The 61,949-nt window shown below is 47.6% G+C and overlaps 3 protein-coding genes across 4 annotated transcripts; 2 read left to right on the top strand and 1 right to left on the bottom strand.

Annotated features, from left to right (window-relative positions):
• The first annotated feature begins 8,994 nt into the window (after positions 1-8,994).
• On the top strand, positions 8,995-24,333 carry C1RL (complement C1r subcomponent like). 2 transcript variants are annotated; one of them, XM_024256999.3, is made up of 6 exons: positions 8,995-9,213; positions 10,482-10,710; positions 16,846-17,035; positions 19,230-19,355; positions 19,497-19,571; positions 22,084-24,333. In XM_024256999.3, the coding sequence occupies exons 1-6, from the start codon at positions 9,143-9,145 to the stop codon at positions 22,854-22,856; spliced, it is 1,464 nt and encodes a 487-aa protein (XP_024112767.2). In that variant the 5' UTR covers positions 8,995-9,142; the 3' UTR covers positions 22,857-24,333. The 2 variants fall into 2 exon arrangements, with proteins under 2 accessions (XP_024112767.2, XP_054382712.1); XM_054526737.2 differs by having other exon boundaries at positions 9,021-9,213; positions 19,449-19,571.
• A 3,162-nt stretch (positions 24,334-27,495) lies between these two features.
• Positions 27,496-58,952, top strand: LOC112135770 (complement C1r subcomponent-like; the record flags this gene model as incomplete). Its single annotated transcript, XM_054527790.1, is given in 11 exon segments — positions 27,496-27,762; positions 32,041-32,098; positions 32,101-32,232; positions 32,544-32,690; positions 32,789-32,985; positions 33,285-33,432; positions 33,540-33,661; positions 35,768-35,846; positions 36,209-36,364; positions 39,455-39,529; positions 58,104-58,952. Coding segments are annotated over 11 exon segments (2,154 nt in total), but the record flags the coding sequence as incomplete, so codon positions are not given.
• On the bottom strand, positions 43,891-57,640 carry LOC100432027 (complement C1s subcomponent-like). Its single transcript, XM_009236125.4, is given in 12 exon segments — positions 43,891-45,063; positions 46,681-46,755; positions 47,743-47,871; positions 48,397-48,475; positions 48,881-48,996; positions 49,534-49,687; positions 50,227-50,426; positions 51,153-51,191; positions 51,194-51,277; positions 52,842-53,019; positions 53,229-53,484; positions 57,621-57,640. Coding segments are annotated over 12 exon segments (2,127 nt in total). The 3' UTR covers positions 43,891-44,266.
• Positions 58,953-61,949: the final 2,997 nt, after the last annotated feature.

The following is a 61,949-nucleotide window of genomic DNA, read 5'->3' as shown; positions in this document are numbered from 1 at the left end:
GCTCCCTCCCACGCCTAGTCCTGATCCACCTTCTGTCTTGTCTTTCACACCTGCTTCTCCTCTTGGATTCCTCTCCCTTCCCGGCTGTTTTCGGAAGAGGCTCACTCATATCCTTGACCCAGCTGTAAGGAAACTATTGTCACCCTTAATGCAACTAAAGCTTACCCTGCTGGGTCCTCATTGGAGCAAGAACCCACAGGGGAAGGGGCAGCCAGGTGGCAAAGCCCCCACCCCAGCCTGTCTCCCCACCACTCCTTCTTTTCTGAGAAGCACAGGTGGGACAAGGTGGGCCTCTTGAATGAGAGTTTATTAAAGTCTTGGAGGAAACAAAAGGGAAATAGAACAGAGAGTTATACGCACCTTGATTATCTGAGGCACAAATGCAGCCTCAGCCATAAACATATTGAAGGAAGGGATAGTCCAGTATGTAACAGAAGCACCCTGCTATTGGCAAGCAAAGCACAGATGGAGTGAATTTAAAGAGTCCTTTACTAAAGGACTTTGTTTCAGGACGACAGTCCACACAGAGCCCACAGGGTGTGGGAGATCTGAGATCTGGAACTGGGATCTCTGGGCTCTGAACTTGTTCTGTTGGGCAATCTGCTGATGGAGACCTTGTCTTCGAGTGTCAGGATGCACACTGTGGTCAGCTTCCCCTAGGTTGCAAAGTGCATTCTATCTGGGACTTGTCTTCCCTGCCCATCTGCTCTCCTTTTCAACAGCTTCTTGGTTCTTTTGAAACCTATGCTGTCTTCCCAAAGCCCTACCTCCTATTGTGCTGGCCTCCTGTAAGCCATGCTTTCATCTGTCCAGTCCTGCTCTTGGTGGGATGAACGAGAGGCCTCTACAGATCTCAAGGTGGAGGAGGAGAGGGTCAGAGCCCCCAAAGGTACTCTGGATTCGGGTAAATGCATCTGAAATACAACCATACCCAGCAAAAATAACATCCTGCTAGCTGATCGTCTGCACTTATTGTACTAAAATAATACATCTACTTCTATGAGAACCAGCGTCCGAGACAGCCACCAACAATACCTGCTTCCCAGTATTCCTGTCCTTGTGGCCTCTCCTTCCACATCGGGTCGTCTGTGTGACCAATGGAATAAGGCAGAAATGATGCCACGTCACTTCCAAGGCTGGCTTATAAAAGACACTGTCGCCTCTGCCTTGTTCTTTCCATCTTGGGTCACTCTGGGGAAAGCCAGCTGCTATGCCGCGAGGACACTCAAGCGTCCTATGAGGACGGCCATGTGGCAGGGAACTGAGGCCTCCTGACCACATCCATGTGAGTGACCGTCTGGAAGCAGACCTCCAGCCCCAGTCCTGCCTCCGGAGGACTGCAGCCTGCACCTGGACCAAAGCCTTGTGAGAGACCCTGATCCTAAACTACCCATCTCAGCCGCTTCTGGATTCCTGACCCACAGAAACTGTGTGAAATAGTACATACTTGTTGTTTTAAACAAAATGTGGGTGTGATTTTTTACAAGCAGACAGATAACTGAAACATAGTCTCAACCTTGAATTTCATTGCAAATGACCCCATCCTGACCATAACCCCAATATTCACTAAGTGGGCAGAAGAATGGGGTTGGGGGGTGGGGGCAGTAGATGACTTCGGGCAGTAAAAACATGTCCAGTCACAAAAAGGCATGACTCCATCCTCACTGCTCACAGCCCTCCCATCCTAGTTCTAAGATAGACCCTTCCACGAGTCTAGAGAGTGAAGTTCAGAGGCAGGCAGCTGCCCCCTTCCCTTCCTCTTTGAGGCCCACCCACCTGAGTCCGGTCTGAGGACTGCCTCTCCCCTAGGTAATTGTTAAAAGGAATGTCCAGCATCTTCAGGTGGTACCCTGCTCCTTTCACAGTTGTGTCACCTTACTCTGTGGCTTCAAAAGGGCAAAGACATCAGAATACAACTCAATGCACGTCACGCCATTAGACAGCATGAGTGACCAGACGCAGGGAGGATATATCAGACAGCACCAGATCTTAGCTGGTAGGAAGCTGATTGACAAGTTCTGTGGAGGACAGAGCAGCAGGGCCCTGAAGTCCACAGCGATAAGGGGAAGATGGTGTTCTAGACACACCAGCAGGGAAGAGCCAAACCTGGATGGTCAGTTTGACCTCCCAGTGTAAGGAGCCTCTGGGTCTTCTCTACCTCTCCCAGGACCACCACAGTGAAACTAGAGCCAGAGGGTTCTTTGCTGAAAAGAGGGTGAGTGAGATGGAGAGATGCAGATGAAAGGAGGCTTTGTGCAGAAGCCATCAGATTTTGCCAAATCTAAAGCCTGGAAAAAGGAGGATACCAGCTGATAGGATTTGGCTCTATGTCCCCAGCCAAATCTCATGTGGAATTGTAATCCCCACGTGTTGGAGGAGGGGCCTGGTGGGAGGTGATTGGACCATGGGGACAGTTTCTAATGGTTTAGTGCCATCCCCCTAGTGCTGTCTCCCGATGGAATTCTCATGAGATCTGGTTGTTTAAAAGTGTGTAGCACTTCTCCCTTCTCTTTCTCCTGCTGCCACGTGAAGAAGGTCCTTGCTTCCCCTTCGCCTTCTGCCATGATTATAAGCTTCCTGAGGCCTCCCAGTCATTATTCCTGTTAAGCCCGCAGAACTGTGAGTCAATTAAACTTCTTCTCTTCATGAATTACCCAGTCTCAGGTAGTTCTGTATAGCAGTGTGAGAATGGACGAATACAGCAGCGAAGGTGGTATAAGAACCTTCTGTTCCACTGTGCTCTTCCTGAGAGTCAGAGCCTTTGGGCAGTCCCCAGCCTGCCAACTAGGGACTTCTGCTGCCACCCAGGAGAAGCAGAATGCCCACCAGGCCCAGATCTGCTACCACTTCCAGAAGCCCTGTTACCAAATGATAGGCCCCAGGTAAGGACCAGCCAGGCCCTCTCCAGGGCAGGATCCTTCTCCTTCCACTCACAGAGCTGCTCTCTACAACCAGGTACCAACAGTGAGGAGACAGTCACATGGCAATGGTCAGGCTTCTCACTAGAGAATAGTAAATGGGGCAGGGCCATGTTCAGACCCTCAAACTCTACCCAACCCCACCTCCCAGATGCACTTGTCTACCACCTGCTTCTCCTCCTCCCTGCGCACCTTGAAAACTCCAAAACCTGGTGCATACTCCCCACTCTGCCCCATCCCAAGAACTCACCCACAGACACAGGTGGACACCTAGATGTGCTCAGTCCTAGGGCTGCCACAACCTGCAGGACAAATTTCCTCCCTCAAGGAGCCCACAGCCCTGTGGGAAAGACAGATACACGGGCAGGAGGTTATCATGCATCAACAGTCCATGAGCACAGGGAAAGTCATTTTCTCTGAGTCAAAGAGGGCCTCCCAGAGGAGAGGACACGGGGAGAGAGGTGAGTAAAAATGGCCGTCATCCAGGGCACGAGTACTACATGCCGGGCGCTGACTCCTCTCAGGAACCCAAGCACATGTTATTGTCCCCATTCTACAGATAAGAAAACTAAGGAACAGAGAATTTTAAGTAATTTGCCAAAGGTTAGACATCAAATAAAAGACAGAGATGGGATTTGAACCCAAACAGATTGGAGCCTGACCACCCAACCCTCAGTTTCTCAACCTCGCCGCTATTGACATTCAGGACCAGATAATATTTTGTTGTGGGAGCTGCTGCCTTGTGCATTGTAGGATGCTTAGCAGCATCACTGGCCTCTATCCACTAAATGCCAGTAATGGGGAAAAAAAAAATCTCTAGATATCATCAAATATCCCCTGGGGAGCAAAACTGCTCCTGGTTGAGTACCACTGATCTAACCATTTTGCTATTATATTCTGCCTTCCTAAGCAAGTAATGATATTTATTGTTTGCCAAATGACAGGCACTGCCCTAAGCAATTCTGGTTATTAACTCATTTAACCCTCACACCAACCCTCTGGTGTGGGTACCGTTGTCCTCATCCTTGTTCTTCAGATGAGGATGTTTAGAGGCACAGAGAAATTATGTAAGTTGGCCTTGGTCACCAAACTTTTAAATGGTAGAGCCTAGGTTTAAACCTGGTGAGTGTGGCACACAAGCCCACCCCTTTAGGCAGCATGTTATGCTGATGACTGAAGAACATGGCATTGGTCGGGGAGTCACACATGCAGACGCAAGGAGTGTTTGCGAAGCCATAGCATCATGACCGCGCCTGGAACACACATGTGAGGCGGCAGCGGTGGAGAACGAGGCCAGAAAGTCATGCAGAGCCTGATTATGAAGGAAGAACCTGTTGAGACAAGTGGCTGGGGCTTCATCTCATGGATCAGGAGGCGCAGTCATTGACAAGTTTTAACCTGGGAAGGGGCAAGATTGATTGAGATTTTAGATACTGGCAGAGTAGGGAGGATGGGCTTAAGGGCTAAACCTAGTGGCTGACACTCCGTTGGGGCTGAGCTAGCCACTACCCAGGTGTCCATAAGGCATGGAAGTCAAGGCCCTGACATGTAAGCCTGAGATAACTTGGGGGTGGCGGAGTGTGAGCCATCAGGGTCACCCCTCTGCCCTGGGCTGTCCACATCTCCACCGGCCATGCCAGACAGAAGCACGGGGTCCCAGCCCGGCTGACTCAGCCACCTCATCACCCCTGCTGCTCTTCACCTCGCTCCTGTATCTCCCTCCTCACCTGGCGCTGGGCACAAAAGCCCCCACGTGTCCCAGCCCAGGACACGGTATCTAGAGATAAGACGGGGAAGCTGTGGACAGGAATGGCTTGTGCTGCCCCAGACTCCTCTGCCTGGGCTCTCCTGTGGCTGTTTGGATTCTAAGAGAGGGCAAGCTCCTCTCTAAATGCTGGGGGCTGATGAAGGCTGCAGAGAAACTCCCTGGCCAGGAAGCCCCAAGGCACTTCCTGTTGTCCCGCCCTTCCCCTTTCAGGACAGAAGGGGGCAGCACCAACACGATTTTCAAAAATAAAACCGAAAATAAAGTCACCGGAGCACCCCAACCTTGTTTGCCCAGCTAAGATTGGAAAGACCTATGCCTGGCCTAAGTTTATATCCAAGGACAAAAACTTCTTCATTAATCATGTGGATTAAAGATGCCGATTAAAGGATCCATTCCCTCCTTCTAAGGACCATCTGGTCACAATTATAATTTCAGATATATTTATTTTGTAACTATTAAAGTTATTAAATGATATTACAGAAGTTTTACTAAACAGAGAAACATGGTTTAAATCATCCACAACCCCATAGTCTAATAGGAAGCAGCTATTTTAGATTTTTCTCACGGGTGCTTTCTATATTTGTAAACACGGTATCCTTACAATTTGGTAGCTTGCTACTTTTACTTAGCATGCCAGGAATCCCAGCTCCCTTACCTGCATTTGGGGGCCTTAACATAGAGCAGAGGCGGCCTATGCTCTTTAGGGACACTTGGGTAAGGGAAAGGGAACTGAAGTAAATGATTGAAGTGTTAGAAATAAGGTGACGACTGTCCTGGTGTGTCGGGGAACTTAACTGGTTTTAGTGTTGAAAACCTCATGTCCTAGGAAACCCTCAGTCCTAGACAGACCAGGATGATTTCTAATAGGTTACCCTACTAGAAACAAGTCCCCCCAAATTCAGACATCTATTTTCATTTCTACATCAGCCTTTTAGCTATACTTCTTTGCCTTTTTTCTGCTAGTGGTCACCTAGGGCAAATGTTCTCAAACTTTATACCCTTAAAAATTATCGAGAACCCCAGAGAGCCTTGGCTTATGTAGGGTATATTTATTAATAGTCACTGTACTAGAAATCAAAATTGAGAACATTTTAAATCACAAAGATACACAAGCACACATCCCGCTCGTTGCCACGGATGAATCATTGCACATCACGTAGCCTCTGTAAATCCACCATGTACCATGACAGAATGAGAGGGAAAAAAGCAAAGAACATCTGAGTATTTTTATGAAAGTCATTTTGTTACCTCACAGACCCCGTGAAAGGATCTTAGGGCCTGTGGGTCTTCCCACACCACAGGGTGGAGACCCGCTGCTCTGGGAATTAGTCTGCATCCTAAACTCTTCAGTTTTCTCAGTTCCTATTGTACCACTTCATGTGAAATGAAGGAAACTTGTAATCACGAGTCCACCCCCTTGTCTTCTATACCAGCAGTCCCCACCCTTTTTGGCACAAGGGACTGGCTTCATGGAAAACAGTTTTTCCACAAACCAGGGATTGGGGCCAGAGGGAGACGGTTTCAGGATGATTCAAGCACATTACATTTATTGCATGTTTTCTTTCTATTATTATTGTTATTGTAATATATACTGAAATATTAATAATTCTACAGCTCACCATAATGTACAATCAGCAGGAGCTCTGAGCTTGTTTTCTTGCAACTAGATGGTCCCATTTAGGGGTGATAGGAGACAGTGACAGATCATCAGGCATTAGATTCCCATAAGGAGCACACAGCCTAGATCCCTACATGCATAGTTCACAATAGGGTTCATGCTCCTATGAGAATCTAATGCTGCCGCTGCTGACAGAAGATGGAGCTCAGGTGATAATGTGAGTGATGGGAAGCAGCTATAAATACAAATGAAGCATTGCTTGCTCACCCACCACTCACCTCCAATACCGGTCCACGGCTCAGGGGTTGGGGACCCCTGCTTCATACTATAGTCTTCATATATGCTACAGCTACATATGTTATAAACCTCACAATACAATGTTATAATTTTTGCCTGGAACAGTTTTACATATTTTAAAGACATTAAAAAGAAAATCATATTTTATATTTACCTCCAAATTTACCATTCTTTTTATTCCTGTCTGCAGCTCTGCTCTTCCAATTTGAGACAGGGTCTCATTCTGTCATCCAAGCCGGAGTGCGGTGGTACCATCATGGCTCACTGCAGCCTCCATCTTCCGAGCTCAAGCAATCCTCCCACTTTGGCCTCCCAAAATGCTGGGATTATAGGCGGGAGCTGTCGTGCCTGTCCTAAGCGCTTCCCATAGTGGAGGTCTGCTGGTGACAAGAATCTCTGTTTTCTTTTATCTGAAAATAGCTTTATTTCATCTTCATTCTGGAAGAATACTTTCACTAGAAAAACAATTCTGAGTTGACTTTTTTTTCCTTCAGTATTTTAGAGATATTCCACTGCCTTCTCGTCTATATGGCTTTTGATGAGAAAACAGTGACATTGAAAATATTGTTCTGTCTAGTCTTTAGGATGGGATTGAAAAAAAAAGAAAAGATTTTCTCTTTGTCTTTGGCTTTTAGCAGTTTGACCATGATGTGCCAAGGCATGCCCTTTTTTTCATTGACCACTCTGCCAGTTAGAGACGAGGTCCCAGTGTAGGGGAGGTGGTGCTGAAAACACAGCGGGGCACAGCTCAGCCCTAGCCCACAGGGGCCTGCAGTGACCAGCTATGAACAGAGCCATCAGCTCCTTCTCCAGTCTCACATCACCAGCCACTCCTCTCCTTGCCCTTGACCCTAACTCACGCTGCAGCCACACACACCACCTAGGTGAGACCAAGGTGGGCCCTCATATTCAGAGTTCTGGATTACCCCAAACAGGGACCACATCCAGGCCCTGGACCGCCCAGTCACCTGGGGCTGCCGGTGCATCACTGCCTCCCCACCCTGTTGGCTCCCTGTCCTCTTTCCCACCCAGCCTCACTCCAGCACTTTAACCCCTATCCATTTAGGGTGACCACCAGTCCTGACTTGCCCAGAACTTCTCTCATTTTAAAACTGAAAGCCTCATGTCCTGGGAAACCCATCAGTCTCATGCAAATCAGAACAGTCGGTCACCCTTCCTGTCCTGGAGTTTCTTTCCAAGGCCTTACTCCTCCCTCCTCCAGCTCTTCTCCAAGAAAGTCTTCTCAGATGGGCTAGCCTGAGTTTTCCAGTTCCTGCCCCTCTTAGCAAACAAGGAAATAATGCTCTGAAGGGAAACGAGGGGTGGACTCCCCAATCCTGATCTGAGTCTTGGCTGGTTTCTTCCTAACACATGGGTCTTGGGATTGGTACCATTTTTCACTCTTTGGCTGCATCTCTGGCTCCCAAGGTGCTGCAGGTGACCCTAAGAGTTCTATGAGAGAGCAGGTTTCAGTGGTCTCAGGGGAGGAAAGAAGTCCTAGTCAGAGAGGCCCACTCCTCGAAGATGGGTATGGGAGATCATCCCCAGTTGTGTTTGGGGTTAGGGTGTGGCTGACAGGTAGGCTTGATCTCAAGACTGTACCTGAGAAATTGCATCTGTCCTGGCCATCACTCTCTTATCATCTCCTTGTAGCCATAGACTGTGGCTCTCCTAAATCTCTCTAGCCTAGAAAAACCAAAGATGGAGAGCATACCCTGTTTGGGTCTGTAACTTGCTGCCATATTACTATATGCAAAATGGAGGAAGCAATAGATTCTTCTCTGAGAGGTGTGTGTGTGTGTACAACGTAAGGCCTTCCATACACCTGCCTTCTCTGAGGACAGGACCACCCATCTCCACAAGGGCCTTCTGGCCTCCTACCAAGCTGTAGGTGAGTGTCCTTCCTCGGGGAGCGGTGAGAGCAGCCATGGGCTCTAGTATCTGCCTAAAGAAGCTTGAGTGACAGCTTGAGTGATGACTGGGACTAGGGACTGAGGGACACGTGGGCTCGACCCCAGCCCTGACCATGCTGGACAAGCAGCCTCCAGAGGTTGTGAATAGGATTCAAAAGACCACCTAAGCGCATGTCCCCCACCCCTGCTTGGTGAGGAGGGAAAGGAAGAGAAAACTCAAGTTCAAGGATCACAAACTTCAATTCTACAAGAGGGAGGCTCCCCAGATATGTCGTGAACGGAAAGGTCGGGGAGGAAGAGACATGGCTGATTGAAGGCAGCAGCCATAACTCACAAGGAGCCATCCTACACACATGGCAAAAATTAATGTTAAATAGTACAAAGGGGTCGAGTCAGTGCCCTGCCACCTCTGAGGACCAGCGAGGTTTTTGGACGTTTTTCCCCTAAGCTGCGGCGGGCCCGCTGTTCCTGAGTCAGACGGCAGGTGGAGCCCAGCCCGGAGAATTGGAGAAGGGGAACTGTGGAGTTGCTTAACATTTCCAGGAACTTCCTCCTCCCCCACCGGCCTTCAGCTTTTGTTCCCTATCCTGGGCCAGTTCTCTCGCAGGTCCCAGATGTCCAGTTCCAGATGCCTGGACCCAGAGTGTGGGGGAAATATCTCTGGAGAAGCCCTCACTCCACAGGCTGTCCAGGCGCAATGTGAGTGTGTCCCAGGCAGAGGAGGAGGGAGGAGGACGGGAGGGGAAGAGAAGGGAGGGTGTGTGGCCGCAAACCCTCCCTCCCCCCACCCTACCACACACACACACACACACACCCCCCCCCATACACACACACACACACACACACCCCACATACACACACACACACCACACATACACACACACACATCCCCCACATACACACACACACATCCCCCACATACACACACACACACATCCCCCACATACACACACACACATCCCCCACATACACACACACACACATCCCCCCCACACACACACACCCACCCCACATACACACACACATCTCCCACATACACACACACACACATCCCCCACATACACACACACACCCCCCACATACACACACACACATCCCCCACATACACACACAAACACACACACATCCCCCACATACACACACACACACACATCCTCCACATACACACACACACATCCCCCACATACACACACAAACACATACACACATCCCCCACATACACACACAAACACACACATCCTCCACATACACACACACACATCCCCCACATACACACACACACCCCCCCCACATACACACACACACATCCCCCACATAAACACACACACACACATCCCCCACATACACACACACACACACCCCACATACACACACACACATCCCCCACATACACACACACACACACCCCACATACACACACACACATCCCCCACATACACACACACACACACATCCCCCACATACACACACACACACATATCCCCCACATACACACACACCACCAGCAGCAGCAGCAGCAGCACAGCAGATATTCCATGGGGAAACTGAAATTTGCCTGTGGCCTCTAGCACCTTCCCTGAGGGTGGTCGGGGGATATTTGCGGCAGACCCTCACTCGCCCCACCATTGCTCCCTCGGATCCCAGGGTGGGGTGGGATCTGCTGAAGCAGAAAGCACCCCCCTCCTTTGGATGAGACTCTCCTGGGAGATGAGCAAAGGTGATGTCTTCGGAGGATGGAAAACCCACAATCCTAGAGCTCAGGCTGCGCGGGAGGCTGTAGGGATTGGGGTGAGGAAGGGGAACAAGGGAGGAGACGGGAAGTGCCCGGGCCTCAAGGGTGAGGCCACCGCTTCTAGCCCTGCCTCGAGAGGCCTCTCAGTCCTAGCGCGGCTCCCCCGCTCCTCCCACACCCACAGGCTTCCGGCCCTAGCTGCGCGGCCCCACCTTACCCTCCCCCCGACTCACAGGTGGTGGCTGCTCCTCTGGGGAGTCCTCCAGGCTTGCCCCACCCGGGGCTCCGTCCTCTTGGCCCAAGAGCTACCCCAGCAGCTGACATCCCCCGGGTACCCAGAGCCGTATCGCAAAGGCCAAGAGAGCAGCACGGACATCAAGGCTCCAGAGGGCTTTGCTGTGAGGCTCGTCTTCCAGGACTTCGACCTGGAGCCGTCCCAGGACTGTGCAGGGGACTCTGTCACAGTGAGCTGGGGATGGGGGGGTCCCGCCAGAACTGTGGCCAGGGAGACTCCCGGGGTTGTGGGAAGTGGCGGTGCCCTGAATCCCCCATCTGGAGGAGGGCTTACCTGGGAGCAGTGGTGTACCCCAGGACACAGCCTCCCACCAGCGCCTCCGGGGCTGCCATCTGGACCCCACAGAGCAAAGAGGGCAGCAAGCAGGCCCTGCGTTTGGAAGACTTATGAAGGGACACACAAATCTTGCAAATCTATGGAGCCAGGGGCAGGGACGCACATACTGGTTGCTTAAAATATGTCATCATGTATTTGTTGAGTGCTTACTCTATCAGGTAAGGAAGCTGGGCAAAAATAATAACAAAAGATTAAGTCACCGTTCACACTTACCTTAGAAGAGCTATCACAAAACTTCTAACGCCAAAGCCTTATTCAGAATAAGGACATTTTAAAAACAGTACTTAATGGAGTGATGCAAGCCTGTAGTCCCAGCAGTATACTCAGGAGACTGAGGATCAGAGGGCTGAAGCCCAGGAGTTCAAAGCCAGCCTAAGCAACATAGCAAGACCCCATCTCAAAAATAAGTAAATAATAAATAAAAATAAAAAGAGCACATTATCTTTTGATTTAAATTTTATTTATATCAGAATGACACACATATAAATTTTTGAACTTTATTTTTTAATTTTAAAATTTTTAATTATTATGGATACATAATAGTTGTAAGACTTTTTTTTTTAATTAAAGTTTTCTAAGGCTGGGCGCAGTAGCTCATGTCTGTAGTCCCAGCACTTTGGGAGGCTGAGGCGAAAGGATCACTTGAGCCCAGGAATTTGAGACCAGCCTGGGCAACATAGCTAGACCCCATCTCTACAAAAAAATTTAAAAATTAGCCAAGTGTGGTGGCTCACACCTGTGGTCCCAGCTACAAGGGACAATGAAGTGTGAGGATCACTTGAGCCTTTAAGGTAGAGGCTGCAGTGAGCTCTGATCATGACACTGTACTCCAGCCTAGGTGACAGAGTGAGACCCTGTCTCCAAAAAAAAAAATTTTTTTTTAAAGGTTTATGAATAACAACAGTCTCCACACTGTCCCTTCCCACCCCTGAGTGCTGCTCCTCAGGATCAGTCATTTGCCAATTCATGTAGCTGTTTCATCTGGTCTTTAACTTCATATGTATAAATAACATGCTTATTTGTCTTTCATTTTTACATATTTTCTATTAATGTTCAACTACAGTATAGAAGCTAAGGACTAGCTTTATCTGTCTTCAGTCTTCACCACCCACATTTCCGCTCCTCATTCTGCCAGTTTACCTATATTATCATTTTTAGTTTAATCTTTATTAATTATTTACATTATTATGACTGTAAAATATTCACATCTGAGCACATGGCATAAAATAATTATACTTCTTTTCTTCTCCAACTTTTGGGTTTCCTAGGAGTCAATAGTTACATGGAGGTTTTTTGTTTTGTTTTGTTTTCTTTTGTTTTTTTGGTGGGGGGTGTTTGTTTTTGTTTTGCTTTTTAGTTTGCTTAGTTGTCTCTGTAACTAATCTCACCAGACTCTTAGCCAGGAGTGTAAATCTTCTTCTGAAATACTCAAGCATGAATTTCAGTCTATCGGTCCTCCTTTCAATTGGTGACATCCCTCCTGAAGATCTCTCGATTTATTTTCACAGCCTGAGTTCTTTGCTCTCTAAGCCGTCACACATTCTGGGAGTTCTCTTCTCCCTCTTTCTGGGGATTTCCTTTACCTGTGCTGAACCTGAATCCCATACCTTTCTCTTTTTTGGTTTACTCTCCCTTTTTGGAGGAGCACCTTCACCAGTGGCTTCCTTAGAAAGAGTATTTTAGAGTGAATTTTAGAGGATCTTATATAAGTCTAAATGTCTCAGTTCTACCCTCACAGTGGATGGATAGTTGATCTGGGTATAGCATTCTAGATTGGAAACCTTTTTCTTCCAGAATTTTGATGATATTGTCTTCTAGGTCTAGACTTTTTTAAGAAGTTTGATGCCCTTATCATTCCTAATCCTTTGTTTTCTCTCTCTAGAACTTTTGGAATATTTTCCTTATTGCTAGTATTCTGGACTTTCATTATGATGTCCCTTGATACACATGGTTTTTCACTCATTGTGCAGGTTTCTTTTAATCTAGAGCCTCTTTTAATCTAGTCCTTCAATTCTAGGAATGTTCTTGTGCTATTTTGTAAATAATTTCTAGATATCTCATTTCCTTATTTTCTCTTTCTCCTATAATTCAGTTGTTATATGTTCTAGATTGATTCTCTAGCTTTGTTATCTGTTTTGTTCTATTTACCATCTCTTTTGTTCTACTTTCTGGGAAATTTCCTCATCTTTAAATCCCAACCTTTTAGTTAATGGCTTCTTTCCAATGACATATTATTTCATTTCTAAGGATTCATCCTAATTTTCTAAATGTGCCTTTTTATAGAGTATTGTTCTTGTTTCATTGATGCAATATCAACTCCTTTCCCTCCTTTGGGATTATTTTTAAATGTTTCTTCTGTTCTCTATGGTAGGTCTATTTCATCCAAGTTCCTTTTTACCATTTGTCTGTTTTGGTCTCGGCTTTTTGTGTTAGAGACTTTCCTACAATATCTGATAATACTTGGCTGTCCATTCATATTTAAGGCCGGGCACGGTGGCTCACATCTGTAATCCCAGCACTTTGGGAGGCCAAGGCAGGCAGATCACCTGAGGCCAGGAGTTTGAGACCAGCCTGGCCAACATGGTGAAACCCCGTCTCTACTAAAAATACAAAAATTAGCCAGGCATGGTGGTGTACGCCTGTAATCCCAGCTACTTGGGAGGCTGAGGCATAAGAATCGCTTGAACCCGGGAGGTGGAGGTTGTAGTAAGCCGAGATCAGGCCACTGTACTACAGCCTGGGCGGGGCAGAGTGAGTCTCTGTCTCAAGGAAAAAAAAAAAAAAAAGAGTGGAGCACTAAAATACTGATTGGAAGTTCTGTGTAGATAGCTAAAATTTGTCAAATGATAGGTTTGAAAATACGGTTATCAACAAGGTGACCTAGATGTGCCACTGGGGGCCTCCCAACTGTCAGGATGTAAAAGCATTTCATTTGGGGGCAGCCAGTTTCCCCTGAGAGGACTCCTGCAGATTCCAACTCAGGGACCCCAGCATTCTGGTCAACAAGCTGAGAAAAGGGCCTGGTGGAGGGAGATGCAGCTCACTGTTTGGCAGGTAGACTTTCACTTAATCCTTCTGTTTTTGGTACAGTGAGTCCTCACTTAATATCATCCATAGGTTCTTGGAAAGTATGACTTTAAGAGAAATAACATAGAATGAAACCAATTTGGCCATAGAGCTAATTGATATAGACAAGAGTAAAGTTTCTACAGCAATTACTGATCACAGAAACATCACCAAACCTCTAAATAAAGACCCCAAACACTTCTAATATTAAATATTTAAATACATATGAACTATGCCTACATGTAAGAAAGGTTAATAAAAACGAGTAAGATTATTTACCCAATTATTCCAGTTTGGGGTCACGGGTGGCCACAGCCTGTTCCAGCAGTTCAGGATGCAAGGCAGGAACCAGTGCTGGACAGGACACTATCCTGTTTCAGGATGCACTCACACACTCATACTCACTCACACTGGGACCGTGGAGACACACCAGGTCACCTAACAGGCACAGCTTGGGATGTGGGAGGAAACCAGAGGACCTGGAGAAAACCACTGAAGACACGGGAAGAATGTGCAAACTTCACCCAGACGGTGGCCCCAGACACAGGGCAATATTTTTTCTCATCAACATCATAATGAAACAACGATGTTATTCATGGACCTGCTGCACTGGCCTTCGCCCCCTCTATCAAGTGTGCCGCGGGGCCTCAAGTCCAGGGTTTCTTGTTAAGCTCATGCCTTCTGCCAGGGTGGGCCAGAGGGAGTTGCCTGGGTGCACAGAGATTCTAGGATTCTGCAGTCTCCCTCACAGGCTTCCGGTCTGCCATCCCTGTGCCAGCCCTTCCCTCATCCCTATCTTGATTCCCCCCAATTTTTAAAACTTCCCCTGGTTCTGTGATGAGAACCTGCTTGCTTTATGTTGGCTCCCATCATTGCAAACTCAAGTTATCACTTGCATCTCCACGTCATCTTCCAAAGTGTGTTGACACCTGTCATCTGCTGTCATCCTCTCTCCCTTTTTTGTCCTTGGTTATGTGTACCATTTTATCCCTTTGCTGTCATATGACTGGGGTTTGAGGGGGGAGAGGAAATACATGCGTGCATTTATTGCTTCAGACTTAACCAGTCAGGACGATACTTTGTTCAATTCACCTATGTCTGTTGAGCACCTACCATGAGTCCCGTTCCTCTTAAATCACGGAGATTTTTAATCCTGGCCTCTTTTCTTGTCATTGAGAAACTTCAAGTTCAGAAATAGGATTCCTCCCAGAGTAAGTCACACACACCCCCCCCCTCAAATGCAGAATTCAGCACACTATAATCTAGTTTATTTTTTTACTTGTCAGCGTCCTCAGCCACTGCTCCTCAGGAGCAGAACTGTACCTTTGTCATATCTGTGTCCCCAGCACCTAGCACAGTATCTTACACATAGTACACAATCAGTAAATGTGTTGAAGGAATAAGTGAGAGAGTGAATAAAATGCAAGCTTATGTGTGTGCAGGACACACAACAGAATGAATTTTGAAGGAGCAGGTATTGAGTATCCATCCTCACCACTGCTCTTAGTGTGGACTCTGGAAGATGCCATAGAACATGCTGGAAGAGGCCACACAGACCATTATATAGGAGAGGAAACTGAGATCTTGAGTGCTTCAGAAACTCCCCATTTCACACATGGAATTAGTAGCAAAGTCTAGAATTTAAGGGTCTTAGGACTCAGTCCTGTGTCCACTCTACTTTCCTAGTTAGAATCCTAAGCAATTGTATTTCGCTAACAATTCAGGGAAAAGGGCAAAAAGAAAACTGGAGGGTTTTACAACCAAGTAGAGCAGTTGAGCACCATTTCCTATATCAAATTGCTTCTTCCCCAAAAAGCAGGCCTTTTAAATGGAGGAGTTACATTTGTTGATATTCTAAGCAAAAGACCAGTATTGGGATTTGTCTGAGCCAGGTATTTGGGGCGATTGAGAAATTTTCTTCATCGCAACTTTTACACAGTTACTCTGATCATAATGATATGGTCTGGATGAAGTCTTGAATGAATTTGGGACTTGTGGAGAATGAGGGAATGGAGAGCTAGCAAAAACCTAGGATATATGGATCAGTATGAAAACCAGAAATAAAATGAGCTAAGCAGTGAGCTGTGTGCCTGGAACAGAGATGAAACAGGAAGCATGGCCCCTTCCTTGAGTTGAGGAACCCACAGGAAGGGATTTGAGCAGAGGTGAGACAGTCAAAAGGGCATTGAAACAGAGACAACCTGCCAGGTGAAGCAACACTATCCAGTGCACCTGGACTGTGGACACCTGTGTCCTTAGGTTTTCATACATTGTGAGAGCTTCGTTTACAAAGTGCGTGGGATAAGAGGAGGGGCACCCCAAAAAAGGAAAGCAGGAAAAGGCAGGGACCCCAGAGGCTCTGTCTCTGCAGAGGGTCTTACTGCTTCACAGATATTGGCCAAAGAAAGTTACTCAGAGAAGTGGAAGGTGATGGGATGGGGTTTGGGGATGGAGGAGAAGCTGGATGGAAGGGGCTTGTGCCTATGTTCATTGAGTCAAAGCTGTGGTGCTATAGGTACTACATTGAGCACCAGGAACTCAGTGGTGAAAAAGACAGAAGTAGTCCTTGCCTTCTTAGAATTTATAATCCAGTGACTCTTATGGGAACCCTGGGGTTCCCAAGGAACTTCTTAAAAGACGGAAAATATAGTGGGTTATATGAAATAATTATGGTACGCTAAAGAAACATTGTAGTATGTGGTCATGTCTGGAAGAAACTCAGGCGTCAATAATGGAACCAGAAGCTAGTTGAGGAAGCCTCTGCGAGGTGCCTTCTGAGTCCCAGAGGGGCACGGCCCATCTAGATGGGGCTGGCGTCACACCAAGGATGTGCCCCTGTGACGCCAGCAGCACAGATTCACCCCACACCTATCTGCAGCCTCACTCCTCCTCCTGCTTTCAGATCTCGGCCGGCGGGTTGGATCCAAGCCAGTTCTGTGGTCAGCAAGGCTCCCCTCTGGGCAGGCCCCCTGGTCAGAGGGAGTTTATATCCTCAGGGAGGAGTTTGCGGCTGACCTTCTGCACACAGCCTTCCTCAGAGAACAAGACTGCCCACCTCCACAAGGGCTTCCTTGCCCTCTACCAAACCGTGGGTGAGTATCCTTCCTGGGGGTGTAGGGAGGGAGCCTCTGTTCCCAGCCGTGACCCTGGTATCTTCAAGCCTTAAGTGGAAGCTTGAGTGACAGCTGAGGCTGGGAACTCAGAGACACCTGGGCTGGACCCCAGCCCTGCCCCTGCTGGCAAGCAACCCTATTAAGAGACAGCCGTTGCTCAGCCTCAGCAGTTGTTTCCACAGATTTACAGGCCCAGTGTTTGCAGATCATCTCATTTTTAAAGAGATGCCAAAAATCCAGATTTTTAAGTAAAATTATAAATTTTCAAATGATGACTCAGATTTGTTTTTGAAAGATAAATACTGGCTGGAGGCAGTGGTTCACACCTGTAATCCCAGCACTTTGGAAGGCCAAGGCTGGAAGATTGCTTGAGGCCAGTAGTTGGAGACCAGCCTGGGCAACATAGTGAGACCCATTTCCACAAAAAAAATTAAAAATTAGCCAGGCATGGTGGTGCACACCTGTAGTACCAGCTACTCAGGGACTGAGGGGGAGGATTGCTTGAGCCAGGGAGTTTGAGGCTGCAGTCAGACATAATCATGGCACCACACTCCAGCCTGGGAGACATGGAGACACAAGAAGAGAGAAAGAAAGAGAGGAAGGAAGGAAGGAAGGGAAAGGGAAAGGGAAAGGGAAGGGAAGGGAAGGGAAGAAAGCAAGAAAGGAGAAAGAGGGAAAGAAAGAAGGGAGGGAGAGAGGGAAAGTAAGAAGGGAAGGAAGGAAGGAAGGAGGGAGGGAGGGAAGGAAAGAAGGAAGGATGGAAGGAGGGAGGGAGGGAAGGAAGGAAGGAAAGAAGGAAGGAAGGAAGGGAAGGAAGGACGGAGGGAGGGAAGGAAGGAAGGAAAGAAGGAAGGAAGGAAGGGAAGGAAGGAGGGAGGGAGGGAAGGAAGGAAGGAAGGAAGGAAGGAAGGAAGGAAGGAAAGGAAGGAAGGGTGCACATGATAAAATATCATTTTTTTAAGTATGCTAAAAAGTAAGTCTTCCTCTGATCTCTGGCTCTTAACTCCTGGCTGTCCTCCCCAGAAACAACTGTGTTCTCCATTTCCTAGGTATTCTTCCTAGGAAGAGGATAAATTGTGTGTATCTGTATTGCAAGTGTTCTAAACTTGGCGTTTTTCCACTGAATAATATATCTTAAAGATCAAGCAGGGCATGGTGGCGGGTGCCTGTAGTCCCAGCTACTCGGGAGGCTGAGGCAGGAGAATGGCGTGAACCCAGGAGGTGGAGCTTGCAGTGAGCCGAGATTGCGCCACTGCCCTCCAGCCTGGGCAACAGGGCGAGACTCCGTCTCAAAAAAAAAAAAAAATTTAAAAATTGTAAAAAAAAAATTTAAATAAATAAGATCATCCCATTCCATACGGACAGCATTAACTCATTTATTTTTTATTTTTTATTTTATTTATTGTTTTTTGAGACAAAGTCTCGCTCTATCGCCCAGGCTGGAGTGCAGTGGCACAGTCTCTTCTCATTGCAACCTCTGCCTCCTGTGTTCAAGCAATTCTCCTGCCTCAGCCTCCTGAGTAGCTGGGATTGTAGGTATGCCACCACGCCCAGCTAATTTTTTCATTTTTAGTAATGGTTTCACCTTGTTGGCCCGGCTTGTCTCAAACTCCTGACCTCAGGTGATCTGGCTGCCTCAGGCTCCCAAATGCTAGGATTACAGGCGTGAGCCACCGCACCTGGCAAACTCATTATTTTTAATGACCACATAAAATCTCCCTGATTGATGTGTCATAATGTATTTGATCAGCCCTCCTGATAGATACTTTGCTGCCACACATGGTGCCACTGTGCATATCTTTGCATTTACATCTTTGAGCACATGTGTGAGAAGATCTTTAGACTAAATTTTTAGAAATGGAGTAGTAGGTTAAAAAATATTTGCATTTTAAATTTTGATATTGCTAAAATTTTCTCCAAAACGGTTTTGCTAATTTACATACCTACCAAACATATATGGAAGTGCCTGTTCCCCGCTACCCTGCTTGTCACAGTTATCTTCAAACTCTTTGAGTGTTGTCAATCTGATCAGTGAAAACTAACTCAAATGTTTTAAAAAAACTAAAAATAAAAAATAAAACACTGTGCAAGTCAAACCAAGTATAGCCATGGGCCAGAATCAGCCCCTGGGTTGCCAGTTGGCAAGTCTGTGCTAGGTGCTGTTTTCCTATAGCTGTGAACTATAGTCAGCCCGTCAGCGAGGCCAGCAGGGGCTCTGAGGCCATCAACGCACCTGGAGACAACCCCGCCAAGGTCCAGAACCACTGTCAGGAGCCCTATTATCAGGCCGCGGCAGCAGGTGAGTCCCCACCTGCTGAGGGGTGGCTTCCATCCGCCTCATTCCCACCCAAATGCCTGACACCCTCTGAGCACCTGCTTTGTTAACCAACAGCTTCAACTCTGAGCCTATTTCTTTGCCTCTCCTCATTTCGCGCCACAGGGGCACTCACCTGCGCAACCCCCGGGACCTGGAAAGATGGACAGGATGGGGAGGAGGTTCTTCAGTGTATGCCTGGTGAGTAGCCACCTGCTAGCACCATTCCCCCAAGAAGCCTCAGCTGCAACTGGGACCTACAGGACACAGGGGTTAAAGGAAAGCCTTAGAATAGAAAGGAAGAAGCAGAAGGTGAGGAAGAACAGGGCAATCAAGAAGGCCCAGAAAAGAATAGGCAGGGAGCTTGTTCCTCATTGTTCAGGGGTCAAGATATATCTGAGGAAAAGCATGAAGGAAGTTAATGAGATGGACTAGAAAAGGAGGAAGAGAGACCAACAAGCTGAAGTAACAGAAAACCCTCTTTTTGTGCCATACATTTTAAGGATATACCAACAGGCTCTCCATGCCTAAAATATCTCCCTACCTAGACGCCACACAGTGCCAGACAGTCAACCATTTTTTAAAAAATTATTGAGATAAAATTCACAGCTGGGTGCAGTGGCTTTTTCTTTTTTTTTTTTTTTTTTTTGAGTTGGAGTTTCTCTCTTGTCGCCCAGACTGAAGTGCAATGGCACAATCTTGGCTCACTGCAACCTCCACCTCCTGGGTTCAAGCGATTCTCCTGCCTCAGCCTCCTGAGTAGCTGGGATTACAGGCACCTGCCACTACGCCCAGCTCATTTTTTTTTTTTTTTTTTTTTTGTATTTTTAGTAGAGACAGGGTTTCACCACGTTGGTCAGGCTGGTCTTGAACTCCTGGCCTCAAGTAATCGACCTGCCTCAGCCTCCCAAAGTGCTGGGATTACAGGCTTGGGCCACTGCACCCAGGCTTAACCACTTTAAACAGTACAATCCAGTAACGTTCAGTGTGTTCACAATGTTGTGAAACCATTACCACTAATTCCAGAACGTTTCCGTCACCATCACCTAAAAAGCCCAGTACCTCCAACTCTCCCCTCCCCCACCCCTGGCAACCACTAATCTGTCTTCTGTCTCGGTGGACTTGCCTCTGTGGATTTTATGTCAGTGGAGTCATATAATGTGTGGCCATTTCTGTGCCTTCTTTCAGTTAACGTAATGTTTTCAAGGTTCATTCTTGTTATAGCATCCATCAGTATTTCATTTTTATGGCTAAATAATACTCCCTTCTATGGATACACCATTTTGTTTATTCATTCAACTGATGGACATTTGGGTTGTCTCTATTTCTTGCCTATTATGAATGATGCTGCTATGAGCATTTGTGTACAAGTTTTTATATCAACATACGTTTCTAAATCTCTTGGGTATATACCTAGGAGTAGACTTGCTGGATTGTATAATTCTGTTTAACTTTTTGAGGAACCACCAAACTGTCTTCAACAGCAGCAGCACCATGTTACATCTCACCAGCAATACATGAGGGTTCAAGTCCACCATTTTTGAGATCCACACTTTTGAATGAAAGCACTGCCTTCTTTTGTTTTTTTCGTTTGTTTGTTTATTTTGAGACGGAGTCTCGCTCTGTCGCCCAGGCTGGAGTGCAGTGGCGAGATCTCGGCTCACTGCAAGCTCCGCCTCCCGGGTTCACGCCATTCTCCTGCCTCAGCCTCCCAAGTAGCTGGGACTACAGGCGCCTGCCACCACGCCCAGCTAATTTTTTTTGTATTTTTTAGTAGAGACGGGGTTTCACCGGGTTAGCCAGGATGGTCTCGATCTCCTGACCTCATGACCCGCCCGTCTCGGCCTCCCAAAGTGCTGGGATTGCAGGCATGAGCCACCACGCCCGGCCGAAAGCATTGTCTTCTTAACCCAATCTGATCCACGGAAAACTCTAGGGGTAGCCTGAAGGCTTGCAGTGCTTTGGGGTTGGGTTGGAGGGCAGGTGGTAGTGGGAGATGTTACAAATGAGGGAAGTGACACAAAACTGAGGCAGGAGGCACTGAAACAGACTCTGCCTGTAGTATAGGGGCCCAGGGTGGTCCAAAGGAATGGCTTTAAAGCCTCTGAGGCGGCAGGAAGGAGAGCCCTGCAGAACCAGCCCCAAACGTGCTCATCTGTGCTCCCTACCCTCAGTCCACTGTCCTGAGTCCCATGCAGGATGGGTGCCCCGTACACTTGGCACTGATTACCTGCCCTTGTCTGCCCACATGGTCTACACCATGGGTCTGCATCAGTAGAAGAGTCCTGATCCCGGCCAGGTGCGGTGGCTCATGCCTGTAATCCCAGCACTTTGGGAGGCCGAGGCGGGTGGATCACTGAGGTCAGGAGTTTCAGACCAGCCTGACCCACATGATGAAACCCCGACTCTACTAAAAATACACAAAAATTAGCCGGGCATGGTGGTCGGTGCCGGTAATCCCAGCTACTCGGGAGGCTGAGGCAGGAGAATTGCTTGAGCGCAGGAGGCAGAGGTTGCAGTGAGCCGAGATCGCGCAACTACACTCCAGTCTGGGCAACGAGAGCGAAAGTCGGTATCAAAAAAAGTAAAATAAAATCCTGATCCCAGAGGCTCTTCACACATCCCCTACTACAGCACTTCAGAGAAGCAGGTCTTTAATCAACGTGTCTAGACGCAGCTGCTGACTGTCACCCCCACCCCTCCTCTCTCCCAGTCTGCGGACGGCCAGTCACCCCGATTGCCCAGAATCAGACGACCCTTGGTTCTTCCAGAGCTAAGCTGGGCAACTTCCCCTGGCAAGCCTTCACCAGTATCCACGGCCGTGGGGGCGGGGCCCTGCTGGGGGACAGATGGATCCTCACTGCTGCCCACACCATCTACCCCAAGGACAGTGTTTCTCTCAGGAAGAACCAGAGTGTGAATGTGTTCCTGGGCCACACAGCCATAGATGAGATGCTGAAACTGGGGAACCACCCTGTCCACCGTGTCGTTGTGCACCCCGACTACCGTCAGAATGAGTCCCATAACTTTAGCGGGGACATCGCCCTCCTGGAGCTGCAGCACAGCATCCCCCTGGGCCCCAACGTCCTCCCGGTCTGTCTGCCCGATAATGAGACCCTCTACCGCAGCGGCTTGTTGGGCTACGTCAGTGGGTTTGGCATGGAGATGGGCTGGCTAACTACTGAGTTGAAATACTCGAGGCTGCCTGTAGCTCCCAGGGAGGCCTGCAACGCCTGGCTCCAAAAGAGACAGAGACCCGAGGTGTTTTCTGACAATATGTTCTGTGTTGGGGACGAGACGCAAAGGCACAGTGTCTGCCAGGGGGACAGTGGCAGCGTCTACGTGGTATGGGATGATCATGCCCATCACTGGGTGGCCACCGGCATTGTGTCCTGGGGCATAGGGTGTGGCGAAGGGTATGACTTCTACACCAAAGTGCTCAGCTACGTGGACTGGATCAAGGGAGTGATGAATGGCAAGAATTGACCCTGGGGGCTTGAACAGTGACTGACCAGCACAGTGGAGGCCCCAGGCAACAGAGGGCCGGGACTGAACGCTGGGGTAGGGATTGGGGGTGGGGGTTGGGGGAGGCAGGGAAACCCTATTCACATCACTATTGCACCCAGCCACTGCAAGAGAAACCCCCACCCGGCAAGCCTGCCCCATCCCAGACAGGAAGCAGGGTTCCACAGACCGCTCCTCCTCACCCTCTACCTCCCTGTGCGCATGCACTGGGCCCAGGGAACCCTGTACATCTCAGCAACTTTCGCCTTGAATGTCCTTAGAACCCCCTTCCCCTACTTCATCTGTTGACACAGCTTTTATACTCACCTGTGGAAGAGTCACCTTCTTACCCGCTATTAGAGGATGGAGGAAGGGGTTTTCATTGCATTTCATTTCTGAAACATTCCTAAGACCCTTTAGTTAACCTTCAAATATTCAAGCTATTGTGCAGCTCCAAGAAGCAATTATAGAAATAGCTCCTTTTTAATTTTATGTCCTCTATATGCCAGGTGCTTCACCTGTTCTTTCACTTAATCATCATACCATATTAGCAAAGGATGTGTTATTATCTATGTGCGACAAATGAGGAATGATGCTCAGGGGATAAAGGGACTTGCCCAAGTCCCTCAGCTGGTGTGTGACTGCAGAGACTGTCCGCTAACCTGCTGTGTCACCCGCTTTCCCTCCCAGCCCCCACATCCTTACCATTTTCCCTCCCTGGGAATTCCTGCTTCTGTGAAAATGGCATCCTCTGGCTCACACTTTCCTGCTGGCCCCATCTCCTGCAGAAGCCAGGTGAGCCCCGCACTGGACTGAATTTCCCGTGGACACCCCACCTGTGCCTCCATCATCAAGGGAACTGCTCAACCTGAGAGGACCTACTCTTTAATTTTTAGTAAAGACTGGAGGTGATGGGCTAGCCACAGTGGCTCACACCTGTAATCCCAGCACTTTTGGAGGCCGAGGCAGGTGGATCATGAGGTCAGGAGATCCAGACCATCCTGGCCAATATGGTGAAACCCTGCCTCTACTAAAAATACAAAAATTAGCTGGGCATGGTGGCACGGCACCCGTAGTCCCAGCTACTCAGGAGGCTGGGGCAGGAAAATCGCTTGAACCCAGGAAGCGGAGGTTGCAGCGAGCCGAGATCGTGCCACTATACTCTAGCCTGGCAAGAGAGCAAGATTCTGTCTTAAAAAAAAAAAAAAAAAAAAAAATTGGAGGTGATTTACAGTGAAAGACACAAATAAAATACAACTGTTCAATGGAAATAGAAAATAAACACCATAAAAGAGAGAAGAGAGGTAATTTGTTAGCATCAAGAGTCATGTTGCTATATGGTCAAAGGTTCAATTTATCTCTAAAAAAATGGCAGGATGCAAAGTTGAACATACATGTGGTTACTTCTGTTTTTTACACCCACGCACAGTACAAAAGACTATTAAAAATATTCCCAAAAGGCGGATGCAGTGATGCATACTTACAGTCCCAGCCACTCAGGAGGCTGATGCAGGAGGATCACTTGAGGTCAGGAATTCAAGTCCAGCCTAAGCAACATAGTGAAACCCCATCTCCAAAAATATATAATAATAATTCTCTCAAAATACTAAAGAAAGGTGGTTTTATTGATAAGATTTTGGCTGTTTGGTTTTCCACTATTCTCTATTTGCTGAGTTTTGTTTAATGAGCATGAAACATTTTTATTTTGCTTATTTTTATAATTAAAAAAATGATATGAGTTTCTCCATACCAAGGCAAAAATATATATATACACCTATATTTATATATGTACGTCTAGATCTATACCTACATCTCCATCGCTGTCTCTAGGTCTAGAGAGAGAGATACAGACGATGAGATAGAGAGAGAGAGAGAGAGAGAGGGAGGTTAGAGATACAGATGATGGACATAGATGAGCTAGTGATAGAGACATATCCACAGAGGAAAACCTACCTCTACTTTAAGAGAGAAATCCTTTTCCCAAGAATCAAATCCAAAAGGAGCAAATACTGTAACAGACAAGGTCTTCAATACTTGTTTTAAAACAAATGCAGCAACATTCATATGCATTTTTTTCCTTCTTGGTACAAGTCAAGGACGTAACAAAAATGTGTGAGTAAAGGTTATTGTGAATGGTTGGGCAGAGTGGAGACAGGGCTGGGACTGAGCTAATGACGTCCAGGTTTGCCGCTCCCCAAGCCTGTTGCACAATGCCAACGCAGAACTGAGAATCCCTAGGATGGATGGAAGAGCTTCAGCTAAGACTTACCTCCTTACCTGTTCCCTCTGCCTCCATTATGAACATACAGTGCATGCGCGCACGCACGCACACACACGCGCACACACACACACACACACTGCTGCTAGGATATTAATGTGCAGTTTGTTAGATGAGATTCCCCTTCCTTCTCATCCTCTGATTTGGTCCTTTTCCTTCTCCCCTATCTTTTGTCTTTCCTGATCTAGCAAGGCTATGGATCATATGCTGATCCCATCACAGACTAGCCCTCCGTTAGGTTCAGTCCTCAGCTCTGACACACAGGCCTGCTGGAGAAACCCTCCAAGCATTGGTGGATCTTGCACCTTCTGTGTGCCTGCTGTCTAACTACTGATGACGTGGTCACTGCCTGATGGGGAACTGCATCAGCTCTGTGAATTCTTGCAATCTATTGCCTGGGAAAGTGTCTTGCACATTAAACAGGTAGCCCATAAATGGATGAAGGGGAGTGGGGGCAGAAGGGTGGAGGTTGGAGGGATTCATCTAATAAGGGAAACAAGCAGAACAGCCTACAAAGGCTTAAGAACGCAGAGGCCTGCTCTGCAGCCCAAGCCCCTCTGTGGGATGAAGTGCCATCAGATATTTGGTGCCACAGAGAGTTGAAGAAGAAAGGCTTCCAAAAACAGTAAAATTGTTTTTTATTTATTTTAATTTTTAGAGACAACTTCTCACTATGTTGCCCAGGCTGGTTTCGAACTCCTGGGCTCAAGAGATCTTCCTACTCTGGCCTCGCAAAGTGCTGGGATCACAGGCATGAGCCACCACACATGGCCAAGAGCAAAATTTTTAAAGCAGGACATTATGGCCTGATGGACAGGAGAGACGAGGGTCCCTCCTCCCTCCCAGGGGCCTGGCTTCATCTCAGAAAAACCGAGTCCCTCTTGCTCCACACCTACACCCTTAGCTTCAGCCCTGGCAGTTATGTTAAGCAGAAGCTGAGGAGATGGGGACATTTTACCCCCTTCCCAGCTGCCCCAGAGGGTCTCAAACCCAGGGCTGATTTCAGGTTGCCCTGACATGGCCATCCCTATTCTATGTCCAAGTGTCATTCATGGCTAAAGCAGGCCAGGGCCCCAGGGCAACAAAACTCCTCTGTCTTCTGCCCGCTCCCACGTGCCCTCCTCTGCCCCAGTGTTCCTATCATTACGTCCCGGGCATGGAAACCCGGGCCATTCTTGGACCAGGGCTGTGGGCTGAATGAGGGCAGGAAGATCCGGGTCAATGGGAAAGGACAGCCCAGAAAAGAGAATTCACCACAACCTGTGGTCTCCCACTGCTTTGGTAGGAACCTTGTAAACACAGCAGCAGCCCCCAGGAAAGTCTTGGAAGAAAGGAGAAGCTGATCAGATTTAGAGACTGAGGCATCTAGAGGGCCTCCAACCGAAGGCTCCCCTGGCCCTAAAAAGTCAGACTCCCATCTCCTTAGCCCTTTCCCTCACAAACCAGCAGGTGGCACCACCAACAGGGATTTCAAAACCAAAATTAAACTAAAGTGGAAACTCAGATCTTTTGTTTATGCAAATAGTTCATTCCCTCCAACATTCCTCCGGGAATGGTCCCCCCTCCACTCCACAGAAAACCCTCCCCTCCCTGCTGTGCGTGACGCAGCCTCCCTCTGCACACAGTGCACGAAGACGCTGTCAGGAGAGCCCAGGATTCAACACGGGCCTTGAGAAATGTAAGGGTGATGGGCACCCAGGTGGGAGGGAGAAGCTGGGGGAGAAGCCAGGGCATGGGAGGCAATTCAGGGAGACAGGAACACCCTTCTCTCTTCACACACCTCATCAATCCCACTGTGCACACGCGTGGACACACACAACACACGCCCCATCCCTCCTCCTAGGGATCAGAGGAGACCTTATACATAGAAGCTCGTGCCATGGTCCTTTCTTGCCTCTGGGCTCATGGCAGGGAGCAGCGAGAGGAGGGGACCCCTTGCCCAGGAGGGGACACTCTGTGCCTGTGTACCACACTCCACAGATGGTTTCTCCCAGATGCTCTTGCTGAACCTGTGGGAGCACTTTCAGAGATCCACAGGTGGAAACCCTCACCCTCCATTAACTGGTCCCAAGCCAGTCCTATTCCTGGAAGGGGAAGGGAGGGATGGGAGCGGGCAGGGGAAGAGGCTGGAAAGGGAGTGTGAGGGGAGTGTGGTGGCCTCTGGACTGGACGCTGCCCTGGGGAGTGACAACTATGCAGCAGCTGCACAGGCCATCCTCCCCACCCACGCACCCCTGCTGAGAACATGTCTGTGAGGTCCAGTGTGGGCAGAAAGGAGAATGCCCAGCGGTATAGCCATCTCATCCCCTGCCACGGCCACTGCCCACCTGACAAGAGTACTGAACCCCTCCAGCTCCAGACACTCTCTTTTGTTTCAGCAGGTGGCTCTTGCACCTCCTGGCATCAGCACTGTTCCACAGGGCAAGAGACCCCATTCTCATCCCTCAGAAGTTATTTGGGGAGGTGACTTCTCCTCTGTTCCCCAAGCCTTACCCCAACAACTTTGAAACAACCACTGTGATCACAGTCCCCACAGGATACAGGGTGAAGCTCGTCTTCCAGCAGTTTGACCTGGAGCCTTCTGAAGGCTGCTTCTATGATTACGTCAAGGTAGGGGCAGCATGGGCGGGCGGAGCGGAGACAAAACTGGGCCCTCTGGGATCTGGGACCTGTATGGCATGCACAACCCCAGACACAGCCCAGCCCCACAAGAGCTGATGGCCAACGGCCTCTATGAGAGCCCGGGGATGCCCTGGATGGGTGCTCACTGGTGTAGAGGCCCTCGGTGAGCACTGAGGGGAGAAGCACAGAGAAGGAAAGGGACAGAACCCACTCAGGAAATTCACCATCCACTGAGTCAGGAAAACCTTCCCCATCAGCTGTCTAGCTGAGAGTCTTTGGGAAACCACCGTGCCTCAGCTTCCCTGTCTCCAAGGAAATGATTGACATGGCTGCCTGCTTCAACAGGAACACAGGGACGTGAGGAGGAGAAATGTGGGCTCTGGCAGCACGGGAATAGCCTTCAGCAAGGACAGTGTGCTCAGAACCCTCACCTCTGTGACAACCAAGGGTACCTTCCTGAGCCCGTCTTTCTATATCCAATAAAAATGAGATTCAGGACCCAAGCAGAGCCCGGGAAGGTCCAATAACTACCATTCCCAGGAGACACCTGGAGGTATGCACAACTAACATTGTGGCTGACTGCCAGTTACTACTTGAGACCATCACTACAACAGTTACTAACGTTACTACTTGAGACCATCATTATGATACTGAACAAAGGAGGACAAACATAGAAATGAAAACTTAAGACAAAGGAAACTGTTTTAAAGAAACAGACCAGGGAAGAAGAAGAGGGCTCCCTGCTTCTAGTGAGCAAAGGCAGCAGACGCCGAGCTTCCACAGCCCTTCGTATTTATTGGGTAGAATGAGCAGGGAGGAGGAAGTAAAGATTGGTCAGCTACTTGATTGATCACACGTTCATATTATTACTAACAGGCTTCAGATATGCCCTGTAGATAATCACAAGAAACACTACGCTTGGGGCATGACTGCCCTCAGCATTCCTTCAGAGCGGCAGACGCAGTGTGTCAGTTTGCCAACATCCTGCATTTATGAGAACAGTTTGCTGTTTACTCATATTGCCTCCAGTGGTATACTGAGTTGATCACCACCCTCACTTTTTCAGCCTCCAACATCTTTTTAATTGAGTAAAGGCAATTCCAGGCTGTGCAGCCTTGGTTAGTGGTTTTTTCCATCTTCACATTCAGATTCAACTGGCTCATGGCTCGCACTGCAGGAGCCGGGCCCACAGCTGGGATACATGGGTCTCTCCAGTCTCTGGTTCCATGGCCTCACACACCTTGAGGGCACCCACACAGTTTGTTCATTTTCTGTGAAAACACAAGCATACCCTGTCCCCACATTAGTAAATCATCCGAAACAAAAGCAAAGGCTTTTGTGGCTGTAGCTGGGAGGCATGCTGTTACTGAAGCATCTGCTCCACAAGCTGTAACTCAGCTTCAGCCTCTTTGGTTAATGACTGCGGGGTAAAACATTCCACTGATAATGAGACAGGCTCTTCCCAATCAACAGAAGGCACAGAGAAAGCAAATCAAGGCTTATCTTCTCGTGCAATAGCACAGCAAAGATAACAATCTTCAAGATCTATTACCACGAGAGACCAATCTCTTGCTCCCATATCCATAAGCCCATAAAACTTATTTCTTCAATTTACACTGCACAAGTGGGTCTATTAGATGCTGTGAGTTGTGATAGATAAATTTCCCATGTAGTTGTACTTCCAAATCCCTGATTCCCTTGTTTCTCCTTTCGTGGAGAAGGGTGCAATTTACAGGGAATAAGCAACAGTTGAGCAATATATTCTCCCTGGTTCAAAAATGCAAAGATCTTATGCCATTACCATCTGAATTTCTCCTTTGTAATCCAAATCAACAACTCCTGGAACCATAGCAATGCCCTGTAAGTTAAGACGACTTTTGCCTAAAATTAACCCCATGTTTCCTCTTGGCAAAGGTCCCCAAAACTAGTGGGAATCTTGGTGGGTTTTTCTCCTCCAACTAACGTAACTCGTTCTCTGAGGGAGAGCTAATCCTGCACTTACAGGTGTTTCTGCTACTGGAGGGAGCTGGAGTCAATGAGCCTCCAGAAACCCACCCCTGAAAAGGAGTTGTGGCCCGGACGGGGAATGCCCTCATTGTTTGAGGTGCCCAGGTCCAGGCCCCCTTCTCGTTTCCCTACCCAGGGGTGGGGGTGCCGTTTTGATGCAACTTTGAGCAGTATTGATTAGCCCAGATTTCCTTTATTGCAATAAGAGTAAAGTCCTAGCATTTTTTTCTGTTGAGAGGGGAACTGTGTTATAAGATCCCTTCTGCCCAGAGGTCTGACAGCATTCTCCTTTAAAACATCCAATTTTTCTACATTTACAACACTTTCTCACTTTAGGGCTCAATCCTTGGCTTCCTTTAGATCTGTCAGCTACCAAATTAGCCATTGCCCGAGTCAACACTGCAGAGCAATGAAGCTCTGTTCCTACATCTTGACAAGCTGAGAAAACCTCCCAAGTCCTCTGCACATCTCACAGGTGCCAGCGCACGTCCACACAATCTATGAAAACCAAAGCCAAAGTTAACCTTTCTGTAGTCACAAAAGCAGGTGGTACAAGCCAGTTTTCATCCTCTCTCTCCTGTTCACCACCCTCAATAGGTGCCACAAGTAGGTGCAGCAAAAAATTCTCTCAAACCCTGAAATAATAACAAAAAGATGGTACTTACCAAACTCCAAACAAAAGAGAAAAGAAATAACCAATTCTTCCACATGTTACCCTGATTCAAAAACTTCCTGTTCTCTGTACCTCTTTAGAGCACTGACCTTATATTGCTGCTGGCAGACTGGTAACGGTGTTTCTCATTCATCTGGTTGGTTTTAGTTTTTTATGGGCTTTAGTTTTTCTGCTCCAGCAGACCGTCCTCACTCAAGTCCCTATAGGACCCTATCTGTCCCTGCAAGTTTCTGCCAGTCTTTGCTAGTCTTTCTCTATCCCTGTCTTTCCCTGTATGTCCCTATGGTCCCTGTTAGTTCCTGCAAGTTCCTGCAAGTCCCTACCTATCTCTATTTGTCTCTATCTCTATTTATTTCTATTTATTCCTACTTATCTCTATTTGTCCCTGCAGGACTTTTAAGGTTCCTTCAGGTCTCTGCTTGTCCTTGATTGTCCCTGTTTGGGTGCCACTTGTGGCTGACTGCCATGATTACTGCTTGAGACCATCACTACAACAGTTACTAATATTACTATTTGAGTCCATCATTACAAGACTGAACGAAGGAGGACAAATGTAGAAATGAAAACTTAAGACAAAAAGAAACTGTTTTAAAGAAAGAGACCAGGGGAAGAAGAAGAGGGCTCCCCACTTCTAGTGAGCAAAGGCAGCAGACGCCGAGCTTCCACAGCCCTTCGTATTTATTGGGTAGAATGAGCAGGGAGGAGGAGGTAAAGATTGGTCAGCTGCTTGATTGATCACAGGTTCATATTATTACTAATAGGCTTCAGATGTGCCCTGTAGATAATCACAAGAAACACTACGCTTGGGGCATGACTGCCCTCAGCATTCCTTCTGGGCAGCAGACGCAGTGTGTCAGTTTGCCAACATCCTGCATTTATGGGAACAGTTTGCTATTTACTCATACATCCTCCAGTGGTATACTGAGTTGATCACTACCCTCACTCTTTCAGCCTCCAACATAACATGAAAATGGAACGTCTTTCCTGCCCAGAGGACTTGGCGAGTGTGCAGTGTTGGGGGAGGACATTCGGTGGCAGGGGCAAGAAAAGGTTGAGGAGGCTGTGAAGAGGAAGGAAGAGGGATGAGGCCATGCCTCCTGACACTGAGACTGGTGGGCTTCAGGGCTTATGTTCACCCAAGGCCATCAGGAGTCACTAGAGGTATGAATGGTTTGATTAGGCCTAGGTGGAATTGGAAGACAGAAAATAAAGCAGAAATGTCTGGGCTCTGGGAATGAGGGGAGGGTAAAGGCTGGGTACAGACAACCAGGACTCCAGGGGAACAAGCCATAGGAGGAGGTGGGGATGGAGAAGGACCTGAAACCTGCCAGAGGAGCAGAAAACAGGGAAGGGGTGAAGTACCCAGTCCAGGACAACATGTAAAGAGTGAGTCAGTGGGAGACTTGGGAAACAGTTGAAAGTCACATAGGGAAATTTGCAGCAGCTGAGCCCAGCAGGTAGTGACCGGCCGGAGCCATTGTGGTGCATCATTCACTCGGGGCGAGACAAGGAGGACCGTCACTGAGCGACCATGTGCACCACTCCACAACAGGTCTTCTTCCTACCCCCTGTCCTTCTTCCACCAGATCTCTGCTGATAAGAAAAGCCTGGGGAGGTTCTGTGGGCAACTGGGTTCTCCACTGGGCAACCCCCGGGAAAGAAGGAATTTATGTCCCAAGGGAACAAGATGCTGCTGACCTTTCACATGGACAACTCCAATGAGGAGAATGGGACCATCATGTTCTACAAGGGCTTCCTGGCCTACTACCAAGCTGTGGGTGAGTAGCTCCTCAGGGATCCCTTTTCTCTGACCTCAGCCATATTGAATGGGGGCCAAGAAAGGGAATCTTGAAGGCAAAGAAGCTGAAAGCCTGGCTTTCCTTGTTCCTCGCCTCAAGAGAGCTTTTCCTAACGAGGCCTGTCAACCTGGGCTCTGTCCCCATGGAGCAGTCCCCAGAGAGGCCTGGAGGTCCAGGTGGCCTAAAGATGCCTTTGTCTTTAGGCCTCTGGTGAGTGACCTCCCTAAGATCAGAGCCACTACTCAGGTCTCCCAGCAGAAGCTTAACCCTCCTTCCTGAATGCCTTCCAGACCTTGATGAATGTGCTTCCCAGAGCAAATCAGGGGAGGAGGATCCCCAGCCCCAGTGCCAGCACCTGTGTCACAACTACGTTGGAGGCTACTTCTGTTCCTGCCGTCCAGGCTATGAGCTTCAGAAGGACAGGCATTCCTGCCAGGGTGAGCCAGAGTGGTGTGGCAGGGAGGCAGGGGTTGAGCCAGGGCTTCCTGGGCCAGCCAGAGTGCCCCCGTGATGCCCTGCGGCTCTGCTCTCACAGCTGAGTGCAGCAGCGAGCTGTACACGGAGGCATCGGGCTACATCTCCAGCCTGGAGTACCCTCGGTCCTACCCCCCTGATCTGCGCTGCAACTACAGCATCCGGGTGGAGCGGGGCCTCACCCTGCACCTCAAGTTCCTGGAGCCTTTTGAAATTGATGACCACCAGCAAGTACACTGCCCCTATGACCAGCTACAGGTACAGCCGTCCTACCCCTGAAAGACCCCTTCCTCCCCTTCTGTCTGCACTTGGCTCCTCTTGTCCCAACTTCCTCCTGGATCCCCTGGCCAGCTGGGGCAGGAATTGGCCAACATCACCCATGGGCTGGGTAAGTTCCCACACAACTGGAATTGGGTCATGGGGATCCCTTTTCACCTTCCCCTGAAAACACACATAAGGCAGGATTTCATCACCACCACCACCACCCTACTACCCATTTGGCCCTGTGTAAAAAAGTCCAAGCTGAAAAAAAAAAAAAAACCCTCCTCCCCTACTAGATCTATGCCAACGGGAAGAACATTGGCGAGTTCTGTGGGAAGCAAAGGCCCCCCGACCTTGACACCAGCAGCAATGCTGTGGATCTGCTGTTCTTCACAGATGAGTCAGGGGACAGCCGGGGCTGGAAGCTACACTACACCACCGAGAGTAAGGCTCCCTGGAGGCCTCCCTCGATGGCCAGCAATGGAGAAAAGGTGGGAAGAAGGAAGGACAAGTGGCTCTGAAATAAATATGCCCTATGGTCTCCCCAATAGTCATCAAGTGCCCCCAGTCCAAGACCCTAGACGAGTTCACCATCATCCAGAACCTGCAGCCTCAGTACCAGTTCCATGACTACTTCACTGCTACCTGCAAGCAAGGCTACCAGCTCATAGAGGTAAGAGCCCAGGGCTGAGGGGAGAAAGCCGGCCCAGCACCCCAGGAGGAATTCGGGTGGTGGGTTCACAGAGGATTTAGTCTCACCCCAGCTGGAGTCATAGACGTTTCAGCTGGAAGAGTCTCCTGGTCCACCAGCTCACAAACTTGCTGCACACTTAAAACAGAGAGTTTAAAATCCTGGAAGATTGCTTCAGCTCATTCATTCAAGGACCCTGTGAATAGCCACTGCACTCCAGCCTGAGCAATATAGCAAGACTCTGTCTCTAAAAATTAAAAATAAACAAATAAATAAATACTGAAGTCGAGGGCCCCCAACAGAGACCTGATTCCATTGATCTAGAGTAGAGCCTGAGCAACAAGATTATTTAAAGCTACCCAGGTGATTCTAATGCACAGCCAAGTTTGAGAACTATTGCCCTAGTCCAATAACTCAAGAGAGCTGAAGGAACTGAAAAGGCAGGGTAGAGATGTCGTGATTCATCAACATCACATAGCGATTTTGTACGGCAGGGACTAGGACCCCAATCTCCTGCCTCCTGCTCCAGGGCTCTTTTACACATGTTGGTGGTCTCACCCTGGGCCCACCGTCCTGTCCTCAGTTCTGCAGATTCAGGAGGGAATATGGTTTTATCCATTGATCAATCTCACAAAAGCTGTTCTCTGTCTCTCTGGACAGAGACCCAAGACTGGACATCCCATCGTTGTTCAACAGGTCCACAGAGAACACTTAATCAGAATCAAAGAAGAGACCTATGATATGTCCTTAAGTCATAGTTAATTCATTTAATGCACACTTTAAGTGTCTACTGTCAGGCACTGTCCTAGATGTGGGAGGTTCAGTAAAAAGAAACCCACATAGTCACACAGCCTTTGTGGAGCTCACATTTGAATGTTGCATCAAGTCGAGTTCACCTGATGCATTGTTCTTTACTCCAAAGTGCTTCCAGCTCCATCAGAAGGATTGGGTGGGTGTCCTGGGTTCAGAAGAATGGAGACTCACAACCTCTTTGCTCCTATTACAACCCTCCCTTGCCTGCACCACCCACTGCCCTTACTTTTGCATTTGTCATTTCATCATAGAATTTAAAGCAAGTCACACCGTTTCTCACATTACCTACATTTTACTCAGACGTTCTAGTTCTCATACACATTCTCTCACAACCAGGGCTAACTCTATGGAATGATTTTTGGTCTTTTGGGGGTTTTTTTTGTTTTTGAGACAGAGTCTTGCTCTGTCTTCTAGGCAGTGGCATGATCTCAGCTCACTGCGAACTCCGCCTCCCAGGTTCAAGCGATGCTCCTGGATTCAAGCTACTCAGGGGCCTCAGCCACCCGAGTTGCTGGAATTACAGGCATGCACCACCATGCCTGGCTGATTTTTGTATTTTTAGTAGAGACAGGGTTTCTCAATTTTCCCAGATTTGCCTCAAACTCCCGGCCTCAAGTGATCCACCCGCCTTGGTCCCCTAAAGTGCTGGGATTACAGGCGTGAGCCACCACACCTGGCCGATTTTTGGTCTTAATAAAACTCATTCATATTATCCAGTAACTTTTCATTTCAAAGACTGCCATTTCCTAGTCTTGTCACTGCTCAACAGCAACAGCACTTCACATACATCAATGTCTGCAGCACCCTTCAAAGCTACGAGGTGGCCCTAATATTTTAGGGAAGGCCTCTGTCCTTAGGAAAACTGCAACCCAGGAGAGATAAAGTGATGCAGGCCTGGAGGCAGGGGACACCAGCAAGAGAAACATGGTTCTGCCCTGGAGCACAGGCTTTTGTTTTGATACAGAAAACACTCAAACGTGGCTTGTGATTTTTTTAAATTACAAATTGTGGGATTCAATTGGACCTCAGTGGGAACAGGCCACAGTCTAGAGAGAGGATGATAGGGTCTGTCAATTAACCCTGCTCTGACTTGCTGTGGTGTGGCTCAATGCTCCTGTCTGTAATGGGCTGGGGAGCCACATGCATGGGGGAGCTACATCCATGGGGGAGCCAAGAGATGTCTTTGTATTGCTTCCCACTCCTGTGTGGAAAGGGCAGGAAGGGGACCTCCATTGCCTCTTGGCACTGATGGCACCTCTACCCTCTGCTCAACAGGGGAACCAGGTGCTGCACTCTTTCACAGCTGTCTGCCAGGATGATGGCACGTGGCATCGTGCCATGCCCAGATGCAAGAGTAAGTCACAATTCAGGGATATGACCCTGGGGACCTCCCACCTCCTGCCTTGAGGACCTGGGCCAAGAAAGAAAGAGGGGTCCAGACTAAGCCTCATTCTAAGAGACCCTCACCCTGACTTGTCCTTTGATGCCTATGGCCCATCTCAGGAATCAGTGAGCCCTCATCTCAGTGGGATGGATGGGCTCTACCCAGAATTGAATTTCATGCCACCGAACTCCTGTCCATTGCAAGGGCCCTCCCCACTGACTATCTTTTCTAAGCTTCTCAGCCTGCTCTGCGGGTAGACAACTCACAATCTCCCCACTGAAGTTCCAGCACAGTCATTCTCAGCTCTCACCCTGCCCTGTGTTCTCTCCAAGTCAAGGACTGTGGGCAGTCCCGAAACCTGCCTAATGGTGTCTTCCATTACACCACCACAATGGGAATGAACACCTACAAGGCCTGTATCCAGTACTACTGCCATGAGCCATATTACAAGATGCAGACCAGAGCTGGCAGCAGGGAGTCTGAGCAAGGTAGGGACCAATGCAAATGGAAATTTCCTCCCTTCCATCCTATTGGGACATCCTCTGAGATTTCTCCCAGTAGAATCCCTAGGGAATGCATATTAAGGTACCTGCCAGGGCACTGGCTTCAGGGGCCTGAATTATAGTGCTAACAGGAACCTAGTAGGTTTGAAGAAGGAGGCATCTGAGCTGATGCAAAGAAAAGATTCAAATTGCATAAAGAGCTCACTGCCACCACATCATCCCCACTACCACCATTGTCTCCACCACACCCCCACTGCTACCATCACTGCCATCACCACCACTACCAGTAACAACACCAGCATCATTACCAACAGCATCAGTGCCAGCACAATCACCACCATCACTGCCATCACCACAATCAACACTGTTACCATTACCAACACTACCATCACCACTACCATTATCACCACCATTACCAACACCACTATCACCACCACCATTACTAACACCAACACCACCATCACCACCAACACCATCATCACCACCATCACCATTACCAACATCATCATCACCACCAACACTAACACCACTTCCATCATCACTATACTGTTACCAACAACACTACCATTATCACCACCACCATTACCAACACCACCATCACCACCACCGTTACTAACACCAACACCACCATCACCACCAACACCATCATCACCACCATCACCATTACCAACATCATCATCACCACCAACACTAACACCACCATCACCACCATCACCACTATCATCATTACCAACACCACTGTCAACACTACCATGATCACCACCACCATTACCAACACCACTATCACCACCACCATTACCACCAACACCATTACCAACACCACTGTCACCACCACCACCATTACCAACACCAAAACCACCATCACCACCAACACCACCATCATCACCATCACCATTACCAACACCATCATCATTACCACCATTACCAACACCACTATCACCACCACCATTACTAACACCAACACCACCATCACCACCAACATCATCATCACCAACACTAACACCACCATCACCACCATCACCACTATCATCATTACCAACACCACTGTCAACACTACCATGATCACCACCACCATTACCAACACCACTGTCACCACTATCATTATCACCAACACCATTACCAGCACCACTATCACCACCACCATTACCACCAACACCATTACCAACACCACTGTCACCACTATCATTATCACCAACACCATTACCAGCACCACTATCACCACTATCATTACCACCAACACCATTACCAACACCACTATCACCACTATCATTACCACCAACACCATTACCAACACCACTATCACCACTATCATTACCACCAACACCATTACAAACACCACTATCACCACCACCATTACCACCAACACCATTACCAACACCACTATCACCACTATCATTACCACCAACACCATTACCAGCACCACTATCACCACTATCATTACCACCAACACCATTACCAACACCACTATCACCACTATCATTACCACCAACACCATTACCAGCACCACTATCACCACTATCATTACCACCAACACCATTACCAACACCACTATCACCACTATCATTACCACCAACACCATTACAAACACCACTATCACCACCACCATTACCACCAACACCATTACCAACACCACTATCACCACCACCATTACCAACACCATTACCAACACCACTATCACCACCACCATTACCACCAACACCATTACCAACACCACTATCACCACCACCATTACCACCAACACCATTACCAACACCACTGTCACCACTATCATTATCACCACCATGATTACCAACACCAACACTACCATCAGCACCAACACCATTACCAACACCATCATCACCACCTCACTAAAACCTCCATCACAACCATCACCACTATCACCATTACCAACACCACCATCACCACTACCATTATCACCACCACCATTACTAACACCATTACCAACACCACTGTCACCACCACCACCATTACCAATACCAAAACCACCATCACCACCAACACCACCATCATCACCATCACCATTACCAACACCGTCATTACCACCATTACCAACACCACTGTCACCACCACCACCATTACCAACACCAAAACCACCATCACCACCAACACCACCATCATCACCATCACCATTACCAACACCGTCATCATTACCACCATTACCAACACCATCATCACCACCAATACCACCATCACCACTATCACCATTAACAATACCACCATTAACAACACCACTGTCACCACCAACACCAACACCACAATCACCACCATCACCACCAACACCAATACCACCGTCTTCCCCGCCATCATGACCACTACAGCTAACTCAGTGAAACTCCCCTCTCCATTCTCCCCCTCAACCTGGTTGTGATTTTTGCACTTAGTTTTACTAAATGACTCTCACTCATTAGTGGGTATTTTTCTAACTTTTTTTAAATATAAGAAATCACGTGCATTGTAGGTTTGAAACACACAAAAAAGGAAAAAATCTGGATTATAAATGGTATTCATAAAGAGCTGGACTTTGGAGTCAGAAAATCTCTTGCACCTTGGTTCTGGCACTTCGAAGTTATGTGACCCTGTGCAAATTATTTAAGCTCAGTTTCCTCATCCACAAAAATGAGGATAATAACACACCTGCAAGTGTCACTGTAGTGCTTAAATAAGAACGTGCAGACAAAGTGCTTAGCAACAAGCATGGCACATTTTCAGCAATCAGAAGACGTAGCTACAATTATCATCTATGATTCCACGACCAAGATGCAATCACTGATAAGATCTTGATATATTCCTTCTGATTTTTATGTCTACTTTCACAAGCAGGAATCACAGCAAACATATATTAATAGTTAAGCATTCTGATGTTTTTACTTGACATGAAAACAAAATATATGTCTAAAGCCTCTGAACACTTGATATTTTTTCCTTCTAGAGTTGAGCCTTTGACCTTTGGCCCTTGCCATGTTGGTTCCTCCCTGCCGCTCTCCCCATCAAGCACACTCAGTACTTGCTGGCCTCTGCAACCTAGTTTTCTTACCCATCACCCCCCAACTTGATTCTTGCCTCCTCTGCCCTCAGGGGTGTACACCTGCACAGCACAGGGCATTTGGAAGAATGAACAGAAGGAAGAGAAGATCCCTCGGTGCTTACCAGGTGAGTGGAAACCCTCTCGGGCCATCATCAGGATCGTTAGCAGCCTGCAAGGCCTCAGAAGCAGCATGGCCCAGAAAAAGGAGACAGAGAAGAGGAGAGAGGAACATCCCAGGAGAAAGCGAGAGAGGGGCTGAGTGCTGAATTCAATTCCAAAATGCCAGTATTTTCACTAAGCAGATGGGAAATCAAACAACGGGAGACCCCCAGGAAGAAATAAACAAGAACAAGGGACAAGACGTGGTGTCTCACACCTGTAATCCCAACACTTTGGGAGGCCAAGGCAGGCGGATCACCTGAGGTCAGGAGTTCGAGACCAGCCTGGCCAACATGGCAAAACCCCATCTCTACTAAAAATACAAAAATTAGCCAAGCATGGTGACACATACCTGTAGTCCCAGCTACTTGATTGGCTGAGGCACAAGAATTGCCTGAACCTGGGAGGTGGAGGTTGCAGTGAGCTAATATTGCACCACTACATGCCAGCCTGGGCCACAGAGCAAGGAGTCTCAAAAAATAAAAATAAAAACAAGAACAAGGAGAAGAGCCTGTCAATAGGCCAGTGACAGAGGTGTGGGGATGGGAGGAGAAAGAGAAAAGAGACAAGTCAAAAAGAGAGGGCAAACGGGGAGCTGGCTGACCACAGAGGGAGAGAGGATTGCTTGAGGTCAAGAGTTCAAGACCAGCCTGGGCAACATAGTGAGACCCTGTCTCCACAAAAAATTTAAAAATTAGCCAGGTGTGGTGGTGCATGCCTGCAGTCTCAGCATCTTGGGAGGCTGAGAAGGGAGGATCCCTTGGGCCCAGGAGTTTGGGGCTACAGTAAGCTGTCATTATGCCACTGTACTCCAGCGTGGGCAACAGAGTGAGACCCTGTCTGAAAGAAAGAAAGACAGAGAGAGGAAGGAAGGAAGGAAGGAAGGAAAGAAGGAAGGAAAGAAGGAAGGAAGGAAGGGAGGGAGGAAGGAAGGAAGAAAAATAACAGACATGCAAGAAAAAATGTCATATTTTCAGAGAATAGATGATGACAGTGAGGACAACACAGGACACCAAAACGGAGGCAAGCCACCAAGGACTGGGAAAAGAGACCTGAAAGGCTTAGGGCCACTTAAGGCAAACTCAGACAACTTCATAAATTTCTGGAAAAAAATTCTACATAAATTGTATCACATAATTATGTGATACACCATTATGTGATACAGAGCAGGTAAAGTTCATCTAGGTCCAACCTAGGTGATCAATGTTTTCCAAAATCTCTCCTTGGGGGTCTCTGTCAAGCCTTTTGGGGTCAGCCCTGCCCCACACAAACGGCCTCTGCTTGGCCCTATGAGCAGATCAAATTCTCCCTTTTCGGTCTTCTGCAGTCCTACTCAGATCTGACACACTCACCTGCAGTGGCCCCAGGATTCTTTTCTGCTGTCCTGACTTCTCTCCCCAACCAGGTGCTCAGGTGCTTTTTTGCTTTCATCCCTGCTTCCGTGCATTTTTATTCTGTGAATTTTTGTTCTAACCATCCTCTTTTATTTTTTCTGTTGGAAACCTTAAGTTCTTGCTTTCTATCTAAAAGAGATCAATAAACATTTTCGTTTTATCCATGAATAGGCAGACACCCAGAAAAACCTGAGCATATTATGCCAAAAATATTTCACACTCAGTCCTCAGCAATGAAGACAAAAGAAATAACTTGCTTCCACATTAAACCTAAGGGGAGATAGATACAGAATGCAAACAGCCCATTTGGAGATGAGGCAGAATACAATGGTTACAATCAGAAGGAGCTCCTTCCTGGCAGCTGCAAGTCTTCTGTGTCCTTTGTAGTCCCTTGTAGAGGAAGAGAGATTTTATTTATTTATTTTTTTTTTTTTTTTTTTTTTTTTTTTTTTTTTTTTTAGACGGAGTCTCGCTCTGTCACCCAGGCTGGAGTGCAGTGGCGTAATCTCCGCTCACTGCAACCTCCGCCTCCCGGGTTCAAGCAATTCTCCTGCCTCAGCCTGCTAAGTAGCTGGGATTACAGGCACCTGCCACCACACCTGGCTAATTTTTGTATTTTTAGTAGAGACAGGGTTTCACCCTGTTGGTCAGGCTGCTCTCAAACTCCTGACCTCATGTGATCCATCCTCCCTGGCCTCCCAAAGTGCTGGGATTACAGGTGTGAATCACCACGCCCGGCCTCATATTTTGAATTTTTAAAATAATAACCAATATGCAGGAAAAAAGTCACATTTCCACAGAATATGTTTCTGATTCTAGCAGTCACTGTAAAAGAAATTTTAGAGTCCCAGGATCCCTTCTAGCCCCTTCTGGGCTGGTCCAGTTTCAAGTAGGTTCAAGTCCTCTTGACCACCGGCCATTGTCTTCCCTCCCCGGCATGAGTTGCTGACCCACCAGTCCATTTTCTTCTGACCAAAGAAAAGTGACAATTCACCTTCTTTAAAAAGCTAACTCTTTCCTGAGTTTCAGATGAAGCGGACATATGTTCCGAAGTAACTTGCAAGGTACTACGATGGATACCCTTTAAACACAATGAATGACTTTCTAGCCCCTCTAGGACCTGATGACAAGCTCTTCCCAGCTCTGAAGTCTCTGATCATGGTTCATTTAGGTCTTCTCCCTGCCATTCACCCAGAGAAATGACCTTGAAGCACAGTCAACGATGCAAAGCCCATTCCCGTCATGCCGTACAAGGCGGCAGCAAAGAGGGAAATTCTTCACCGATACCTCAGCCCATCAGCAAGGGCAGAACCCAAATGGACTGGTGATTCTCCAAGAGGGATGAACTTCCTTTTTCTGTTACTTGTCAGATTCCAGGTTAATTTTTTGCTATTGCCCCAAGTATAAAAAAAGAAGAACAATATCTCTTTCACAGATCATGTTTCTAAATCTTAATATTTCTCCAATGCCTTTTTATCTCTAGAAGAATCCTCCGGTCATGGAAACACTCTCACCCAGGGCACACTGTCAATTCCATTGCTCCTGCAATGACAGGAAGTGTGAGGAGGTGGCTATGAGGCATACAGTTCAGGAGTGACACAGTGACTTTATGCTTCTTGGTTGATAATATAATCCTCCCAGAGGCTCCCTGTTGTAATTCCCTTCAATTCTTCAGGCCCTGCAATTAGAGTTCTTCTGGTTACCTCATCGTGTTTACCCTGCAATCTAAGGTCAACTGTTGAATTTAGCCCTCTTGGTCTATGGAATATCAAAGTCCATTCTTGATGGGCCCAAACAAACCCTTTTTGGCTTCTGGTAAAAACTGCCCTCCTGAAAGCCACGTATCACATCGAACAGGTCAGATTCCCCGTCAGCTCTTCTTCTCAGACCTCCGCTTTCCTAAGATGCCCTATTAGGGCAACTGCTGTCCTAAGATAGTTCTCCTGTCTTCAGTTTTTAAAATGCTAAGTCTCTATTCTGTAGCCATTTCTCATCACTAATCATTCTTTTGGAAGAGGAATATTTTCTTTTCCTTCCCCTAGAAAATAGAAGGGAGAGTTTTGGGGTCCATCCTCACTGAGATTTTCTGCTACGTCATCTTGGTACAGAGTTCAATCTAATGAAGACGTTGTCACAAATTGATCAAAACCACCAGGAAAGCAGACAAGAGCATGCTCAATTTCTGTAGCTTTTCTTTTTTGTTGTCATAATATTGCATGATACGATGAGTATTAAAGGAAAATTAACTTTCAGTTGACATATTGAAACAATTTATACTTAAAGAAGATCTTAAACAGCCAACTCAAACTATTGTACATGGACTTCTGAATGAGATGGGGTTTTTTTGTTTTGTTTTGTTGCAGACAATGTCTCACTCTGATTGCCCAGGCTGGAGTAGAGTGGCATGATCACTGCAGCCTTGACCTCCTGGGCTCAAGCGATCCTCCCACCTCAGCCTCCTGAGTAGCTGGGACTAAGGCATGCACCACCATGCCTAGCTAATTTTTATTTTTTATTTTTTGTTGAGACAGGGTCTCCTATGTTGCCCACACTGGTCTTGAACTCCTGGGCTCAGCATTCCTCCCAACCCCACCTCCCAGTGTTGGGATCACAGGTGTGAGCCATGCACCCAATGAGATTTAATGAGCTTCTTTTTTCCTTATTTTTTCTTTTTTTTCTTTTGGCCAGGTTAGTATTAATGAATTTTAAAACCAGAATATGATGCCTTACACTGGTGACCATCACACTAATCCACAATATTCAGCTAATCTCAGTTGGAAGAGAGAAAAAAAGCTGAATTCCCTGTTTGCATGACAATTAAATTAAATGTTAGTTGCTGGATGCCCAATTTCAGTGACATAACAGCCTTCTCATCCCACTCCCCTTCTATAATTCTGAAGGGTTGTTGTGGAATGAGGTAAGTCGGCCAAAATTTATAAACATACTTTATTGTACATAGACAGTGGATACTGAGGATGATCAAGTAAATGGAATTTTGAACAGGTAAAGAGGAAACAAAGAATTAAGGTATCCCTGTGGAATAGTGCAAGATAGGAGTGCCCCACCCATAGTATTATCTACACTAGGTACTCCGGGGAAAGGACCCCAAGGAGTCAGACCACAAATGTATGACCAGCACAATTCTATGATCAAACTCTACCTCTAGCAAGGCGTCTCAATAATCAAGTTCTATTTAAATCATTCCCTCGTGTCTTCTTTCAGTCATGATGAAATAATGAGAATATCATAAGGAACAGAAGGCAATGCTTTGGTCACCACCCTTGGAGAGGCTGGTGGGATGTATCTGGATTAGTCCTCACGGGGGGTGCTATTTTCCTGCATAGTCTTCATTATCCAGTCAATGTAGTTCTTTACCCATGTGTACAGCCCATAGGTCCTACACTGGGGCCCCCGGGACACCAGGCCAGCTACATAGAATTTGGTCTTGTCATTGGGATCCTGTACAGCAAAGGCCCCACCACTGTCCCCTTTACAGCTATCCATGCCCTTCTCTCCTCCAGCACAGATCATGTTAGGAGTGAAAACATAGGCCTCTGCATCTGCTGTGGGTTTCTCCACTTTCACTTCTTTGCACTTTCTTAAAAGAGCTTCAGGTAACCTTGCCGCCTTGAGGCGAACAGCGCGACCTCTCTTCTCTGTTCGGCCCCAGCCTGAGATCAGTCCCAGGTCCCCATCCACGAGGTTGTAGTCGGAAGAGGTGCCTGGTAGGCAGATGGGAGAAACGGTGGGTCCCATTTTCACTGGGTCTTTCAGCCGCACCAGTGCAATGTCATTATCAAAATTTGTTCGTCCTTCTGGGACTTCCAGCAGCTTCCATCCCGGATGAATAAACACATGCTCAGGAGTGAGCATCTTGGATTTTGCCAGCCATGAGGTCTGCACTGAGGTGGACCCAACGTACATTGTTGGCTCCCTGTTTCCCTCCACAACATGAGCAGCCGTCAGCAACCAGTACTCATCAATGAGCGCTCCACCAGCCCATGGGTTGTCAAAGAAGACTTGCCAGGGGAAGTTTTTAATATCTGCATCGGATCCTCCAATTATCCTCTGTTTTTCTTCAAAGGGTTCTCTGGGGACTCCACAGACTAGGAAGGAATAAAACAACACAGGGAAGGAGCAAGAAATGATGTGGCTTCCTGCAAATCCTCCAACCACTCACATAATGTTACCTGCTAGGTTGCAGGGTTCTCTAGTACAAAATAGTCAACCTATTTGGTCAACAATCTCAATACCTGACCCACTCTGGCCTTACCTAAACATCCCGCTTTGCTGACGTCGTAAGCTGGCTCATGGGAGAGCTCAGTTAAACGGAGGCAGTGTGTGAATCACTGAGTCCAGATGCACTAATGCCTCACACTATCCACAGTGTGACTCACAGCCCCTCTGGAGGCAGGGGTCCCCTTTGCACCTCCCAACTCGGCATGTGAGGCTGGTGCCCAACCAAGAGCCAGTGCTGGAAACCCTTTTCTCACACAGATGGTGGAGGAGGGAAGATTTCTGCCTTTTTCAGATGCCCAGATCAAACTTTAATCACCTTCTTTGCTGGAGTCCTAGTTGCACCTGAGTCCCTCCTCATAAACCACAGGTCAGCCTAGGAAGTACAGAGGGGTCCCTTCTTTGGCCTTGACCTCTCACTCCCAGTGACTGGTGCCATTACCATTCAGTTATACTAATAACTGAATTCAAGTGAAGCTGCTTACCTAAATCCCTTACTAGACAGCCTGGAGGGACTCCAAGTTGAACACAATGAGCTGTGACTTGGACAGACCTGGGCTCAAAGCCTGCCTTTGCCACTTGCTAACTCTGCAAACTTGCACCCCACCCATTCACCGGTCAAATAAGACCAATGACACCTAGCTCACAGGGCTGTTATACGGACACGAATGAGATAATAAATGCAACAAATCAGCTTGGTCTTCAGCTTTCAGTACCACCCAGATGGTTATTATCCTAATGGATTTGCCCTAGCCTTCTGCTACCCAACTCTGATCTTCCTCATTCCTTGAATCTTGAATTCCTCTATATCTTGTTGCCATATAAATTTTTTTTTCTTTTTTTGAGACAGAGTCTCCCACCGTCTTCTGGGCTGCAGTGCAGTGGAATGATCTCTGCTCACTGAAACCTCCGCCTCCTGAGTTCAAGCGATTCTCCTGCCTCAGCCTCCCGAACAGATGGGATTACAGGTGCCCGCCACCATGCCCAACTAATTTTTTATATTTTTAGTAGAGACAGAGTTTCACCATTTTGGCCAGGCTGGTCTCAAACTCCTAACCTCATGATTCACCTGCCTCGGCCTCCCAAAGTGCTAGTATTACAGGCATGAGCCACCATGCCCAGCCATAAACTTTTAATATAATAACTAGGCTATTTAACTAGTCTTGTTTCTGAGTGTTGATTACTCACTCTCAGGTTTCAGGCCCTGTTTTTAGCAGTTCTGTATCTTCTCACTGCAGCTACATTACCAGACACCAACTGTCGCTGGCTGACGTTTCTATTTCCTTCCAGTTGGCCTGGCTTCAGTGTGGCTGAGGAGGTTCCCCACGGCCCTGGCAGCCCATGGCACAGTGATACTGCCACCTCACTGAGCTGGACTCTGGCAGGTCACTGTTCAGTCCTTTCCCAAGAGGATTACAGTTGCTTTCAGAAGGTGACTCCCAGTCACCCGTGGCTATCATCTCTCCCCAAGCCTCAGCCCTCCTTACCTGGAACACATTTCGGCAGCTCTGGGCCCAGCACCTCATTCACCCAGCTCCCGTTACCAGCACAGTGATACTCCCCTGGAATAGCACAGAGAACACAGACCACACTCACCACCACATCTTCCTTCTTCCATTCCCCCACTCCCAACACCCTGCCCCGTTCCTTCAGAGCCTCAGCCCATCTGGGATTCAAGTAGTAAATCAGATTAAATCAGCCAGAAAAAAGATATCTTCCTCCAGACAATCCCTCAGGCCTCTAGCCTGCCAGGGGAGACAAAGGGAACATCTCCAAAGCAGAAGGAAAGAAGGCATTGGGAAAGTGAGAAAATAAAATAAAAAGCAATGCAGCCAGGCTCGGTGGCTCACGCCTGTAATCCCAGCACTCTGGGAGGCCAGTGCAGGTGGATCACGAGGTCAGGAGTTCAAGACTAGCCTGACCAACATGGTAAAACCCCGTCTCTACTAAAAATACAAAAATTAGCGGGGAATGGTGGTGCGAACCTGTAATCCCAGCTACTCAGGAGTCTGAGGCAAAAGAATCACTTGAACCCAGGAAGCAGAGGTTGCAGTGAGCCAAGAACATACCACTGCACTCCAGTCTGGATGACAGAGCGAGACTCTGTCTTAAAAAAAAAAAAAAAGCAATGCAGAGAATGTATTAGGGTCTCATTCAGCCCTTCATCTAGCATGACCAAAGCCTCCACATCAAGAAAGCCAGTCAGTGTAGCTTGGTGACTTAAAGCTGAAGGCATTGCTCCTGTGGGTTTTACATGAAATAACTGGTCAAAAGGTGGGTAATCCCATGAAATGGATGTTGTAGGGGAATTCCTGCTGCAGCTGTGAAACTCAGTTGGTGACCTCTATGATTCCCTGTGACTGATGCTCCCCTGAATGTGCCCTGCTCCAGATGAAAACTGTATCTTTGGACGAAGCCAAGGGGATGAACAATGTCTGTTCTTTCGCCTTCATTTGTCTCCAAACTCTCTCTGGCACAGATAGATTATGCTATCCACCCTCCAACACCTTCTCACTCTCTCTCTCTCTTCTCCAGTAGAAGAAACCTACCACCTCCTCCATTTTCCGTGTAGTAATACGGCTCCTCACAGGTGTAGCGGATGACAGAACCAAACAAAGTGCTCTCTGGGTCTTCAACTTTACCATTCTCAATGGATTCAGGAATGCCACAGTCCACAGCTACCAGACGAAGGAAGGAGAGTGATGGTCAGGACAGCCACTTCCTCCAAGGAAGAGTCATGGGGCCAGGTTCATCCTCACTGCTTCCCCATCCCATATCCACAGGCACACCTGGGATGAACCTCCCCACACCAGCCTCTCTGTGGCCATCCTCCCCAGCTGGCATCTCTCAGCTCCCTGGCCCGCTGAGATGCCAATTCAGATGGCCCCATGAAAGCCGTAGTGAAGAGCCTGGTTCTCAGTGATTGGTGAAGGCCCAGTGGAAGCCACAAATGCACCCACGTGGGGCTATTAACTCGACCTATCCCATAGCCCCTTTCTCGGAAAGAAACATGCCGATCTAGTTGGCCTGGGACCAGATGTGGGGCTGGGACTAGAAAAGCCTCCATGACTGGCTTCCCTTCAAAAGCCCAACCCACTCCCTCACATTCCTAAGAGGAAACCATGCATTTGAATTTTGATGTGCTGATCTTTCCATTCTCTCTGAGAGAAAAAGAAAGACTTCCACTTTGAAGAGACACGTACGTTGACATTTCAGTTTGGAATTACTCCACTTTCCATTGCTTTGACAAGTCGAATAGAAAGATGTTGCACCAACACGTCCCTGGAGAATAATAAACATCACCACTTATTTCTGAAGAGAGATATGGGAAACCAAAATCAAAACTGGAATTGATCTCTGGCCTTGGATCAATGAGGAGTCCTCACCACAAGAAGCTTGGGAACATCTTAGCAGACCCAAAGCACCCAGGAGACGAGGCTGACAGAAAGCTTTGCCCCAACGTGTCAACTCCCCTTCCCCAAGAAGACTGAAGGCAGAGAGAATGCCAAGTTGGCCACGGAGCTCCATGACTCACAAGGGAGAACTACAGATCTTAAGCTGTTGTGTTTATGGGAAAGGTGTTATATCTTGATCACACACATACACTGGGTAAACAACTGGACAATTTCAGTCCGCTCATCCTGATCTGGGGCCAGAGACTGGGGAGAAGCCAAGATGGTACTTTACCTCCACAACTTCAAACCCATCCAGACAGGTTATCTGCACCACATCTCTAAACACATATTTTGCCTTCGCAGGCTCCCAAACAGAATTGGGAGTGTCTTCCTTAGGGCAGGGCATTGCTTGAAAGAACAGAAGTTGGGACAGGAAAAAAAAAATTACTAAATAGTTGAAGACTCTCATTCTATTTACATCATTCTCACACTTTCTAAAATTGTCCAGTTGTCCTCAATCCTGATGCTTAACATTCCAATACAGCAGATGTCTAAAATCATATGGCATTACCAACTAACCACCCCCAAGCTGTCTGCACTCTCAGGTCTAGTTAAAGGATTACTAGAGGTTGTGGCATTTCTAGCAACCATTGACTGGTTTAGATTTTCCTGAAGAAGTGAAGTATCTCAGGATTCTATCAGAACAACAATCTATCTGTTTTTTAAATTATTGTTGCTTTGTTTTTGAGACAAGGTTTTGCTCTATTGCCCAGAGTGGACTCAAACTCCTACTTCCTGGGCTCAAGGGATCCTCCTGCCTCAGCCTTCCCTGGTAGCTGAGATCACAGGTGCTTCCAGTGTGCCTGGATCATCTACATGCTTTGTTCCCACATTGTTTGGGGACTTTGGTATCACCAACCAAAGAGGCACTTCTAGGTTACTCACGATCTGCATGGTAGCAAAGTTTCCAGCCCTTTTTTTGCCCTGTTAGATCAGTTTGGAAGATGATATCAAGAGTATTACTCTTGGTTTCAATATTTAGAGGCCCAGGGAATCCATGACCACAGTAAGGACCAAATTGCTGATCTCCTGCAACAAACTGAACAAAATGATGAAATCAGAAGAAGGAAAGAACTAAAGGAAAGAGGTAAAATTGGGGGGTGGGAGATAAAAATAAGAGAGGCATTAAATGTCACATAAAATAAGAAGACGGAAAATAAGGGTTAGGAGAAAAGATAATTTTATCTTCAGGCTGAGTGCAGTGGCTCACACCTATAATCCCAGCACTTTGGGAGGCCGAGGTGGGAGCATTGCTTGAGGCCGGGAGTTTCAGGCTATCCTGAGCAACAGAGCAAAACCCCATATCTGTAAACAAATAATAATAATAATAATAATAATAACAATAACAATATTAGCTGGGTATGGTGGAACACGCCTGTGGGCCTAGCTACTCAGGAGGCTGAGGTGGGAGGCTTGCTTGAGCCCAAGAGGTCAAGGCTACAGTGAGCTGTGATTGCACCACTGCACTCCAGCTTGGGCAACAGAGCAAGACGCTGTCTCAAAAAAAATTTCTTTATCTTCAGGGAGAGATCTCTTTGTGTAAGTTGAGGGTAGGGGTATTAATCGACCATCACGCACAACTAAACTGTCAAGGCAGTTTCCCTCTGAGTCAGCTGCTTCCATATCACAATCTTCTCTCTGCACCATCACCACCACTTGGAACCCTTCCTCCAACCGGATCTGGTATTCACACCTTGAGTTCTCTGGATATGGATTGAGATAATCAGGACTTGCAATCTCTCCAATCAGTGCGGTGAATACATCCCCACTGCAATTAACTAACAGAGAAAAAGAGAAAGGGAGAATCAAATACAGGGTCAAGCAAAGGAATTCCTGCTCTATTCCATGATTCCTTCTCTCAGAAACTGACAGTCCTTCATTCAAACTGACCTGAGATCCCTGCCCTAACTGGAGGGATGGAGCAATTACACATGCAATACATATCAGTAGGAATACACAATCCCTGTTAGGTTTCCATCACTTTGCTTAGGATGGAGCCTTTCCTGGTTATGAACAGCCCCCAGTAGACTCTTTACAGGCATCTATCTCTCTTCTCCAATTAACTAACTTTACCCTGTAGTCTTATCTTCCTCCCTTTTGTGGCTTCATCTCAGCTTATGAGTAACTAAGAATAGATGCCAATACAGAGTGATATAATGGACTCTGGGGACTCAATGTGGGAGGAGGTTGAAAGGGGGGCGAGAAAACTACACATTGGGTATAGTGTACACTGCTCAGGTAACAGGCGCACTAAAATCTCAGAATTGACCACTAAAGAACACATCCATGTAACCAAAAACCACCAGTATCCCCAAAACTATTGAAATTCTTAAAAATAATAAATAAATAAATAAATAAATAAATAAATAAATAAATTTAAAAATAAAAAAAGAATAAATGCCAAATGAAGGCTTGGCCTAATCGAAGTTGGAAGGGTGGATAAAGCCCTTTCTGATAAAGCCCAAATCCCAGGGAACATGCAACCCTCTTAACACCAAGCTCACCTCCACAATCCTTCATGTCGTCATGGAGGAAATATTCCAGGGGCAGGAGCAGAAGTAACCACCAATGAAAATGTTGCAGAAGTGGCTACAAGGGGCATCTACAAAATCTGTGCATTCGTTTATGTCTACAAAGAGTAGAAAGAGGCTGAGGTCAAGAACAAACACCAAGAAGGGAGAATGAGGTTAAACCCAAAACCATAAGGGTAAGAAAAAGTTGGAAAGGCCTATTGCTTAAAGATCCCTCAAGGGATCACATTTCAGGCTAGTATTATTCTATATTACTCTTCTGACATATGATTCCAGAGTTGAGCCCTACAACTACACAGCTATAAGGAAGCTCGTGTGTGTGTGTGTGTGTGTGTGTGTGTGTGTGTGTGTGTGTGTGTGTGACATAGCCCCACTCTGTCACCCAGGCTGGAGTGCAGTGTGTGTGTGTGTGAGTGTGTGTGAGAGAGAGAGAGAGAGACATAGCCTCACTCTGTCACCCAGGCTCCCAGGCTGGAAGGCTGTGTGTGTGTGTGTGTGTGACAGAGAGAGAGAGAAAGAGACTCACTCTGTCACCCAGGCTCCCAGGCTGGAAGGCTGTGTGTGTGTGTGTGTGTGTGTGTGTGTGTGTGTGTGTGTGTGTGTGACAGAGAGAGAGAGAAAGAGACTCACTCTGTCACCCAGGCTCCCAGGCTGGAAGGCTGTGTGTGTGTGTGTGTGTGTGTGTGTGTGTGTGTGTGTGTGACAGAGAGAGAGAGAAAGAGACTCACTCTGTCACCCAGGCTGGAGTACAGTGGTGTGATCTCAGCTCACTGCAACCTCCACCTCCCAGGTTCAAGCAAGTCTCACGCATCCACTTCCTGAGGATCTGGGAACACAAGCACTACCACCACGCCTGGTTAATTTTTCGTATTTTTAGTAGAGACAGGGTTTCACCATGTTGGCCAGGCTGGTCTTTAACTGCTGGCCTCCAGTAATCCACCCACCTCGGCCTCCCAAAGTGCTGAGATTACAGGCGTGAACCACCACGCCCGGCCTAGGCAGTTCTTAATGTCAGAGATCCTTGACTTTTCTCATGTAGAGAGCATTTAGCTCTAGGGATGACACTCTGCAAGGTAAACATCATGATGATGCTTTCTGCAGGGAGGAATCAGTACATTCATTGCTTTATATGATGTTGGTCCTTCTGTCAAATCTAAACAATAGTTTGGCTTTATGAGATGTCCTAGCTTCATTTTAACCTGGAGAGAGATACAGAAGTACCCAGAATTTGAAGGTTTGAATGCCATATATTGAATGGGTTTAAATACTACACATTCCTTGTGTGATTCTTGGCAAGTTATTAACTTTCCTAGTCCTTATTTTCTTCATCTTTATATGGAGCAAATAATACCTACCTTGAAGGATTAAAGTGATGATCGTGTTAAAATAGGAAAAATCCCCAATACATACCCAGTTTACGGTGGCTCTCAATAAATTACTGTTTATTCTGTAATATGTGTTATTACCATTATCATCATCACCACTAAGATATGATCATGCATTTGAATTTCACAAAAGTGATTTACGGAGCGACCCAGGCCAAGTCAACATTTTTTGTAAGAATTACGAACAGAATCCTCATTCAATGCGTTGCTCAGTGGATTTCTCACTTCTAATCTTTTAACTGGGTCAATAAGGCACATGCAGAAGGGTGAGCCTTACCTGTGGCAACATAGTATGCAGCAAACCCTGTAAAACGCTCTTCACTGGAAAAGTCTGACTTAAAGATCACCTGGAGTTTGTTGTATGAGATTTGGAACTCTTCCACAATTGGAGAGTGGGGATTGTTACTGCTCCTCTGTCCACAGAGCCTCTCTTCTTCAGTGTCTCCTGAGATTATCTAAGAGAAGAGTCAAAAAAAAATAAAATCTAGGAAAGGGTAATATTTCGGTATGGAGGTAAAAGAAGGGACAGAGAGAATAGAACATTTATGCCCCTAGGACTTGACTCCAGTTCACTGTGAGTACAGGTGGCACTCCCTCCCACATCCTTATTCCACTGCCTTAGCCCTGGTCTTCCATCTCTATTCTTTTTGTGCTTATAACATACCTGCACTGAGTCATACGCACAGTTCTCTGACAGCTCTATGTCCAGATGGGTGAAGTAGAGGTGAATCCCGTACCCTTCAGGAACTTCTATGTCCCAAGATTTCTCTACCTCACTGGGATATGCCTGAGGATAGTTAGGGGACAGGATCTCCCCATACATGGTAGGCTCAGCATAAACCCACGCCAAAAGGGAAAACAGGACAATGCACCTGAAAAAAAAGAGGCATAGATCGGCGGGTGACCCAGGCACCAGTAGCCTAGGACACAGCACGCCATTTGTCAGAGGGAAAAGAAATGGGGAAGAAGAGAGAGGGAGTCAATAGGCCACTGGGGAGAATCTCAGGTGCATTTTGGGAGGCCGAGGCAGGCAGATCACGAAGTCAGGAGATCAAGACCATCCTGGCCAACATGGTGATACCCCATGTCTACTAAAAATATGTGGGAGTTCAGTTAGGGTAGTGGGAAAGATTTTAGAGTAAATAAACACAAGCCTTCTTGGAAAGCCGAGAAGTTTGCATAGCTTTAGTAAAAGTCTTGGCTGAAGGCAGCTGAGTTCTCGTAAAAGCTCAGGGCATAGATAATAGGAACATAAAGGAGTTTATCTAAAGAGCTTGTTTACTCATGTGGTCCTAAAACTAATATTTGATCACTCACGGACAGGATTGCTCTCCCGGGGTGGGGGTGACCAGACTAATTACCCACAGGCGTGTTGACTCAAAGCCTTTGCTGTTAAAACTGTGCTAATAAATCTCTGCAGGGCCAGCTAGTTGGGGCCTCAGTGGCTACTCTTTACAGCACCTTCCTTGGTGTCTCTGAGGGGCCTGGACCCCTAGCTGCTCTTTCACTGGGTATCGGTGTGTCTGGGTACGTTATTCGTGTGTCTTTGGGTCAGGGTCTGCGGGACGGACCCCAGCAGCTGGTGCCCTGTGTGAGGAGCACCTCTGCTGATACTCCCAATGCCCACGGATAGAGGCAGGAGCTTCTTTCACTAGGGGAAGGCAGGGACCCTGGGACAAGTGGTCTGAGAAGGAAGTGCTGCCCCACTGAGACAGGGTTGCGTAAGGAAGGAGAAAAGTGACAGCCAAATGACAAGGAACATAAAAACTTCCTATATTCGTTTTCCAGAGTTCGTTTGGAATTGGTTATTTTCCCCCTGTTACTGAAAATACAAGCTATCTCCCCACAGTTCCTAGTAAAGTCTTGCTAAAATTGCTTTAACCCTGAAAACAGTGGTAGGTAACGGGGTGAAGTAGGGGTGGATGGGGTGAGCCTAAGAGAAATAGGTTGTCTATATTCTGCCTTTTTTATGCTGCCTTTGTCAGCCCTCTATCATTGCCCCAAGCCCTCCTACATGAAGTTTTCTGCCTTTCTTTTTTCCTCCATCAAAGCTCTGCTCCTCGTTTGTAAGGACTTTACCTTCAGAAGCTGGTAGGAGCAAGTGGGTCAGTTCCCTCTCTCCTGCCAGTGGGCATGCTGGGCAACCCCTCTGGCCCCCAGGGACAGCAGCACAGGGCCTTGATGCTCCCTCTGCAGGAACCTCCTGGTTAACCAACAGCTTCAACTCTGAGCCTATTTCTTTGCCTCTCCTCATTTTGCGCCTCAGGGGCACGCACCTGCACCACCCCAGGGACCTGGAAGGACAGACAGGATGGGGAGGAGGTTCTTCAGTGTATGCTTGGTGAGTAGCCACCTGCGAGCTCCGTTCCCCCAACAAGCCTCAGCTGCAACTGGGACCTACGGGACACAGGGGTTAAAGGAAAGCCTTAGAATAGAAAGGAAGATAAGAAGCAGAAGGTGAGGAAGAACAGGACACTCAAGAAGGCCCAGAAAAAAAGAGGCGGGGAGCTTGTTCTTCATTCTTTAGGGGTCAAGATATATCGAGGAAAACATGAAGGAAGTTAATGAGATGGACTAGAAAAAGAGGAAAAGGCCGGATGCGGTGGGTCACGCCTGTAATCCCAGAACTTTGGGAGGCTGAGGCAGGCAGATGACCTGAGGTCAGGAGTTCAAGACCACCCTGGCCAACATGGTGAAACGCCATCTCTACTAAAGTACAAAAATTAGCCAGCCATGATGGCGGGTGCCTATAATCTCAGCTACTCAGGAGGCTGAGAGGAGAGAATCCACTGAACCTGGGAGACGGTGGTTGCAGTAGCCAGGAAGGTTCCAATGCACCCCAGCCTGGGTGGCTGAGCAAGACTCCGTCTCAAAAAAAAAAAAAAAAAAAGAAAAGAAAAGGAGGAAGAGAGACCAACAAGCTGAAGTAAGAGAAAACCCTCTTTTTGTGCCATATGTTTTAAGGATATACAGACAGGCTCTCTATTCCTAAAATATCTCCCTACCTAGATGCCACACTGTGCCAGAAAAATCAACCATTTTAAAAAATTTTATTGAAATAAAATTCACAGCTGGGCGCGGTGGCTCACGCCTGTAATCCCAGCCTATGGGAGGCTGAGGCGGGTGGATCACCTGAGGCCAGGAGTTCAAGACCAGCTTGGCCAACGTGGCAAGACCCCATTTCTACTAAAAAGATACAAAAAATTAGCCGGGCCTGGGGGCATGTGCCTGTAATCCCAGCTACTTGGGAGGCTGAGGCATGAGAATCGCTTGAACCCGGAAGGTGGAGGTTGCAGTGAGCCGAGATTGTGTCACTGCACTGCAGCCTGGGCGACAGAGCAGGGAAAAAAAAAAAAATTACATAACATCTCAAAATCCGTAGTTGACAAGAAAAATTTAAAATTAATTTTTAAAATTCACATAATATAAAATTTACCATTTTAACCAGTTTATTTTTATTTTTATTTACTTACTTTTTTGAGACAGAGTTTCACTGTTGTTGCCCAAGCTGGAGTACAGTGGCAAAATCTTGACTCACTGCAACCTCCACCTTCTGGGTTCAAGCAATCCTCTTGCCTCAGCTTCCAGAGTTGCTGGGATTACAGGCACCCAACAGTAGGCCGAGCTAATTTTTTTGTATTTTTAGTAGAGACGGGGTTTCACCATGTTGGCCAGGCTAGTCTCGAACTCCTGACCTCAGGCGATCTACCTGCCTCGGCCTCCCAAAGTGCTGGGATTACAAGCTTGGGCCACTGCACCCAGCCTTAACCACTTTAAACAGTACAATCCAGTAACGTTCAGTGTGTTCACAATGTTGTGAAACCATTACCACTAATTCCAGAACATTTTCATCACCATCACCTAAAAAGCCCAGTACCTCCAACTCTCCCCTCCCCCACCCCTGGCAACCACTAATCTGTCTTCTGTCTCGGTGGATTTGCCTCTATGGATTTTATGTCAGTTGAATCATATAATGTGTGGCCATTTCTGTGCCTTCTTTCAGTTAGCGTAATGTTTTCAAGGTTCATTCTTGTTATAGCATCCATCAGTATTTCATTTTTATGGCTAAATAATACTCCCTTCTATGGATACATCATTTTGTTTATTCATTCAACTGATGGACATTTGGGTTGTCTCTATTTCTTGCCTATTATGAATGATGCTGCTATGAGCATTTGTGTACAAGTTTTTATATCAACATACGTTTCTAAATCTCTTGGGTATATACCTAGGAGTAGACTTGCTGGATTGTTTAATAATTCTCTTTAACTTTTTGAGGAACCACCAAACTGTCTTCAACAGCAGCAGCACCATGTTACATCTCACCAGCAATACATGAGTGTTCAAGCCCACCATTTTTGAGATCCACACTTTTGAATGAAAGCATTGCCTTCTTTTGTTTTTTTGGGGTTTTTTTTTTTTTTTTTTTTTGAGACGGAGTCTCCCTCTGTCGCCCAGGCTGGAGTGCAGTGGCACAATCTTGGCTCACTGCAAGCTCCTCCTCCCAGGTTCACGCCATTCTCCTGACTCAGCCTCCCGAGTATCTGGGACTACAGGCGTCCGCCACCACACCAGGCTAATCTTTTTTTGTATTTTTTAGTAGAGACGGGGTTTCACCGGGTTAGCCAGGATGGTCTCGATCTCCTGACCTCGTGACCCGCCCGTCTCGGCCTCCCAAAGTGCTGGGATTACAGGCATGAGCCACCACGCCCAGCCGAAAGCATTGCCTTCTTAACCCAATCTGATCCACAGAAATCTCTAGGAGTAGCCTGAAGGCTTGCAGTGCTTTGGGGTTGGGTTGGAGGGCAGGTGGTAGTGGGAGATGTTACAAATGAGGGAAGTGACACAAAACTGAGGCAGGAGGCACTGAAACAGACTCTGCCTGTAGTATGGGGGCCCAGGATGGTCCAAAGGAATGGCTTTAATGCCTCTGAGGAGGCAGGAAGGAGAGCCCTGCAGAACCAGCCCCAAACGTGCTCATCTGTGCTCCCTACCCTCAGTCCACTGTCCTGAGTCCCATGCAGGATGGGTGCCCCGTACACTTGGCATTGATTACCTGCCCTTGTCTGCCCACATGGTCTACACCGTGGGTCTGCATCAGTAGAAGAGTCCTGATCCCGGCCAGGTGTGGTGGCTCATGCCTGTAATCCCAGCACTTTGGGAGGCCGAGGCGGGTGGATCACTGAGGTCAGGAGTTTCAGACCAGCCTGACCCACATGATGAAACCCCGACTCTACTAAAAATACACAAAAATTAGCCAGGCATGGTAGTCAGTGCCTGTAATCCCAGCTACTCGGGAGGCTGAGGCAGGCGAATTGCTTGAGCGCAGGAGGCAGAGGTTGCAGTGAGCCGAGATCGCGCAACTACACTCCAGTCTGGGCAACGAGAGCGAAAGTCGGTATCAAAAAAAGTAAAATAAAATCCTGATCCCAGAGGCTCTTCACACATCCCCTACTACAGCACTTCAGAGAAGTAGGTCTTTAATCAACGTGTCTAGACGCAGCTGCTGACTGTCACCCCCACCCCTCCTCTCTCCCAGTCTGCGGACGGCCAGTCACCCCGATTGCCCAGAATCAGACGACCCTCGGTTCTTCCAGAGCTAAGCTGGGCAACTTCCCCTGGCAAGCCTTCACCAGTATCCACGGCCGTGGGGGCGGGGCCCTGCTGGGGGACAGATGGATCCTCACTGCTGCCCACACCATCTACCCCAAGGACAGTGTTTCTCTCAGGAAGAACCAGAGTGTGAATGTGTTCCTGGGCCACACAGCCATAGATGAGATGCTGAAACTGGGGAACCACCCTGTCCACCGTGTCGTTGTGCACCCCGACTACCGTCAGAATGAGTCCCATAACTTTAGCGGGGACATCGCCCTCCTGGAGCTGCAGCACAGCATCCCCCTGGGCCCCAACGTCCTCCCGGTCTGTCTGCCCGATAATGAGACCCTCTACCGCAGCGGCTTGTTAGGCTACGTCAGTGGGTTTGGCATGGAGATGGGCTGGCTAACTACTGAGTTGAAATACTCGAGGCTTTCTGTAGCTCCCAGGGAGGCCTGCAACGCCTGGCTCCAAAAGAGACAGAGACCCGAGGTGTTTTCTGACAATATGTTCTGTGTTGGGGACGAGACGCAAAGGCACAGTGTCTGCCAGGGGGACAGTGGCAGCGTCTACGTGGTATGGGACGATCATGCCCATCACTGGGTGGCCACGGGCATTGTGTCCTGGGGCATAGGGTGTGGCGAAGGGTATGACTTCTACACCAAAGTGCTCAGCTACGTGGACTGGATCAAGGGAGTGATGAATGGCAAGAATTGACCCTGGGGGCTTGAACAGTGACTGACCAGCACAGTGGAGGCCCCAGGTAACAGAGGGCCTGGAGTGAGGACTGAACGCTGGGGTAGGGGTTGGGGGTGGGGGTTGGGGGAGGCAGGGAAACCCTATTCACATCACTGTTGCACCCAGCCACTGCAAGAGAAACCCCCACCCGGCAAGCCTGCCCCATCCCAGACAGGAAACAGGGTCCCACAGACCGCTCCTCCTCACCCTCTACCTCCCTGTGCGCATGCACTAGGCCCAGGGAACCCTGTACATCTCAGCAACTTTCGCCTTGAATGTCCTTAGAACCCCCTTCCCCTACTTCATCTGTTGACACAGCTTTTATACTCACCTGTGGAAGAGTCACCTTCTTACCCGCTATTAGAGGATGGAGGAAGGGGTTTTCATTGCATTTCATTTCTGAAACATTCCTAAGACCCTTTGGTTAACCTTCGAATATTCAAGCTATTGTGCAGCTCCAAGAAGCAATTATAGAAATAGCTCCTTTTTAATTTTATGTCCTCTATATGCCAGGTGCTTCACCTGTTCTTTCACTTAATCATCATACCATATTAGCAAAGGATGTGTTATCTATGTGCGACAAATGAGGAATGATGCTCAGGGGATAAAGGGACTTGCCCAAGTCCCTCAGCTGGTGTGTGACTGCAGAGACTGTGCTCTTCCCAGTGTGCCGCGATACTTCTCAACACTCCGCTAACCTGCTGTCACCTGCTTTCCCTTCCAGCCCCCACATCCTTACCATTTTCCCTCCCTGGGAATTCCTGCTTCTGCGAAAATGGCATCCTCTGGCTCACACTTTCCTAATGGCCCCATCTCCTTCAGAAGCCAGGTGAGCCCAGCACTGGACTGAAGTTCCCGCGACACCCCACCTGTACCCCTATCATCAAGGGAACTGCTCCACCTGAGAGGACCAGGTCTTTAATTTTTAGTAAAACCTGGAGGTGATGGGCCAGCCGCAGTGGCTCATGCCTGTAATCCCAACACTATAGGAGTCCGAGGCAGGCGGATCACGAGGTCAGGAGATCCAGCCCATCCTGGCCAAGATGGGGAAACCCCATCTCTACTAAAAATACAAAAATTCGCCGGGCGTGGTGACACGTGCCTGTAGTCCCAGCTACTCGGGAGGCTGGGGCAGGAGAATCGCTTGAACCTGGGAGGCGGAGGTTGCAATGAGCCAAGATCACGCCACTGCACTCCAGCCTGGGGACAGACCGAGACTTCGTCCCCCCAAAAAAAAAAAACTGGAGGTGATTTACAGTGAAAGACACAAATAAAATACAACTGTTCAATGGAAATAGAAAATAAACACCATAAAAGAGAGAAGAGAGGTAATTTGTTAGCATCAAGAGTCACGTTGCTATATGGTCAAAGGTTAAATTTATCTCTTAAAAAATGGCAGGATTCAAAGTTGTACATACATGTGATTACTTCTGTTTTTTACACCCACACACAGTACAAAAGATTATTAAAAATATTCCCAAAAGGCAGATGCAATGATGCACACTTATACTCCCAGCCACTCAGGAGGCTGATGCAGGAGGATCGCTTGAGCCCAGGAGTTCAAGGCCAGCCTAAGCAACATAGTGAAACCCCATCTCCAAAAATATAATAGTAATTCTCTCGGCCAGGTGCGGTGGCTCACGCCTGTAATCCCAGCACTTTGGGAGGCTGAGGCGGGTGGATCACGAGGTCAGGAGATCGAGACCATCCTGGCTAACACGATGAAACCCCGTCTCTACTAAAAATACAAAAAATTAGCTGGGCGTGGTGGTGGGCGCCTGTAGTCCCAGCTACTTGGGAGGCTGAGGCAGGAGAATGGCATGAACCCAGAAGGCGGAGCTTGCAGTGAGCCGAGATCGCGCCACTGCACTCTAGCCTGGGCAACAGAGTGAGACTCTGTCTCAAAAAAAAAAAAAAAAATTAATTCTCTCAAAATACTAAACAGAGGTGGTTTTATTGATAAGATTTTGGCTGTTTGGTTTTCCACTATTCTCTATTGGCTAAAATTTGTTTAATGAGCATGAAACGTTTTTATTTTATTTTACTTATTTTTATGATTGAAAAAATGATATGAGTTTCTCCCTGCCAAGGCAAAAAATATATATATACCTATATTTATATGTGTATGTCTAGATCTATATCTCTACATCTCCATCACTGTCTCTAGGTCTAGAGATAGAGATACAGACGATGAGATAGAGAGAGAGAGAGAGAGGGAGGTTAGAGATAGAGATGATGGAGATAGATGAGCTAGTGATAGAGACATATCCACAGAGGAAAACCTACCACTACTTTAAGAGAGAAATCTTTTTCCCAAGAATCAAATCCTTAAAGGAACAAACACTGTAACCAACTATATCCTCAATAATTGTTTTAAAACAAATGCAGCAGCATTTCATATGGCATTTTTTTCCTTCTTTGTACAAGTCAAGGACATAACAAAAATGTGTGAGTAAAGGTTATTGTGAATGGTTGGGCAGAGTGGAGACAGGGCTGGGACTGAGCTAATGACGTCCAGGTTTGCCGCTCTCCAAGCCTGTTGCACAATGCCAGTGCAGAACTGAGAATCCCTAGGATGGATGGAAGAGCTTCAGCTAAGACTTACCTCCTTACCTGTTCCCTCTGCCTCCATTATGAACATACAGTGCATGCATGCGCATGCGCGCGCGCGCGCGCACACACACACACACACACACACACGCACACACACTGCTGCTGCTAGGATATTAATGTGCAGTTTGTTAGATGAGATTCCCCTTCCTTCTCATCCTCTGATTTGGTCCTTTTCCTTCTCCCCTATCTTTTGTCTTTCCTGATCTAGCAAGGCTATGGATCATATGCTGATCCCATCACAGACTAGCCCTCCGTTAGGTTCAGTCCTCAGCTCTGACACACAGGCCTGCTGGAGAAACCCTCCAAGCATTGGTGGATCTTGCACCTTTTGTGTGCCTGCTGTCTAACTACTGATGACGTGGTCACTGCCTGATGGGGAACTGCATCAGCTCTGTGAATTCTTGCAATCTATTGCCTGGGAAAGTGTCTTGCACATTAA

Source organism: Pongo abelii, chromosome 10, assembly GCF_028885655.2.
Source record: "Pongo abelii isolate AG06213 chromosome 10, NHGRI_mPonAbe1-v2.0_pri, whole genome shotgun sequence".
Taxonomy (NCBI): Eukaryota; Metazoa; Chordata; class Mammalia; order Primates; family Hominidae; genus Pongo; species Pongo abelii.
The sequence above is the reverse complement of the archived record's forward strand: the minus strand, read 5'-3'. Positions and strand labels throughout refer to the sequence as shown.

Bases quoted from the DNA above. Each gene is read 5' to 3' on its own strand.
- C1RL (XM_054526737.2), top strand. From the start codon at position 9,143: ATGCCTGGACCCAGAGTGTGGGGGAAATATCTCTGGAGAAGCCCTCAC. The intron at 17,036-19,229 runs GTGAGTATCCTT...GTTTTCCTATAG, and splicing joins TGCCCTCTACCAAACCGTGG to CTGTGAACTATAGTCAGCCC. The intron at 19,356-19,448 runs GTGAGTCCCCAC...GTTAACCAACAG, and splicing joins TTATCAGGCCGCGGCAGCAG to CTTCAACTCTGAGCCTATTT.